This window comes from Lepeophtheirus salmonis, chromosome 13 (genome assembly GCF_016086655.4).
Source record: "Lepeophtheirus salmonis chromosome 13, UVic_Lsal_1.4, whole genome shotgun sequence".
In the NCBI taxonomy this organism is placed as follows: Eukaryota; Metazoa; Arthropoda; class Copepoda; order Siphonostomatoida; family Caligidae; genus Lepeophtheirus; species Lepeophtheirus salmonis.
Window position 1 is genome coordinate 7,632,893 of NC_052143.2, and position 72,089 is coordinate 7,704,981.

The window sequence follows — 72,089 nt, forward strand, 5'->3', positions numbered from 1 at the left end:
TAATGAGATTATAAGGTTTGAAAAGAAAAAATATTCAAGTTGAACTTTTGTTTGCTCATTTTTCATATTATTCTCGAAAAACCTTTGTCATATCCTATCATCTTTTGTTTTCCTCTAAATCTTATTATCTTCTTTTTAAAGTGCGCACAGTTACATACAAACAGGCAGTGAACATAATTCTTCAAATTATTCGTTTTTAATTTTTTTATTATATGATATTGTTCTTTGTTTGTTTGGCAAATAATTGGTTCTTAGAAAGGTGCTATATCAAGGCCTTTATGTTCTTCAAAGCCAAAAATTTGTTACCAGAACCGTTTTTGGAGCCTCAAGAAGCTTTAAGAAAATTTTTAGCAAAATATATTCTTTGGTTTAGCCGTTATTCTCGGACAAACCTACATTTGCATTTAATAATTCAAGTAATAAAAAGTTCTGAGCGTTTTTTTCGCTTTTTTTTTCAATAAAATTGATATTCTTTGGATAATCCAATTTAAATGGTTCCAAACTGTTTTCTACCTATTCTTAAGTTCCTGGCAATGGATAGGTTCTCATATGTCGGTCCAACTATATGATTTGCTATTATTTTATCGATATTTTGGACGCACATATTACCAGAAAGGAATCGTTGGAAACACCGCTTTGCTGTTGCATTCGAAACTGTATTCTGTCCATCAGCGGTACTTTTTTTTTTTACTTAACCTGTTATATAGAAGAATCGATAAATATATGGGATACCAGATCCAGAAGGAATTTCACTTTTGGCCGATGTGATCAAAATTAGTTCGGTTCACTTCAAAACAAAACAATCTAGGATTTTCAGAGCAAAAGTCAACACTAATGTTTACCTATTTACTGAAACAACATGGAACGTATAAAATTTGATATTTTAGTGTATAATAATAAGTGATATTTATCATCAAAGGTACACACGTATATAATCGAGTTTTTGTTTTTGAATAACTTTAATATAATATTATATAGAACACACGTATGAAAATATGTTTGTATGGTGGTATGAGTACATACATACAGTCATATAATAATCAGGTAAGAAGAGTGAAATTTACCTATGTATATATTGAACTTTTGTGACCCCCAAATGGGGCGGAAATATGTATATAGTTCAATATCGTATATGGCTATACGATATTTTGTCGATTCGGAAAATATATTTGTGTATATGTATTATGTATATAAACTTCTTGAGGGGTGATTGAATTATTTATTATTTTATGTAAAGACAGAGGAAGGGTTGGATGTACATAGATATTCTATGGTTTCGAATCAACTCTGTGTAAAGTTCAAATACGCATTTATGAAATAAGTAGATTTACATACTTCATCGTGTCTCTCACCCTTTCATTAAAAAGAAAAGGAAACCAGGACAAAAATTATAATTCAACTACAAACTACATATAAAGGAGCGTCCATAAGGGGTGCGATAGAGGGCCTACTGCCCCCCCCCAAAAAAAGAAGGAAATTTCTGTTTTTATTCGAAAGTTTAACACCTGAAAAAATTAATTTAAAAAAAAAGGAATTTTCTGTAAATATGGATTATTGAAATTTTTCTCGAAAAGATGTATTCTTCAAAAAATTTCTACAAAAATTTAATATTTGGATTTTTTATCCAAAATTTGCAATTTTATTTTTAAATTTTTTTATAAAAACTGAATTTTTCGTGAGCAGCCGTGGATTTTTAATTTTTTTTCCTAAAAATTTATTTTATGAGAATAGTTATGGATTTTGAAATTTATTTCCAAACAATTTAATATTTTAAATATAACTTTTTTCTTAACAGCAGTGGATTTATGAGAAACATTTCAAAAAATTAATTTTTTGAGAGTAGTGATGCATTTTTGAAATTTTTTCCCAAAAAAAATTAATATTTATTTCCAAAACATTTAATTTTTTTTGAATAACTGTGGATTTTTGAATTTTTTTAGGCAAAATTATTATTTGAATTATAAATTTTGAAATTTACTTTTTTTTTTTTTTTTTTTAAATCACTGCATTTTTAACATTTTTTCCTAAAAATTTAATATTTGAAATTTTCGTGAATAAGTGTGGATTTATAAATAAAAAAATAAAAATTTTAGTCCAAAAATATTCCAAATACCAAGCGTCTCTAAAATGTATTCCTGTTTTTATATATATTGTTTATCAAATGAATTTAAATAGAAAATGAGGAAATTACAATCTTTTGTATGTAAACTTCCACCCTTTTGTGACTCATTCTTCAGCGAATAATAAAAATGGCTTCCATTGAGAGGATTATAGTATCTGATTTATTTATGTCATAATAAACATAAAACAACTTCCATTGAGTCCCGTTCAATTAAATGCAATATTTATCTTCCAAACGTTATTTAATGACTGGTATTTAATGCAGTCATCAAATTTTATCACATTTTATTTTACAAAGAAGGTATTCTATTATAAGCCCCTATAATGAATAATGAAACAATCCTACATTGCACTTTCTTGAGCTTTAATTAAATCAGCATTAATTTCCACCATAAGTACATACATACATATGATAGGTGCCCTTTTGAAGGTTTGAAGCTATTGCAGTCTGTACGAGAAAAGATACTTCAACCTTAATTAATAAAAAAATCCTTTGATTTTTCAATTAAAAATTTTATATTTTTTCTTTCTTTAATAATGGACATAATAAAATAGTAAGAGCTATTAAATGCTTTTATTATTGATAGAGATTTAAAAAGTGCTTTAAAAACATATCAAATCTCTCTTTTATTTTTTTGGAACTGGAATCCATGGAATGAGGTTTAGAGATGGATGATTTAATGAGGTGTTTTGGGGAGAGGGGAGGCTTCTAGCCTCTTATTTGCTGTATCCAATTAATTATAATTAACATGGGACAAGTCTATTATGTAGACAATATTCAAGGGCGTCCGCAGGATTATATATATACATTAATTTCATTTTTTTAGATGGGGAGATGTGTTTGGATTTGGATTTTTTTTTTTGAAAAAAAAACTTATTATATAATTACAATTTCTTTGAAAAATTAAACTTTTCTGATAAAAAAATGAGAATAAATAAGATTTGGGAAGTCATTTCAAATATTAAACATTTCGGGAAAAAAATTCCAAAATTCTAGAGCTGTTCACAAAAAATGATATTTTTGAGAAAAAAAATCCAAAATTAAATTTAAATTATAATATGTTTTGACAAAAGAGCCACTTTGAGTTGGAACCCCATTTTCATTAATTTTCAGACCACTACTACAGAGGTGTGAGCTGGTATATTGTCGTGATGGATAATGATTTTTTGTAGGCCAATAGTGGGAGTTTCTCTTGAAGCTCTGATTTCAAAAGGTCCAATAGCAATGAATAATATGCACCTTCAAACGAATATCAAACAGAAAGAAATAGACCGATCTGGCTTAAAATTGTTGTGTATCCTTCCCGGGGATGCTACTAACTAAACATAACATCGATAAGTGTGAGTAGATCCATCTCTTAGACTTTTACGGACTTTTTAAACAGCCCTAGTATTGTACTCTATTATGTACGCTATAAAACAGAATAACACCGCATTGTCAAGAACCTTCAATGAAGGAAAACCAGTGAAAAACGGAATCCATATTGACTTTATGATGTCATAAGGGTTTTCAAAATCTTACGTATATATGTATGTTTTCATTCCGGCCATAATATAGTACCTATAACTAAATAATAAAAAAATACGTTACACTTTCACGACTTTTTATTTCTTTTAATGTCTGAACAATAATAATTATTATTTGATCTAACTTAAGTGCGTCGTATGTTGTATTTAGGTATATATATATAAATAGATGGTTGAGTATAAAGGGATTGTTGAATCCCTTCAACGACCATTATATTATTTAGCCATAAAAACTTTTCAAATATTGTCAAATGTCCACTCTTTTTACTTTTGAAATAAAATTATATGTATATATATATATACACTATAAAAGACGAGAAAAGCATAATAAGGTGCAATAAAAAAGTAGGTCAATTTAAAAAGGTGACTTGAGTCTTTTTTTTTAATTCTTTACTCTGCGAGTAAAGAATAAATAAATCTTATAAAAATATGGGAAAAATTACTTGTTTGAAATCGGAAGAAGATTCTTTTATATATATATTTATTGTTTTTTTCTTCCTTACTTACTTATAATGGGAGAGGCAGGCAAAGTTATTAATATATACATGGGCATATACTTATAGGTACTATAATAATCAAAGATTGTCAAATCAAAACCCACAATTATAAGCAAAAAAAGAGGCTTATACCTATGCATACTCCCAACATTTTGTTTCTTAAGCAGCAAATGAAAATGTAAATTTTTGTTAATTATAAGATGGAATATAATTACAGCTCTGAGTACGAGTTACGATTGTGTATGATAATATATTTAGAAGGAAGGAATGGAGAATATATGTCTATATGTTTATAAATAGGTTTCGTGATTTTCTTATGGACAAAAAGTTTCGTGATTGTTTCAATATTTTTATTATTTTTTTTTCTTCTAATCCTCTTCAACGGGTTGACTTGCAAGCCATTGCTCATGATACGTGGAGTTTGTACAGATTGTAGTTCCAATCATGGTTGACCGTATCCAGTCCAGAATATCGGAATCAATTCTGCTAAAGCCCATGATGGAGCAGTCCCTTTTTGTCCAAAAGGATGCGAGGCCGGCAATGAAATACCAGTCCTGGTTTTCTTCTTGAAGAACGAGTGCACCTATGAATAATTATAAATGTGAGTATGTACCCATAAGTATATATCTATGTATGTATTTTGAATGGGACTAATTATTGTATACATCCATATGTATACAAGAGTGAACATAACAAAACAAAATAAGTACGTACTCTGAAACATACATTACTAATTGTATTATATTAATAATGATATTCTTGAGTAACATATTTTTATTGTTATTACAACTAGGTATCTTAGAAGCACACCCTATTATTAGGTATTGTGTTATTTTCTTCTCTTGTTCCTTTTGTTAATTACTCCTCAACATAGAACAAGGTAAAATAAAAATAAAGAAAGAGTATGGCTCAAGTGTCGATCGGCCTCCGGCCTTCGGTTTATCATAACTCAAAAGAATCTTTTCTATTAATGAAACTTACTTCCTTGATCTCCACGACAACGGCTATCTTTGACACAGATGTTCCTATCACTCCAATCATAGTTTTTTAGAAGTGGACAGCCATTGGATATCCGAACCTTTTCCTTTTGGAGATGGACGATTTCTTTATTTCCTTCTCGAGCATTGATTGTCGCAAATCCCGCAACAAATCCATAGCTCCCTACATAATAACTATTGGAGCTGGATGGCAAACAAACGGGGTAGACATAGTTGGAAAACGTAGCCTTGGAGGAAAGCTTAATGATTGCAAAATCGTAGTCACGCGTCGTATGGTTAAATTCAGGATAGAAATAGAAATCCATGATCCAAAACCACTGAGATTCTTCGATTTTGTTGTCCTCCACATTATGCTCACCTAAAACGACTTTAAGGAGATACTCCCGCTCCGAAATGGATTGATTTCGTATGATTTCTAAACATGTGCCAGTAGTGATGACATAGCGATTCGAGAGGAGTGCTCCGCCGCAAATGATTCGTTGCGTGAGTGTTTGAAGAATTCCGACCTGAAATGAGTACATATTACAATTTTAGTTACAATATATAAGAAGAAATTATTTTCTTACATGCCATGGGAATTCGTTCCAGCTTGCCAGTTTTGAATTGAGCTCTTTTTCATCCGGGTTGGATCTTCTTTTACCGCATGTACAATTTCCAACTTGGTAGAAAATGGGAGAAAAACAAGAAAAATATTCATCAGAATTTTAAAAATGTATTTGATAAAAAACTAAGTTTCTGTTGATTAAGTCATTGGCTTTTGTTACCTTTTTTGTAAAATATATATATTTTTTTATGTAAGAAGATAAATAATAATAGACTTATTATTTATTTATTTTTACTATGCACAGGTATTTCTTTCCTAAATATTATTGCTTTGCAATTTACTAACAATTAATCATAAAATGATTTATACAAAAATACGCCCCAATCTATCTTTATAGGCATAAGTATGTTTGTAGATGTAAACCAATACAATGGTTTTAAAGCACGTTCTTCCATAGGTTAAATATTGTATGTAGTTGCTACCGTGATCAGTGATGGTAATCGGTAGCAATTGGCCATGTTTTAAAAAAGAGAGCGAAAATCATTATGGTAACCCTTACAATTTAAAGAATAATTTAGAAGAGAGCTCCTTAGCTGTCATGGCGTTTGATTAGATCATATACAAGCAGCACTGGCGAGGGAGGAAATAAAAAAGGATAAAGGTACGACTTACTCCGATGTCGATCATCAATTCTACTTTGAATCCAACAAGGACTTATTATTATTACTCCGCAACAACTCTCCAAGGTTATTCTCTGTCTTTTGTGAGCACACGCAAATGTTAATCCAGTTTTGAAAATAACGACCAAACCGTTATTATTTAATCATCCCTTTTATGTAAATATTGAAAGGTTAAGAAAACTTTTTTTTAGAATGTCCCAATGAGGAATGTTGTAGAACACATAAATAGCTGTCCATTTCCAAGAAAAACATTATCCTTGTCAACACCATGAGCACACAGTACGAGAAGAGGATTGAGATCGCAACATTCCTCTATGCAGGATTGTCCCAGAAGAGCAGGCGGGAAACCCTCCATGTCCGTCAACCGGCTGAAGTCGGCCTTCAAGAAAAAGTCGAATTTGTCAATTGCTACAATGGATAGGAAGAGGAACAAGCCCACATCAGCGGTGTGCAAGGGGTCTAAAAAAGGAGGTGGGAAAGTCTTTGTGACGTATTCCGTGGCTTCGTTTGAGGAGCGTGAAAAAAATATCTTGAACCACCTTAAGGGAATCTGTGGACTCATTATGATCTTTTTTGATGATATGACCTTTACTGTTGACCCTGTTTTCAACAGGCAGAATGATTGAGTAGTGACATTCGTTGATGTAGCAGAGGAGAACCAATATGTATCCACCACAAAAACCCTACTTCAGTGATGATTTTAGGGATGATTACATCTAATGAGAATGATGTAATTTTTCTGCTAAAAGCAAAGTAATTCAAAATTCGATACACCTAAGTTATCCTTTGGATCAAATCCATCGTTGGGAATTTTCTCTAGGCCACACCGTAAAGGAAACCCAAGGGGGGCTTGAGGCAACATGCTCTTCTAGACAAAGGAATTCTGACCACTGCAAAGCCCAAACCTCAACACCCTAGACTACCACCTAGATGAACATGGAGTACAAGGCCTGCAAGAGACGCCACAATAGCAACCGTGCACTGGGCCTCGATGAGCGCCGAGGACATCCAGAGGGTCTGTAGCAGATTCCGCCACTGCTTAAAGCTCACCATAAGTACTGAGGACGGATACATGGACTAAAACATGTTCTTTGGGTATCAATCAATAATTAATACTACATAAACTTGTTTCCTAATTCACTCAGTATCCTGCCACTTCAATACTTTTTGTGTTGAAATGAAAAAAAGATTAGATAAATAAATAACAGTTGGCCCGGTATATCAATGATGGCTTTTGTATAATAGAAAATGAAGTTCATTCCTGAGTAATTAACGAATATTGAGACTGGACTGAGACTGAACTAGGCGGCATTGCAGTCTTCAGTCCTAAATAAGAACAGAGACAAACTCCCATTTCCAGTTAGGAAATAGATCAATGATTATAATTAGACAGAATACTTTGGTACACCCTTTTAGACCCAGTAGGTGTACAGGTGATCTTAACTAATCTTCTGGAGCTGTAGAAAAATAGCCATCTCCCCGCCCCAACACCCCGGATCAGAATCCTTTGGGTGATGTATTATGGTTGCAAATTGAACAGCTTAGGAAAATAAATTTCACTCTTGAGTCTGTCATCTCCAATCCAAAAAAAAAAAAACAACGGATGAGCTAAAAATTCTACCGATTAGCTTCATTGATCCTGTCTAAATGTGAATTAAAACAAACACTTACCCACAACGGCATTCACATCAACTTTGTTAATGATGGAGTCAAATAGCATGATGCCCATTCCCGCTATGAATAACCCCGTAATGGAAATGGAGACTACAGAAACGATCTTTGTGTTCTTGTTATAGTACTCTGTAGAGAGTCGGGAATCCGTCATTTCGATTGGAGTGTAAATCTTGGCTTCCAAAATATGTTAAGGCACTGGAAAGAAGTGGGGGGGGGGATATGTGTTACTGAAGTCAAGTCTTCCTCGTGTCGTAATGCACCAAAATATGAAGGAACTGCTCCTGCATGAACGGTTCATTTCCTCTCTTTTTATGTTTCTCTCTTCCTAGTGGAGCTCCTTCCCTTTCTATTATAAGTAACTTTCACAAAACATGGGGCCTGGAAGAAGAAAAAGGAGTAGTCATTATTATTTTGATATTGAAAGAGTAGTTTTATTCATTAAAACTGGGTTGCGTACAAACATATAGATATTTACATCTCTAACAGGAGAATAAGTCGGGAAGAAGGATATATTATGATGATACTAGCAAAGGGTTACCCGGTGTTGAAGGAGGGGGCAAGAAATCACATTTACAATGCCCAATTATGGTTATTTATTCTTAATGGTTGGACCCCTTCTATCCCATAACATGATGAAAAATTGTAGTTATTGTATAAATTTAGTAAACGGCACGCAGTTTCAGTAAACAAACTACTTGCTTTTTACACAGTAGCTACACAAAAAAAAACATTTTTTCTTTCCAGTCTTAGTACAGAAGATGTCTTTGAGTGCGGTCGAGCATTATAATATAGAGCCTGTTGATAACATAAATATATGAAAAACATTGTCTATCTATATGAGAAGTCCATATTATATTTTTCTCAAAAAATTAAATGTCGAAATTTGCGAATAAAATTCCCCAAAAAGGGTTTTGCACTAATTTTGCAATAAAAGTAATTTATAATATACATTGACATTTTAACGAGGAACACAAACGTTCAAAAAAAATCGTATTTTCCAAATAATAATGTAGTAGAAAAAATAATCATAACCCTCGATACCTGATCCATTTTTACAAATATTGCAAAATTATCCAAAAATTACTACAATTTTATGTCTAAAATGCATCGTTTTGTGGTATTTCTTCTTAAAAATTGACGCATGATGAAAAAATGTGAAAAAATGCAAAAATTATTCAGAAAATGACAGATATCTCAATTAAATACCAATTTTGATGTATCAAATTTATATACAAACGAATTTTCATACAAATTTCCACAGACTTTAGTTTATCGTCGAATCCAATATTCCATTGGAAATCCATTTTTTACATCAAAAAAAAAAAAACTACAATTTTCACCGATTTCTTTTTTTTCCTCCCATAACTTTTTTGATTTTGAATAAATTTAGAAAACGTCTTTATTTGTATAGTTGTTTCTTTGAGCTCTAAAAAAACATTTTTTGTGTTTTGGGCATAGAATAGACCCCCTTTTATCATTCGACCCCCTCACGAAAATTGGTGCCCCATTTAAATTGACTAGGTTCACAAGAGGCATCCATGCAAAGTTCAGCCTCCGAGGCACAAAAGGTGTGGGCACTTATAAAGGATACAGTAACAAACTCTTTTAGGTATATACAGATTTAGAAAAAAAGGTAACACATATCATTCAGAGTGATAACTACGTGTCCGCCCAAACGATGCTTGAAGTCCCATGCAAAAAAATCTAAATCTAATTTATGTTTTATTGTAGTAAAACTACAGATTTTTTTACTATTGACTACAATCTAAATTATCATCCTTAACAAGTGTTTATTTTTCCCTGCATCAAAGCTGACCTATTGTTTCGAAAAATTGACATTTTGATTTGTATAATTTTGAAGGGCAAAAAATATTTTATTTGTCTATTTTGCCAAGATAAATAAGTCGAAAGCTAGATATAATAAAAATATTAAGAGACGGAAAAGTTATGTGCATTAATATCTATTCTCCACAAAATCACAATTTAGAGCCACTGTGCTCCAGACCTGTGACTACAGAGAATCGCAAATATATACAGTGTATTTTGTTATTGGCTGTCGATGTTTTTCCTTCTTTTCCCTAATCAGTGTTCTGAATGTTAAGTGGTCGAATTAGAATTAGTTTTTGTTAAGTTCTGAACACTTTTCAACAATTTCTTATTGAATAATAATTCCATAGTTTGTAAGGATTGGTTCAGAATTGGCTAATCACCAACGGATTTCTTGTCTTCCCCCCCCCCGTATGAAAGGTTGCGTGTTAATATAAAAGTAAAAAAGTCAGGAGTATAAAAATAGCATAAACGTTAAATAAATTGTCTTTTCTACAAAGCAGAAGATTATTTTTAATTTAGGGCTCTGTAAAAAAAAAAAGTCATTAAAATATTTTAATATATAAAAATGTCATCTCCTGATAATCAATCAGCCAGAAAAATTCTGGAATAAGAGCACATTTAGGGTTTATTTTCCCCGGAAAAATTATTTAAATACAGCCTGTAGGATCTCACGGCCCTGACCCATCCTAAAATTTGGCTGATTGTTATTGGCCACATTATACATATGTACTACCTATAATTCCATCTATTTCCCGTATTCTTATACCCATTAATAGAATTGCTCAAGTGTTTATTATAAGAAATATTACGAATAGTCCATTTCTTCGACACGGATTGTATTAGAATATCAAAATACATCTTTGTACTGGGTCTATGAATAGTAAGTATACTTTTGCAATTTTTTTGTAAAATTGAAGAAAAATGATCACTTTTTCTGATATTAAGGAAACAATCATATTGAAAATTCCTTCAAAAACATATATTTCAATCTCAATTCTTGAAAGGAGACGAATTTACTGCAACCCTGTCTATCTTCATTAATATTACTTGACAATGAGTCAAAATGATTAGTATAAGGATTTGATTGAACCATTCTTTAGTGTACATGTACATAACTAAGTATCTACTTACTTCAAGGATTTTTTTAGATACTCAATAACATGATTCCCCAAGTTTTTAATGCATTGAATTTGTTCCCTATCAAATTAATTTATATTTAGACATTTGAATTGGACTGTAATCCTGCTCTACCCAAAGTTTGATTCCGGGAAGTCTACATATATCTATGTAAATATTTGCCTTATCTATGAAACTTGACGCACATATATCTTGCAAATCAATTTCACAGATTAAAACGAATTTTTTATTAAATTAAATGTCTCCTTAATTATGGAGCGATACTGCGTGCATTTAGTCTCTACACATAATCCTTACACGCTAAGTTTCAATTTCATTTCAGAAATAGACATCATATCTATATATTTTCTTTGAATATTGGTACCTATTATTGTAGTTCGGTCTACCGGTGGTACCGAAATAACGACACTACACTAAACTTATATTGGAAATGATACTTGCAGTTCCACTGTGTTATAAGAAAAAGGACCCCGTTGTAGATATAACCTTCCTACATTTGGACTTGGAAAAAGTGAGTTAAAATTTAAGTGTGATGTTCCTAATTTAGTTTTTTATATTTTATTAATTGTCTAAATTTATTTTATAATTAACATTGATTACACAGGGGAACACTCATTTTGTGCAAATGAATTCAACCTGAATAAGGATCTTATCTTTGAAGGCAGAATCTAAAACTGATCAAAACTTTTCTCTCAGTCATCTGAATTTTTAAATATCTAGGATTATAATGATTCGGGATTATTATCATTTAGAGTGATTTTACTCTTAAAACCATCCCCAAATTACATAAAAGTAGGATTAATAAAAGTTATGTTAAAGTGTTTTTTATGATTAAAAAGTGATTTCATTGATTCTTTATCTTGTTTTGAACTCGATATATTTCCATTTTTAGGCTGAAAAATGATACAAAATGACATTCTTCTTTAGACCCTTATAACTTATTCATAATACAAATATTCAATGTACAGGGTGGACAAGGTAAATCTGGAATCACTTTAACGCCTAATTTATGAGACTTGTAAAAGAGATAAAAAGATAATTTTTATACATTTGAAAGCCACATTAAATTTAAAGTGATTATTCATAATGAAAGCCTTTGTTCTCGATCACGATCTGTATACGACACCTGAATGCCTTGCATGTCTCTGCTACCTCGTGCGGATCCATTATATTGACGATGGAGAGCTATATATAGTCTTTCCCTCCTCATGAAAGGCCTTAGTGACGTCATAAACTGTTGATTTTGGATATTTGAAGAAGGGAATTATCTCTTGTGCAGAGTGTCCCGCGTGGAGAGCTTCGATGATGGAAATTTTCCTGACTATTTCTATGCTTAAACGATGAGATACTCAAAAAATCTGTTATTAAATTCGACATAACAAAATATTAACAAAACTTAGAAACAAGTACAAATGTAAATTGTAGATATATTTGCCAATGTACCTCACTTTATTGTCTTTTCAAAAGTATGAGTAGAATTACTTTTGGTCCCCGTATTAAAAGCGTTATAAACATTTTCATCTTTATTGGTTGATCTACAAGGAATTATAATTAAAAGTGCACATCCATGGATTCATTGATAGTAGAGACTACCCTAAGAAAAGTGACCTTTATTAACATTTCATTTTTTTTTTGTTTCTTTTTATTGAAAATGCCAAAAATACATATAGGCACCTACATATTGTATACCTAAAGAGATGCTTGTCGATATTTTCAGATATCTCAGATTATTTGGAAGGCGGCTTTTAGCCTTTTACATTGATCGTACAAAATGATACAATTTGATGATTTTTATGTAATCATCAAATATGGGCTTAGTCTATATGAGTTATTTTTTACCACCTTCATTTTGTATCTACATACTTATATAAATAATTAATTCAATAAAATGTTTATGAATAGGTCAACTTTATTCACATGGAGACAAGTTTCTCCAAAAACAAAACAATAATAAAAGTAGAACTCTTGACCCTAGAACTCCTGATTTAAGACCTGAAATGAAGCACTTCCTCATCATGTTTTAAGATTATACATATATGAGTTCATAAATAATTATAAAATAACTTCGATATTTGGTTCCAGTCACAAGCAAATATTTATTTTTCCCACCAAAAGACACTTGCTAGAGAAGTGTTGAGAGGAAATGGGTTTAATAAAATTAATTTATCTAAAGGTTATATATATATATATATTTGCATATTATTGTAAAATTATTTGTATATAGATGTCAGACAAAAGGATTTTCATAGTAGGCCTATTTGAATGTGTTTTCCTTCATACCTAACTATATATTTGTAGATAATTAAGTGAAAGAAATAATTTCTTATTCAATCTTAGATAAAGATTTTGAATATATAAAGGTCATTTGAAAAGTATGTTCAAAATCTGAGTATTGGCACTAATGGCGAGGTTATGTTTAGTTAGTAGCCTCTCTTTCAAGAACACAAGCCAACATTGAGCCAGATTGGTATATTTTTTTCTGTTTGACATTCGTTTGAATCGAGGAACCGGCAGGAAAGATTATGTCGCCTATCTTTTGTATACGCTATGAACAATTGTCATTGACTATCTGGAAAAAGGTAAAACTATTACAGGTGCATATTATTCTTCGCTATTGGACTCTTTGTAATCCGAGCTGCAAGAAAAATCCCACAATTGCCCCACAAAAGAGTACTTTTCCATGACGACAATGTACCTACTAACAACTCTGCAGTTGTGGTTGCAAAATTAATGGATATAGGGTTCCAACTTGAGGTGACCACAACCTTAATAATCTCACTAACATCACTCTTCTGTCATCCATCATGGATTTTATCCATGATTTCTGGAGTAGTAATCTCCAGAAAGGGGCGTCCAGAACGTTCAGTATCACTTGTGTCCACAATGCCACTCTGAAAAATATGAAACCCCTTATAAACTGTTTTAATCGAAGGTACAGAACCTCATAATATTTTCTAAGGTTCTTATTAGTCTCTTCAGGCGTTTTGCTTTCATAAACTAATGTTTAATCTACACACGAAATTATTTTTCGTCCATACTTTGAAAATCACTCCACTTCCTCGATTCAAACGAATGGCAAACAGAAAGAAAAATATACCGATCTGGCTGAAAGTTACTAGGGGTTCTTCCAAAAGATGTTAATAACTAAAAATAACCTCGATATGGACCAGTACTGCCATCTTCCGGACTTTGAACGTATTTTTCAAACGACCCTCGTAATTATTAATATTGTGGACAATCTTTTTTAACAAAATGGAGATATTTGAAGGATATTCAATCATTTACATACATAAATTAAAAGCTGGTCCCGGGCCTATTCATATTTTTGGAGTTCGATAATTATTATTGGGAGAGAAAAAAATTAAGAGCCCTTAATATGGTAAATTTACTATAAATTTACTCTCAACATAAAGTGTAGTGCTTTATATTTTAGACAAATGATGTGTCTACTCATACTTTATATTGTAGAAAATTGCTGAAATCTCGGCCAACATATATTTTTTAAAACAAGAGTATGTTGGTGACCTGTTTCTGCTCATATTAATCAGTAGATGTAGCCCTTGGCACTGCCCAGTGTTTTTTGGAGTAGAAGAAGATACAAATTATCCTTTAATAATATAGAAGATAACTAGTGAACAAATACATAGTGTTACTCTCGGTGTTTCATGAGCACACTCAATACTTAGATGTTATCTCCTTAAGAATAAGATAATAATAATAACATTTTGATTTAAAAAAAAGTATGATTTGATGAAACAGGGATTATTTTAGCTCATTGGTAAACTTCATCAAAAGTACTGTACTTTTTCTTCTTCTTTTTTAGTATAAGTTAAACTAAATTTTATACAGTGCTCCCTGTATATTATACCTCATTTTTGCTCTTTATACTGTATTAGTATATGATATATATCAGGAAGCACTACATAAAATGCACCCTGTATATACGTTTGATAATATACGTAAAATACCTCCGAGATTTCATTAAAATGTCGCTATTTCCTAGATCAAAAATTACTTGTATACAAACATCCAAACATATGTAGAGTAATATTACTAATATGTCAAGATGCCATTTTTGTAATGGAAAAACTATTTTTCTAATTTAAAAATATATAAAAAGTCATTCCATGTGCTTTTTCTTCTTTGTCATTATTCAATAGATATTTGCGGTTTTACCTTCCCTCTGAAATAAGCATTATTGCCTATCTTTGGTGCAAATTGTTTTAAAAATGCAATATGCTATAATAAATATATATATGAATTAAAATATCATTATTCTTATAGCAGTAATGCAAGAAAAAAATAGGAAATTTCACCAAAAGATAATCATATTATACATAGGTATATAGATCAAACTTGTTGTTACACACAACGAAAGAAATTTGAACCTTTCCTTTGAATTTCAACTCAAATTTAAATATGTGCTTTGAAAAAATGGTTATTTTTTAAGGATAACCTTTTTTATTCATGAAAGAAGTATAAAAATTATAACTAATGAATTTCGGTACATGTTATAAAATAAAGAAGGTATAAAGGAAGTTTTCTTGTAATTGAAGAAATCCATTTATACCACAAAATTATTCTTGTGACACCAACAGATATAAGTTTAAACATATTTAATAGTCCATTGAACCACAAAAACAAAAACAATCACTCCTCCTGGCGATATAAATGGTTTATAGTCATATAGGTAATCCCCACCATTTATATTAAACGAAGATTTTAAAAAAATATGCAAGAATGAATTTTCATGAGATTCATAAACGATTCTTGTCAGAAATCATATGTATTTGCAATGTAAGGTAGACGGGTGAATAATGTACTTCTTATAATGCAGTGAGTCATTTTTTGTTTTTGCTGTGAATTATATCATTTAAATTATTGATTTTTAATTGATGTAATCTGATCAAAATTCACTCTGTAAGGATAAATTTGAGATATAGTAACGCTCGTTAGAAGGTGACAGTGAAACCAAGTGTTGCAATTTAATTTGCATTATTTTTTAACTATATATATATATTTCACTTCACATGAAGCATATTTATTAGTGATACCAGAACTCTGAAGAGTTTTAAGAAAATGAATTTCTTGGATCAGTAATATTGATTAGCGATCTATATTATAAATATTATTAATTTTCATTTACAATAATAAATTTAAATTTATTAGTTCAACAGCATGTTATTAACTTACTAATTTCAATCACTACGGAAAATATCTTAGTCCAACTATTTCCAACATAATTAGCATACACTATGATGAGCCTCACAAATTTCTGAACATTGTCAAAGTACAACCCCAGGCGGAATCTTTATATACATAAAGTATTAATTCGACGCCGAAATGCATCTATTTTTAGTTAATCTAACTATTTATTTATCAAAGAAATATAATTTAGTCTTTATTACTTTATTGTCTTTTGCAAACTTAGCTTTCGAAATTATTGCAACTAGTGATGAAAATCGGACTTCATTTTTAGTCCACCACTATTTTGGAGTTGGCTATCTAAAAAGTAAATTTTCTTATCCTCAACTGTTGTCATTATAATTGAATTCCCGAAGAGTGAACCTCCTTTTCTACTACATTCAGTTATATTCAAAACCTGATTAAACGTGTGTATGTGCCATAAAAAAAAAGAGAGTAACTCTAAGAACTTGTTGCGGAGTAGTATAATAAGTCTTTGTTAGTGGAATGAGTGATGGACCTCAGAGTGATTCTAGCCCATATTCTTTTCCCACCCTCCTCACAAATGGTTGTAACTAATCTAATAAAGCACCAAAACAGCTAAACTCCTCTTCTCTAAAACATTCTTTAATTGTCAGGGTTACCTTGTTAATTGTCATTTTTTAACAAGCCACTAAAACACCCGATTTTCATCACTAGTCGCAACCACCTCTGAGTAAGATGATAGTTGCTACATTTGATAAATCATACTCATTTGCAATTTACGGACAAACTGTTGACCAGAATAACTTTTAAATATATTTAAAAAATAGCAATCATATGAAGGAATGTTTTGCTAAAATTTAGTTATCCTACATTAAACCAGCTCGGAGTAGTTGAGCGTAAAATCAAAACTAATGCAACTCGGTCTCTCTGTACATCCTACGACACATACTCTCAAATAATCGCAAACTATGAGAAAACTGCAATTCTATTTATGCAGGAAGAGTCTTAATATACATAATATGTACATATTATTTAAACAGATATATTATGTATGTATGTAACAGCTGCCCAAATGATAGAAGGAAGAAAAATGCCCACATGGAAGGTCTAATCAATATCATTAAATACATATTAGGGGGCTTAAATATAGAAACAAATCTACAAAAAATAACAAAGATGAATAATAATACATTATAATACTTATATTTGGCTATTGAAAAATAAATTTTAACAAAATCTATTTTGCAATTTGTACTACTAAATATATCCATTTATTTGAATTATTTTGATCTACATCAGTGGCTCTTTCTCTCTCACTCAGTCAAACGTGTCCATTTATATGTTTATAATATATTTGTTAGTCAGCTAATGATATAAGCATTGGTATACATACATACAACAAAAGGCTTTCCGCCCCTATTTTCCATTTTGGAGGTAGCTATTAGATTAAAATTTATTATACAATACAAATAAATGAAAGAGAAAAAACAAATCCGCAGAGTGACATAATTAAATAACAAGTTGGGCTTTGATATTTTATCCATTTTGATTGGTTACAAAATGACAACTATAAGTAGAGGCAATGGGACTATATACTTCTATTATAGATTTTGTGCTTCATTTTAGACGAATAATGAGTTTCTATGTTCAATTAATATTGCAAAATTGTTATTAATGAAATAAAAACTCCATTTTCACTTTATTTACGCGTGTAAATTGTAAGCCCCTTGAACACGTATTTAAGCTTATCTTGATGAAACTTCGCGACGCAACACCTCTTTTTACTTGGTATTGTAAGCAACCTCCATACTTTTTCGTAAATAATACAATGCATACAAATCACAATACCATTATTTGTGCACCGGTACCAAAATTAGTATTTGTATTTCGATAAAAAAGTCGTTAAGGGCAGGTCACATAATTTTTTGTGTGTGATGGTTGGTGAGAGTTAGACCATAAATTTGATGACGTTATGCATGACCATTTTCTTGTTCATAAATGAGGGGGGTGTTACATCATCGGTGGGTAATTTTTCTTAGAGCATAGTGGAGCCACAAGGATCGATTCTAATATTAACTTACTATAATACCGTTTTAAATTCGTTAGTACCCCGGTACCACGCTTGTACCGATATATCAAACAACACACCTATGAATTTAAAATTAGTTCCGGTATAACCTAATAGTGTAAATTCTCATCAGGGTTGCCACTTAGAATTTTTTTAATATCTCCTACCACTCCCCTATTCACGTTTGGTTATTAATGCTATAGGAGGCTACCAGTCCAAACATGTTTCATCATTCTTTCTAATATATTGTTTAGCCTCAGTTAAAATCAAACGAAACAACAACGAGTTCGGAACAAGTTGAAAACAACTCAACGTGTAGTTGGTGTAGTATCAGTCCTTATTTAGAACTAAAGACTGCAGTTCCGCCCGGTTCAGTCATGCATAGGAGTTCTAAAAACTTATAAAATTCTGCCCTGGATGGCATAAATCAACTTTATTTTTTTAATCATTTCTATTACTGACAATCCAAACGACCGACAGTCTTAAGGGTGGTTCCTAATAATGGACTTGACAGCGGACAGAATAAAAAAGGACGGACCCAAAACTACGTGATGTAACCTCTTGACACATTAGATAAACAAAATTTGAAAATATTACAAAAGATATCAATTACATTATGCAACAATATGAAGGTATTGGAGCACCCACAGGCTGAAACTCAAATGTATTATTGTTATTTAAGCCATAGAATACGAAAACACATTAAAACTTTCAATCGTGACAGGTTCGGCCTTTAAAGTCTTTTTTTTTTCAAATCAAGTTTTTAGTGCCATCTTTCGACATGAAATAACTATATATATATATAAATGAAAATCAAGCTGAATAAAAAATTGATAAAAATATTTCACCATTTGATGAATGAATTTTGTATGACTTTATCTTGATTACAATTAATAAAAAATGTATATAACCACCCAAAAATTGAGTAAAATGAAAGACAATTCGTAGAAGCAAATATCTTTTTTTTTCTTTTTTAGTGAAGTGCTTTATATCACAGCTGAAGTTAAACAATAGATCTTATATTTTATTTTTTTAAAGTGCCTTTAAAAAAGGTCGATTCTGATTGACTTTTGGTCAATTTAGTTTTTAATATTTATAAAGAAATTTTATGATCTACTCGAGTTAGGCTGCGTTGAATATAGATTAAAATAATATTCCGGGGAGGGGGGGGATTGATTTGCATATGAGTTTATAACTAACTATATAATCAATAATTGAGATATAATGCTATTAATTTTTTTTTAGATATTTCATATTCAAAATATTTTATTAGTATTTATCCACTTGTTAATTACATAGTTAGTTTTTAACTCATAAGTGATTCGATTTTCCCCGGAATATTATGGTATCAATATTCAACGTAACCTAACCAGCTTCTTTTGTTAAATTTTCAACTCCTTCATTTTACTCAATTTTTTGGTGGTTATATACATTTTTTCCCGAACAATTATTATTACTGTTAGATAACCTGTCAAGTATTTCCTTGAGTTATTCACTTCAAAGAAAGATTAACAACCTCACTTCAGAGACCACTAATTCCTATACCATTCTACGTCTTGTGAATATAAAAGTTGAATCGATAATTCCTATCAATTTGAGAGTTTGTATTTTAAAAAAAACTAGTCTTTCTTTATATGCCTTGGTTTACGAGTACTTCAGTGACAGATTATGCATGTAGGTTTTACTTAAATAATACTTTTGCCAAAGTTAAAGATTAATTAAAAATGACGGATTTGTTTTGAAAGTGAAATTATTTTCTTCCGTTCCGGTCAAAATATATCATTTTTTGAAGATTCACCCCGTCCCCCATCTAACTGGCATAACTAATACAACATTAATAGGTGGCTATTCGAAGAAAGTACTGAAGCAAATTCGGGTTTTGAAACTTGTTAAAAATGAATTATGAAAAAGGTGTCAAATAGCCCCTTCCCTTCTTATATAAATGTATGCTGCGGTACTCAGTTTTGAGACTGAACCAGACTAATCTGCAGTATCTTTCTGAATAGGACTTCACTTTTAATAACTTATTAACGTTTTTGAACATTGAACGCGGATTACGTTTGTACCAACAGAGTAATTCTTGCGTATGTCTTTCTTTATTTCCTTCTCTCCCTCTTGTCTAGGCACAGCTCCTTGTAATTGATCTAATAAAACGTCATAACAGTTAAGCTTCCAAAAATTTATTCAAATCGTCAAGGCTAATATGTTGGCTTTTACTAAATTTTTCCCAAAATCCTACTGATTAGCATTACTGAAGATGTGTACCGTTGGAAAAAAAAATGTATCAAAATTATTTACATCATAGTTTGTCTTGGGAAAGAGTTAAGACTATCAGTGCTTAATAAGAATAATTTATCTACTATAGCATTCATAATAAATCAGACTCAATCCTATTATTCAATTTTGAATGAACTCTTGAGTCTAATAGTGACATGTATTCAAAAGATTTATTTGCACCTATGAATAACTATAGTAAATTAAATTGATGATGACGTATTATGAAAAAATTATAATTATATAAGTAACTGTGAGTTCATGTAGTTTTTTATGATAATTACCTTAACATAATCTCCTTTTTTCAAAAGGTTGTAAAGTTTTATAAATAAGAAAAGTTATTTATTTATTTCATATCTATTGAACACATTTTTTTTACTTACTCGTCTTTATAATCAATTATTGCAATATATTTACTTTTAATAAAATGACATATTTTTGTATAAATAATGGTGGAATATGACTAATGAGTGGCTTTTAATAAAGTAATATCCCTACTTCTCTCTCTCGCTCTCAAAGTACTCGGTAATACTAAAAGAGAATAATAAGAACTAGTCGTAAATAATTAATAAATAATAAAATCCAGCTCTTAAAGCCTTCGCTCCAAAATAGTATTTTTTAAATTTATCATTACCATCATTGCAACATCAACTAATATACATTAGTATAAACATTACACAAACGAATTTATATTTATCCTCTTCCTCCGACGTAAGAAAAACGAAGGAGGTAAAAGAAAAGAAAAGGAGGGAGAGTTGATGAGCGGCCGCTCATAAACATAAGAATAAAAAAAGCCTATCATTTTAAAAACCAAAAATTGGTGTAAAGTAGAAAAACCTATTTACACAAAACACTTTTATAATATATATTTTTCCCCATCATCCATCCATCCTTTCCTATACACATTCGATCTTCCATTCTTCCGATCCCAGCCGGGCTCCCCTATCTGTGAATTATCCGAGGATACGGATCGATCGCTCCATATATTTCTCGAAACCACCTGGTATCCCCTTCCCTTCGGACCACTTCACCTAGAGAATTGAGAGGATGATTACAACCAAACTTTCAATTATTCTGCAGTTTGTATTCTGGCTTGACGTCGTTGTGAGCCAATTTAGGACGTCTAGTTTCACACCCCGTACTCTGCAAGAATGTTCCTTTCGAAAGCCTTACTAATATCTTGAATCCTTAAGGCACTTGTAGAACATGTGCCTGCTTGTCTCGGGTTCTAATCCACAGAAGGAGAAACCTTCGCACCTAAATAGTTAAAAATATACTACTTAAAACGACCGTTATATTTTAAATTCTCTATATTTAAAATCACCTAGGCCAGACATTCTTAATAATTTGTCTGTCGTTCGATTGAAATATATTTTCTATAAAATATTCGTTACAACAGAGTCTGCTTTTAAGTGAGTCATTGTTGTGGGGGGTTGGGGGTTGGGGAGGGTATGGGCATAGCCACAAGCAAATTTTCTTTCTCAATTTCAATTTTCCTTTCCACAATTTCCTCACAGGTTCAATTCTACTACATTCGTAGAACAAAAGCTAGGAGGATTCAATATGATTTTTAATAGAAAGAGCAAAATTTATGAGCTTCATTTTCTCTAGTAGATCTTGAAGATTGTAGAGTTTGCAAGGCGATATCTCAACCATTTTTCCTGGGAGTTGGTGAATGGATTCCTGAAGACGGATTTCCATTCCAACTTTCTGATGTCTGAGTTAGAACGACCCCCATTCTGGAGATGTTTGGAGACGAAGAGGCCCTGAGGGTTAACAATCTGGTGTTTCTCTATCTCTCTCCTGATCAGTCGCATCTTAATCTCTATCTCTCTCCTGATCAGTCGCATCTTAAGAGCCTCTAAAGCAATATAGAAAATGGATATGTAGACCCATGTGTGCTTTTGCCTTTTCCATCTACCTCCTCACCAAGATTTGGTTTGCTGTGAGAAAATTTTCTGAATGAAAACCCCAAAACGATAGAACACATTTAAAGTTTTGTTTTTCACAGTTTTAAAAATCCTATTAAATAGGTGAAGTTCCGTATTGTCCTTACTCTCAACAAATCGAAATAAATCCGGTTTCAATAACTTGATTTGAACAAATCGCACCTGTTTATAATACTTGCATGACAATCTCATGTCTTTTTTTTTCTTAATTATACGTGGAATTATTTACGTTAACATAATTTTACAAATATCATCGTAATAAAATGAATCAAAAAATCGTTGGAGCATTAATTGCACCAATAACACATTAGGAGCTAAATTCCAATTAGTTTCATTTGATAAAATATTATGTCCAACCATTTTGGGGAATATTTATTTTCAACGGTAAACGTAAGTTTCTCACTACTCCAACTCATGACCGCAACTAGTGATATATTGGTCCTTATTTATTCGGTTCAGTCTTAGGACCAATCCTGTCGGTCCTTGGGACAGTCAATCATTAGAATCGCTCCTTGTTCCTAAATAAGGACCAATACTGCACAATTAGCGACTGACTTTATTTTCAAGAAAATATAGAATATCGCCTCTAGAACCCACCAGCCGCTACTTCTAAAGCTTTGCATGATAAAAATGGTAGGTATGTTATCGCTACCTGTATATGTTCAACTACATATTTAGATCTACCTAGTGTGCCTTCATTTCTGTCTTTTACTCATGTCACTCATGTGGGAGAAGTTAATGGGCTAATTTCCACTAATTGACTAGTCAAACTAGCAATTATAATGATCCTTGGGTATTAAATAATGTTTTTCTTGTCTTCTTGAACTTCAAATCCCTATATAGCTCATTGTAGAAGAAGAAGAAAAAAAATACGCCTATTGATGAATAACCTTATCAGACAAGGCATACTTAAGAATCACCATCCACCCAATACATTGTAATTTAAAATCAATAATTAACATTTATTATTTACTTATAATTAGTTCATGAATGCCTTTAATGACAAATCATCATTTTGTCATTCTATTTCTTCTTCTGTTCGAAACAAAACTTGTTTTTTTAAGCATATGTACGTACATAAGCCTAAAAATGCATTTTATTTGGGAGGTCCTCATCCTGTTTGTTCTAACATGTGTCTATTATAGGTAAATGCATAGATATTTAATTCCCCCCCATGTTGCAAAGTTTAAGAAAAAAAATACTATTGAAAATTATGTTTTAATAAAATTGCTCGCATTTTTGTTCTTGTCTTTTGTTGCAAATTGAATGATTTACACTCTTCTTCTTTTTTTTGCTATTATCTATTACAAACTGTTGTGCATATTTCCCTCAACTATTTATTACGACAAAATAATTTGGTAATTCAACCCTTGTATATAATTGAGCTAGAAATCTCTGTGATATACTATTTCACATTTTCTCAGATCAGGGTCGGTTCGGATTTTACGACGAAAATATTCAATTCAAATTTCTCGTACCCAAATTTCTGGGATCCGGGTCTAAAACCAAAATAAAAATGATTCTTGTTTCGAATTTTATAAACATTTGAACCAAAGTGGCATCTTAACAAAATTGGATCCGATTACATTCTTATTGATGAATGATGCCGAAATAATAAGCCCCCTAATGTTATTTCTATTAGAAAATAATTAATAGTTATTATTAGAATGATTTTTATAATAACATTGGACACGTCATTACCTTTATTGCATCTCGCAACCTCTCCCTGAAAAGTGTCTCAAATCATTTTGTAGTTGGCAAACTTTTCCAACTACTGAATAATTGTATAATAACAGTAGATAACTGTCGACAGCTTCATAAGTACTCATTCGTATCCAATCAATCAATGTTAAGACAACTGATTGGAGCAAAGAGGGAAAAACTTCGACAGCGGAATAATAACACAAGGGCTAAAAAATCCCGGACAACACAAAGAAAAAACGTTTTGTTTTTTTCTCAAAATTTTTTTTTTTAATTATTATTTTTTCTTTATTTTTCATTCGCTTTATGGACTATAGTTCTGACAACTCTTTTCAAGCCATTTGCTAAGCATGAGCGTTATTTTTTCTCCAAAAGAACTAGTGTAAAATTAAAACACGAAATTGTTTTTGTAAATAGGAAAAGTAGCGTCAGACTTAGCGTGATAATTCACAAACTAAAGAGCAGATTGTCATGAAATTTAAAAAGATGTCACATGAAGGTTGCTACGAACTGAAAATTAGGTGAATTTAACAAAATAGCGGCTTCTATATGTGGAGCTCTCTACTTTTCAGCCCAGGTGATAAGTAAAGTGTACGTTCGATATTGAGGATTGAGAAATACTATTAGATCCCTCAGATCTTTTTTATAAAAGTTCGGGGTGCCAGTTTGGGGTCTCAGATCTTTTTGAATAGTATAATTTTTCTTAAACCGAACCCATGTACTTTGAATCTTGGTGCATGGCGTGTCGTATCTCTAGATAGTTCTAAAGAAGGCTCAGAAATTTAAATTTATCCGATAAGTATTTGTGACAAGCTTTTGATTTTGATTAAAATCCATTACTGATGTTGCTCAAATATTTCTGAGCCTTTCTAACAGAAGCAATTTGAGTTCAGGAACCGAATTAGACAATAGAACGGTGCTCCATTGAAATCTGAGCACCTACTAATTCAATAATTAATGAAGATTGAGAAATTTAAATTAATACGGGTCTCTATATATTAAGGCATAAATTCGGGCACTTCAAAGAGTTGTGCGTCTCCAAGAACACCGTCTACGTCGTCAGCAAGTCCAGAACGTTGGAGAACAAGAAAAGTTCTGTCAAATAGGCCAAAACTAATCTGAAGGAGTGAATGAAAACAGCTCAGGCTAAATCCTTAAGTCCACGAGAGCCCATGCAAGAGATCTTGGGAATTCACACCAGAATGTTCAAAGAGATATAGAAAAGTGGGTGGAAAGACCATTTTTGGAACCAATAATGACAGAAACACATCTCTTCCATAGCAAGACTGTTCTAAGTTCTTGTGAACTTTTTTGGACACTCTACTCCCCCTTATAGCCCTGAAGCCAACTACACTTTTTGGGCTCATATAGAGGGATGACCTGCACTGTCCGTCATCCAAACACCGATGTCCTCAAGCAACTGTCAGCCAGCACTGGGACGCCATGACAATGGAATACTTTTGCAAGCGGTGTCATGCCTTCCTGCCACCGCCTGGAGGCCATCATTGCCGCTAAGGGCGGCTACATTAATGAATAAGAGAGCTCAGACTCACATCTATTGACAGTATTAATTTCGTTGAATTATATTGTTAATTAATAAATGGTATCTTGTTGAAGTTGAAAATTCAAAGTGTTTAGATTTTAATGGGTCAATCGGTGTAGAGTCTGGAAGGAATTCATTCATATACAGAATACATCTAAAATATTCATATTAATTTTTTTCGTTGATTGAAATCTTTAAAAATAAAAGCAAGCCGGAGTGACCGAGGGAAGCAATAAATCAAATTTTAATGACTTAACATCCCAATGAATGCTCCTAACTAAAAATAACAAGACATTTTCTCTCTCAAATAGAGTATTAAATGATGTCCGTAGCGACCAAAAATAAAACTATAAATGCTTTGACAACTCATTCTTTATAGCCATTACGTCTAAGCAAGTTATTGGGTCAAGTGAGTAAAAAAATAAAATTAATATATCAAGCGCAAAAAAAGGCAAAAAACATTCCTAATCTATTATCTAGTTCTATGTACAATATATTTGACAAGTCAGACACAAAAAAAGTATCTTTTGTTTTTGTCAAAGGCTATTTATGATGATTTCCTATGGTTCACAAAAACCAGGAGCAGTAAAATAATAAAACGACAAAAATAACGACCACACAGAAATCCTGCTCACTCGTTCACTTTCAAATGATTGTAATAATTCCTTAATGACCATTTGTTTGTATATTTCTTTCTGAAAGACGGATGATTGGAGGGCCTATCTACTTACTTATGTATGGTACTATGGACATTGTACAATCATGATCATCAATGGAGATAATGGTTGAAAAATATTTAAAAATGAGATCATTCGTCATTGGTATCGATAGATACGTCACAAATATCATTACCTATTTATATTATTTTGTGCAAAAAAAAAAATGATCTTACAAAAAGGTAGAAGAAAAACACACACGATGACTTTAAAGGAAGCTTTTTGAATTCAAGAAGAAGTTGTGTGATTTATAAAACATTATGCGTCCTATTAACAATCTTTAATTATCTGGTATCACGGCATTACCTCAATTAATTAAAAATTCTTACTAAAGTAGTTGTGTTCAAAAAGTAAGGTTACTTTTCAAAATTCGTGGGTCTCATATATTTGGTATGCCAGATATTTAAATTTTTTAAGTCCTACATCCGAAAAATATAATATGTTAAAGCTAAATAATATGTTTATTTTGTTTGTGAAAGGCATAATGGTTAAAAGTATTTTGAGCGTTCGGCGATTAATTGCTATACGTTCTGGACTCTTCCATTTGATTAGTGTTGTGTCGGTACCTTGTTTATTTGGTCTAGTTCAGTCTTAGGACCGGACTATCTGTCCTTAGGACTGTCTAGCATTGATAACGGTCCTTAAGACAGTCGGCCCTTGAAATTTTTCATAAAAACATCGATGGTTTATTAAGCTAAATAAGATATATAAAATGTGTATTAAGATTATAATATATAAGGGAAAAATAACGAACGAGAGTGGGAGATCGCTCTCCATTTTAGAAGAACGACAAAACTCCTCGAATTTTAACTCATTATAAAAATTTATATAACTTTCTCTATTTCTGCATCTTATGAGATAACATTAAAAAAAAATGTTTCAAACCGTACGGAACACTTGAACTTACCACAAGACACACGCTACTATCCATTAGCACTTAATATTATCTTATTTGCATGTGTGGTAATGTGAACTTTATCAATTTAAATATTGTTATTCAAAAATAATAGAAAATTTGGCATATCTAATCAAGCCTTCTGTTTTATACTCTGCTTTCCCTTGGCTACCTAAAGGTGGTCAATTATTAAGAATAGATGCCAGAATTTGAAAGATAAAGACAAGAACAACTTTTGTCAATGAATCAAATCATTTTATCAATTATTTAATTTTAAATATAATTTAAGATCTTTCAATTTTATTTATTCTTGTACCTTATTCCTCTTCATTTTTTGAAATAAATAATACACCTATACAAGTCATAGCCATCATAAAAGTTGTCAAATTCAAATACTCCTCTACGAGGGGGAAAATGGAGAAAAAAAATTGAGAGATCTGTTCAAAATACAGAATCGAGCATAACTAACAGTATGTCATAAAAGTACGGGGAATTGTTAAATAAAACATAAATTTCATATTTCATCATTAAAATTTATTTTGTCACTCTTAATTTAAGTTTAGGGGGGGGTTAAGTCACACACGGAGTTAATCAGATGAATGTGGTGGTTAATCGATGGTATTTATTGCTTGTTTGGCTTTGAATTCACTCACAATGGTGTGGCTCTGCGCGATGACAAGTTATTTTCTTAAAAAAAAGTTGTTCTTTCGTAATTCTGGCCGGATTTGTTTCCAAATTTTCTCACAGAAACGCCTTAGTACGCCCAAATCGTACTCTTTATTGACCGTTTGTACCTTTGGAACGAATTCATGATGTACCAGAGCTCAGATATCAAAGAAAACAATGATCATCCCCTTGAATTTTGAAACTGATCTCACGGGACTCCTAAAACGCTTTGTACCACTCATATACACAGGCTTTTGATAAAACTGATTCATCGCGTCAGCACATGAAATTTCGTTTGCAACACAAAATTTAAGGAAAACTCTTTGTTCAATAATTTCCATTATTGTAAAATTGCGATACATGAGAAAAATAATTACGTCATATCCATTGATTATTTCTTCTACTACATGGCCCTTCAGGGTAATCCGTACTACCGTTAACTTGATTCTGATCAATAAGGGATACATGTAGAGATTTGAAATTATATTTACAAGTTTTAATAATACAAAAGAAAAAATTCATCGAATGTGTTTGCTATTTGAGCCAATCATTTGCTCGATACGAGGACTACAGGATTTACAGCCCTTCATCAAGTTTGCAGGGGTGGCTTTGTTCCAGTACTTGACGATGGAGGCCTTCAAAGAGTCGATGCTATTGATTGAATTGTCAAAGACCTTCGTCTGTAACTCTCCTGAAAGAAGAATTCCATCACTCTCACTTTAAAATTGTAATAACCGAATTCAATGTTTTCCTTATTGTTGAGGATGTGGTTAAAGATGGGCCGGATTTACTTGAACGACCCTGTATTTCCTTTTAATATGGTTAGGAACGTTGATTGGTGGAAGTCGAATTAGCTGTTGTTAAGCTCGGAACACTTTCCAACTGTTGAATGAATAATAGTTTGAGTAAAGTGGGGAAGGATTAGCAAACTGTCTTCTAGCTTTGAAGAAAAGAAAAATATTCTTAGAGAAAAGGTTGAGTGATACAATGAAAAATGCAAAAAAGAAAGGTATCATGAATTAGATATGTATATTAGTATGAAAAAGTAGAAAAAGATTTTCGATGAATAGAAGATATAATTCTGTGAATATTAACATAGCATATTATGAAAGTACATAATATCTGGAACGACAATATACGATAAGAAAGAAAACACAATTTAAAAAAAAAAAAATACAATAGCCCCTCATTTTGTTGTATAATATGTATAAGGGTGTCCACAGGAGATGGGCTGGTGGTAATGTACCCCCCTCCCTAAAAAAAATTAAGGAATTTTTGTTTTTTAATATTAATTTTTTTTATGAATAGCTATGGATTTTTGAGAATGTTTTAAAAATTTAAATTTTGAAATATTTCCCCAAAAAATTAAATTTATTGAGAATTGCTGTGGATTTTAAAATTTTTTCTCAAAAAAATTAATTTTTGATAAAATCTATGGACTTTTGAAATTTTTTGCTAAAAAAGTTTATTTTTTATGAATAAATGTTTTTTTGTATTTATTTTTTGTGAAAAACTCTGGATTTTTGAGAATGTTTCAAAAATTTAAATTTTGAAATTTTTCCCCAAAAAATTAAATTTATGGAGAATGGCTGTGGATTTTAAAATTTTTTTCAACAAATTTGATTTTTGATCAAATTTATGGACTTTTTTATGAATAACTGTTTTTTTAAATTTATTTTTTTATGAATAGCTATGGATTTTTGAGAATGTTTCAAAAATTTAAATTTTGAAATTTTTCCCCAAAAAATTAAGTTTATTGATAACTGCTGTGGATTTTGAAATTTTTTTCAAAAAATTAATTTTTGATAAAATCTATGGACTTTTGAAAATTTTTGCTAAAAAAGTTTATTTTTTATGAATAACTGTTTTTTTTTAATTTATTTTTTGTGAAAAACTCTGGATTTTTGATATTATTTTCCAAAGAATTCAATTTTTTGAGAAGAACTTTGTATTTTTCTAACAATTTAACATACAAAATTCTTTTTGAAGAAATTCAGTATTTAAAATAAAATAAAAAATAATAATATTAGAAATATTTTTTCAAAAAAAATATCTAACAAAAAAAAATAAAACTATATATTTTTAATCCTGTGGAATCCCTTAAGTAACAGATAGTTTCTTCTAAATATTGTATCTTTTACTAAGAAAGTCTTAGTCACAAGGGTTCCCTGTACTCGGGTCAGTTGAATGTGCACAAAATGTTCTTTCTTTCTTTTTGGAAATCGCATAATTTATGAGGTCAACAAAATTTTCGTGAGAAGACTTGAGTTGAAAGAGAAGAAACATATATACATATATTATGTAGAAGCATAAAAGAATGCAAAAACTACAATTACTTTATCGGAGCATTTATGTAATTCAAGAATGAAAGGTTTTGATGTGTAGAAAGTAGGTATATGCTAATGAAAGAAAAAAATAATGATGACACGTTAATTTATGAGGTTAATCCTCGGATGAACCTCATAATATGTATATGAATACCCATATTTGCCCCAAGATCCAAATTTTCAAAAACGAATAATACTTTTAAAAAAACACAACAGGGCAATTAAATTGACAAGTTGATGTGAATATATGCACCTTTAACCAATGTGTATTAGGGATGGCTCATACTTTAAGTGAGGTACGAATCCATGTATATACAATTTTACACACATCAAGTTTCAGACAAGTAGGTCTATTTCTTTCTATTTGGCATTCCTTTGAATCGAGGAAGTGGAGTGATTTTCAAAAAATGGAGGAAATTCTTTTTCGTGTATTGATTAAACATTACACAATGTGATAGGCAAAACCCTTCAAGACACTAAAAAGAAGCTGGATAAACATTATGGGGACTTTGCACCTATGATTAGAACAGTTTACATGTGGTTTCAAAATTTTCGAAGTGGCCAAATTGGTACGAGTGTCGCTGAACATTAAAGATACCTCTTAAGGTTACTACACCAGAAACCATTAATAAAATCCATGATATGGTGATCGATGACAGAAGAGTGAAGGTTTGTGGGATTACCAGTGGTGCTTTGGGTATCTCGAGTTATTCCATTAATTTTGCAACCACAACTGTTAAAGTGTGAGCTGGTCGTGTTGGAAAGGACTTTTTGTGGGGCGATCTTGGGCTTTTTTATTGTAGTTTGGGTTTCAAGCGGTCCAATATCTATGAATAATATGCACCTGTAACATTTTTACTTTTTGCCAGATAGTCGATGAGAATCACTCCATGGAAATCCAAAAGACAGCCGCGATAAAAGAAATGTACCAATCTGTCTCAAAGTTGATGTGTGTTCTTCCAAGGGATCCTACTAACCAAACATAAACTCAATACGTGTCAAAAGGGCCATCTTTTGGACTTTGCACGGACTTTTCAAGCGACCCTCGTATAAAAATGAGTAATTGATAAAGAGCTATTGAATTATTGTTAATTGTCATGATAAAAACTACTTTTAAAAATTAGAAAAAGATAAAATGGTTGTTGTGTGTCATCTTTCTTCTATTTTGTTCATTACATACTAAGTTTTGGAGGTATTCACATCTCCCTCTAAAAGAAGAATTCTCCCCTGTCCTTTAAATAAATTGTTTTAAAAATGCATAATAAAAAATAGATATATGTATTAATGAAATTAGGACAACAATTAACAATTAGAACATTTGTCCTACGCTAATCTTATTTTAAATGTTAAAGGAACTTCTCAAAATGCATTAATTCATTTACTCCCCAGCCCACAAAAAAATAAAGCAACTGGCAGCTGATATATACACGGGGCTACATTCATGTGTACCATATGTCTCGCTCTCGCCTTCTCCTTGCGCTCTATTCTTTCGGTACAAAGATATCAACTCTAGTGATGGATGGGTGAATGAATACTTTAGTCTCGAGAGCGCTCACTGGCTGTGCTTTACGGACACGTGCGTTCCTCAACTTCATGAATAATGAAATTCCCCTAATTTCCTTTTTATTTTCGTCTTTGATTGAAGGAAGCAACCGTTGAGTTTTATATAATTATTGCCTAAGAGTGTAGACAAATACATGCATGAAGAAAAAATAATTGATGATGGAAACTACCCTATCAAAAAGTTATATTTAATGTAGTATACATTTGGGCGGTAAATCTGATAATTTAGTTGGAGAGCAAAAATTGGATACATATGTAGATCTGTGATAGGAAGTTTTTTTTTTTTTTTTTTTTTACATATGTGGGAGGAGAGAGGGTATTCGGCATTTACTAGCGACCTTATATGATTTAGTGAGGTGATATTTTTTTCCCAGGAAACATTTTGGATGAGCTTTTTTACATTTAAATTTGATTATTTTTAACATATTGTTGTGTAGATTTTTTGAATGACGTTTCTTTATGAAATCCATATTTTTCATTTGACCACTTATTAATTTTCCTGTTTTAAACATTACTAAATTTGACAACAAAACTGTCTACTGTCGGACTTGTGAAAACTACGTGATTGCATAAATCTTATATGTCTTGTCAAAATGAGAGACTCATTTCCAATCCCAATACTACCCCTCCACCTCCTACGCCGATAGTATTATGTCTTTATTTCAAGACGCGTCCACAGGATTATATTTTAGGGTGGGGACTTCGTTTTTGGAATTAAAAAATAAGACCAAAAAAATTCAAAAATCCATAGCATAAAATTGGTCAAAAAAAAATGAAAAATAATATTTTTTGGAAAAAAATTCGCAATCCAAAAAAAAATCTAGTAAATACCCAAAAATCCTTAATTGGGGGTCTAGCCCCTAGCCCACCCCCTGCGTGCCTAGTATGGCATTGTTTCACTATAAAAGTTGCTTATTGCAATTGTACGACAGGAAATTTGGATTGACACTCCTGAAATCTCCAATCTCTAGAAGCAACTCCCAATAAATGGTAAAAATCTAAACGTAATGTATTATATGATGAATGAAGTTTGCAAATAGGATGATAATTTTGTCAAAGCAGTTTAAATGAGTTTTTTTATCATTTAATAAAGTAATAATATAATGATGGTTCTATAAGGATATTATTATGCTATGGATGTAAGTTTACATACAAAGCTACATTGTTGAGATAATTGATAATATTAAGTGAATGATGGAGCAAAAAACACCCATGAAATAAATCCCGTTTAGTACTAACTATTCATTCATACATTTTAGTACCTGGATTGGAAATAATATAAATTGGATTCAAGGCCAATATACATAGATGATTCTACTTATACATATGTAGTTTAACACTTCATAAAGGAACATATTGTGTTTGGACTTGTGATTCTCTGAGGCAGTTTTTTTTTAATTTTCTGTGTCTGTTCATGAGTATGCATTTACTTCTCCACAGTGATGTAAATCTAGTGTTTTTTTTAACTGGCACGGGTTTTTTTTTTGAAATTGATAATCTGAAGAATGAATTTTCTTTTCCTTAGCAGTTGTCATTATCATTTAATTCGTGAGTAGTGAACATCCTTTCCTAAATGGATTCAATTATATTAGAAACTTGTTTGAACGTTCGTGAGTGTTATTAAAAGACGTAGCGTAATCCTTAAGATTGGTTGCGGAGTGAAAATTGTAAGTCCTTGTTTGACTCAGATTAGGATTGTGAATGCCATTGGAATAATTCTATCAAATGTCCTTGTTGATATTCTTTTCTCCTTACTCTCTTATCACAACTGATTGTAACTGATCTAATGAAACGTCATGAACATTATTATTTCTCTTCTCTAAAACATTCTCCAAATTGTTAGGGTTATATGTTGATTTTTGGTTTCTTTTTTTTAACATGCCCATTCTCCACTAGATTTTTTTTTTTTCAACATTTTTTATTTGGTCTATATATCATATACAACATACATATATAAATCAACAGGAGCAATTCCGTTAAAAGTACATAAATAAATATTATAGTATACATAATGCTCCGGGGTAGAATTTCAACAAATATTCTAAAAATCAATCTTTAAAAACAACTGTAAACATACAAATTAATAATCATGATAAAAATTTGTTAAAATTTCTTAACACCATTTTTAAAATGCTTCTATGATTCTGTGAAGTTGATTGAAGGTACCGGATTTCTTCCTCTGCAAAATTGTATGACTCACATCCTAATTTAGAAATTTTCATTGTGAGAGACATAGCGGGCTGAAGCTCCCAAGATGATACCTTTCAACTCATCCTCCCGAATAGGCTGATTGTTAGTTAGTTAGCTGGCGATGAGGTCTTTACAATTAAGAATTGCAAAATCCAGAGCCCTTGTTACCTCAGAAGTTCCACCCTTCTTCTTTGAAATTAAAAAAAAAAAAACAAGACCTTCAACATATTCTTCTTCCCTATTTCTCAGCCCTTTAAGATTTATGGATACAAAATATTTCAGGATATAGATGGCAGGGTTGCTCACAAACGCATGAAGTGTGTTATTAATTAGTTTTCCATAGTCGTTGCAGGGCCTAGTATATTTAATACAATCTGTGGAGAGTTGTAACTGCACGATAAAGTGATTATCATCATTTATTCCCCTCAGAGAAGACACTTTTTTTTTTTTCCAACCCATAGGGAGGCCCAAACGCTTACTATACAGCTCCCAATGTCCATTAACAGCTGCATCAAAGTTTAGGGGAACCATCTTAACGTGCCACAGGCATCCCATTGAATAATATTTTCAAGAATTAACAAGTTGAAATCTTATTCTATCATCGTTAAACAATTCTTCTGAATTTCAATGATGAACTGTTAAAACATCTGGTGTGATTGCGTGTTCTTCCAAAATTGAGGGGTTCTTTAAATTTCTAAAAAAACCTTTTTATTTATATTTTGTCGAATTATAACTGTTCACTCGTAAACGAGTGGGTATATTGTAGGGTAGGGTTTATGTACATGTATGGCAGCACTGGGTTGGGATTGGAGGACCATTAAAAGGTATTTTCTTCACTCTTTTTGCATTAGTGAGTATATTTATCAATGTGTTACTTGACCCCGTGTGATAACAATATCATATAATTTATCTAAAGAAAGTATTACATTATTAATTAATCAAAGTTCTGTTCAAACGAGAAAGAAGGGAAGTAGAGCCGTCCAAGGTGCTCTAACAATATCAATGATTGATTAATTTCTAAAAGCAGATGTGAACATCTAAATTATTCTCTGAGCTGAGCCCCAAACTGAAGAGATTAAAGATGTAATTTTGTTGGTCAGATTAGTCCCCATCATAAGCCAAAGGTACAGTTCTCGGTTTGCTATACTTCTTCTCCATTCTACTGCTGGATTTCTTCAAATATTCACAAAAATTTTGGAGTAAATTTTCGGGACAATACGAGATAGTTGGGCTACTCCACCACCTATATAAGATTTAGGTATTTTCATCGCTTCGATATAAGTCTTATAAAACAAACCATTAAACCATTTATCTTCTTTTAAAATAGCTTTTTCAGCTAGTTGCGGAATAGCTGTAGACTTATATAAATAAATTAAAGGTATTACCAAATTGTTATAAAAGACAATACTTTTTTAAGGTTGAATTTATTCCAGAAATAAATTATTTTGTTGACGGAGGTCCGAATTTTGTTCCAGTTATCTTCATGAATACCACTGCTATTCCATTTTATATCAAAAATTTCCATCATTCTTCTAACGGTACAACTTCCGACTTTAGGACCCTTTTCAGGCTTCCAGGATCCTACAGGTAAAATAAAGGTCTTATTTTTATTCACAGCCAATCCTGTTTTTTCTTCAAATATCATAAAAAAATTCAATAAGACTTTTATTCTGGCAATTACCTGAGACTCAGAATTCGGCTCTACGGTTAAAGTTACATCATCTGCATACATATCAATAATATGCTGAGATCCCTCAAAGCTAATCCCAAAGCCTCTGTACCTATTTGTAACACCTAAAACGAGTTTTTCTTTTTTAAGAAGATTGGCTGGCCTTGTAGCCCATCCAATGAAATCGTCGAAGTGCTGTTATATAGCAAGGCACGTACAAGGTTAAAAACGTTTCGGAAGAAACTTTTTTACAGATCTAAGAATTTTCCTCTGTGAAATAGAGTCAAAAGCTTTGCAGAAGTCTATGGCTATTATTGCTCCAAACTTATTTCTACTTTCCACAGTGTGAATTGCAGCTTGAATATTGTGTGAAACATCCGTAATTTTTCTATTCATTAATTTATTTATTTTTCAATCCCAATTGTTTTGTTGAGAATTGGTTGCATCTGTTTTGCCAATACTCCAGATAGAATCCTATGATTTATTCAGAACGTTAATTGGTCTCCAACGGCTATAATTTTTCCCATTTCCTTTTTTCTGAATCAATGCAATTCTTCCTTTTGTCTGTGATTGGGGAAGTCGTCCAAACTGTTCCATAGAACGTCCAATTTTTAAAAGATACGGAACGACTTAATCGCTAAAATTCCAATAAGCATTACTCGAGGCTCCATCTTTATCACCCTTATAATACTTTCTTTTAAAGTTAGAAATGATATCATTGGAGAAGATATAATTCCCTTGAACATTGGAAATTACCTCTCTTTTCGTAAAGTGGCCTCTTTTTGTGCCAAAAACGTTTTGGAAAGGGGAATTAAAGTAGTCTAACACATCTACCGGTTTAGTTATAACTTTTCTTTAATGAACAATTTTTTTAACATCGGGGCTGAAAATATGTCTTTCTTAAAAAATTTCTTAAACATTCTTCGAGGAGAGCCTTCTCAACTCAACTTTTTCTTTCATTTCGGGCTCAGCAATTTCGGCAGTTCTAAAAAAAATCAGAGAATTTGTAAAATACATGCGTGCAAAAATTGATCCATTATTGAGAACATGATCCACTTGACTGGCGTATGACATTGTTTCCTTCGTATTCTCCAAAAGAAAAAGATTTTCATCTATACTTATACAATATACATACATATATTATGTGGGTGTCTAGGTACACTATTTTATAGTTGTGAAATATTCCTAATAGTGAATAAAAAAAAAAGTAAAAAAAGGTTTGTAAATTGGGGTTCGAGGCTAAATTTTTATGTATTAAGAATATTTTTATTGTGGGGTGGGATATTTTTGGTCTAATTATTGAATTTTATTCGGCCGTGTGTTGTTCGTTTTTTTTGGGAAGTGAAAGCTTTCATTTTAAGACTAAGTATACTTTTTTTTAATTGTAAGACTAGAGTAAGGTTAATGGCTCATGTAATTGGCCTTGCCAGAAAAAAACTCAAAACTCATTCAAAAGAGTCTTGCAAAATAGGAGATAGATTTCTTTCATTGCCTCTCTACCCTCATATACCTCTTTCTACCCACTTTTTTGATAGATCTCTGGACAGTCTAGTGTTAAACCTCGAGATATCTTGCATGAGGCCTCATGAACGTGAGGGGATTGGCTTAGCCTGGTTTTTTTTTAACTACTCCAGGTCCAATTTGGCCATTTTTGATAGAACCCTTCTTCCTCTCCAACTTGTATAACTTGCTTACTGCGTAGAATAGGGGCCTGGAGACGCACAAACTGTTTGGAATGCGGGAAGGGAAATTCGTCGATCTTCTCAATTTGTACGTAAGCTCATGTTTTTTTGTTGTTGTTGTGAACACACGGGAACACTCATTTTGTACAAATGAATACAAGCAGAAAATGAATCTATCTTTGAGCGCGGAATCCAAAATTAATTTCAGTTTTTCTCTCAGATATCTCCATTATGAAGTATCGGGAATTATAATAGTTTGGGAACACTGTACTTCTAAGTCATATTTTACCCTTAAAACAATCACTAAATTAAGATAAAACTTATGTATAAGGGTTTTTATTATTATATAGTGTTTTGAGGGATTCTGTATCTTATTCTGAACACGATATATTTCCATTTTTAGGCTGAAAAACGATACTTTTCTTTAGACCATTATAACTTATCCATAACATATAGTGACAAGGAATATCATAGCTTATATTATAGAAAAAAGTGCAGTGTATAATTTAAAGAAAGATTTATTCAAAAATATGCATCTCCATGGATTTTTTTATAGGTAAATAAAGACTGTTCAGATTACCAACTAGAAAAATACCTTCCCGTTTTCTAAGACATATTCTATACATTTCTGTTTATAATAAGTATCAGTGAGAAGGAAAATACATATTGCACTTAGATTAGTCTCTTAATTTTGAAGCAAACCTACGTAGAGATAGATCTTTTTATATACTTGAATGGAATCGGAATTGCCTCTCCTTGATCTTTGTGTCTTCCTCCTCCTCAATTGCAGTTAAACATTTAATTTGCCAAATAGAAACAAGTTTATTGATGTCTGGAAATGTATTTTTTGTCAAAAGACAACAAAGTAAGTGTATCTATTTAAAGAATTCCATTCTTATCCTTCTTTAAGTACCCAATGAATGCCGACAATTAAAGATTGACATGATATATATTAAAAATGGTGGGCATGAGTGGTTGAGTTATTAAATTAATATATGTTAGTACAAGATAGTTAAGACATCATCGATTATTATATCTTCATTTTTCATAGATATATAATTAACTAAGACAACAAATCAGTTTATCTTAGATTCTATAAAATTACATGAATAGTTGCTACATTTTTTTTTCTATGTGTGTGAGTCATTTGTAAAATATTTTAAATTAAAAGATAGATTATAAAATAATGCATTCAGTACGACATAATTTAATACATAAATACCATATATGGTATTAAATAGTTGGATTACAGATTGGTTCAGTTTTGGCGGGCTGATTTCCTGATATATTATGACTAGTATTTAGTATTTTAAGTGATATTGGAGAATGTAATTTCCAAATGACTACTACAAGACTAAAATAAAATAAATTCATATTAAAAAATATTAATTTAGTCGTCCAATCAAGTATCATTGACATAATACATTTGATCTATTTATTCAGTATCAATTTCATTAATATATTCATTATACGAGTATATAACAATTTATATTCCATCATATTTTTTTAAATGTCGGAAGTTTTTCATTTTCATAGAACTACGCGCAACCTATTTCTAATAAATATGAATTTTGAATGTTTGACCAGGAATATATAGGGTAAAAATTTCTTGAGATTCTTATCATTTTTTGTTAGAAATTTCGTAGAATCATGACATATGACAATAAATTATGCTTGTTATAAAATTCCTGATTTAATTTCAATTGATTCTCGGATTCATTAGAATATGATTTCTTTTTCTAATTGAAAATCAAACAAACCTAAAATATTAGGGGAGAGTGAGGATACTTGTTACAGAGGAGAAATATTACACTGCCAATTACTTTACAATCTAAAGTTATCTAAGAACCCTGTTCTTATACAATTGAATGTCTTCCTTTGTTTATCAAATCAGCATAAAACCTGGATTGCCTAATGCTTAGAGTTACAGATAATTTCGACATTGAAATTTTTGACACAAAAAGTAAACATTTCAGGTTACACTCTCCCCTACTATGTAATCATTTTTAACGTTATTACCTGAACTATAAGAAATATGTAGAAAAATATAAATGGATGGTGTACAAGGTAGCGAAATAAAGTATAGCATGGATTTAGTAAATATCATTGATCATCTTCTTCTCGTGGGCATAAACTAGTTCCAAGAAGGACCATTCGACTCCACTTAAGAAAGTCTTGTGTAATACTTGAAAAAGTGATGTATTCACAGTTATCGTCAACTTGGGAAGCAATCCCAAAAAGCGTATAATGATCCTCATCCTCAATTTTCCCAAATAATGGGCCTGAAAAAGACAAAGTCATTCCTTTGAACATACAAACATAAGAAAAATAATAATAACCTCCTAAATCTCCTCGACAGTCTTTGTAACTAGATCTTCCACAAATTTTAGTAGAGTGATTCATGCGCTCTGAACCACTTAAACAATCCTGCGATATCTCAAGCTCTTCATGATGAAGAGTCAATACCTCATTCGGCTTATGCTTTAGAGTAGCCCAACCTGCGGTAATGCCACTCTGTGGTAGAGGCATGAAGGGCTCTCTGAACCTCTCTGGAAGGCACAAATTACTCACCATTTCATTCATTGTCGCATTTTGGGATAGAACAAGGATAGCGAGATCATTCTCGCCCGTTAAGTTATTATAATCCGGATATACAATAATTTTCCGACCCCAGAACCATTGCGTTTTTCCCTTATCGCCCACATTGTGCTCTCCCAAAACAATCTAATGAAGAGTTATTAGTTATTCATTGCTCAATAAAGACTTCTTTGTGAAAGGCCGTAAGAAACGGGGGTTATCTTTATTATAACTTTGGTCATACCTCGGCCCAAAAATATATGTGACGTCTCCTAATTAGATGGTTCCGTTAGCCATAAAAATGGTTTCCTACGACCCTGTTGTGATAAAAAACAAACAAAATACCTTAAAATAATATTCTCGCTCAGAGTCACTCTGTAAGAGAGGGGTTTTCATACAGGAGGCGGATGTGATAACGAAGAGGTCGGATAAAAGAGCTCCTCCACACATTATTCTTTGATTAATTGTTTGGAGAAATCCTACCTATAATTATAAAAGTATCATTATTATTAATATTGAAATAAATGGATTTAAGTATTCATATTTATTTATTTATTGGAATTAATTTTGTAATATCAGGAGGTATTTTTGGAAATATGATTATTCAGTGACACGATGATGTAAAAATCCAAAATAGTGTTTTTACTGTGTATGTATCTATTTAATACATTATTATTAATATAAACACGCAAAAAATAGAGATAAAAATGGACAAATAAATGAATTACATATTTCCCTTACGGAACATAATGAAACAACCAAAAAGTTCGACCACATGCAAGATATGTTTTGTTATATAGTTGATTAGATCATTCATAATAGTAGACAAGTTGTAACTTTAAAAATTTTACTAAATCCAATAAATGTTGATTCACATAATCTTTAAAAAAAATGCTGAATGTTTTCGTCTTTATAAGTTTAGATGATTTTTAACACACATATCTCACTTTTCCTATTCTAAAAGTAGAAGGTTTCGTGATAACTAGGGTACGTTATTAATTGTGTCATTAGAAAGCCTCGTATCTATTGGAAGAGAAGATAGAAAAATTGAAAAAATACGTAAATTTCACGGTTCACAATGACATCCTCACAACATCAACCATTCCTGTTGGAGACAGAACAACAGCTGATAACACTTTATAAGTATAAACTTGTTCTTATTTTTTTTTTTTTTTTTTTTTTTTGACAGTCTTAATTTTTTTTCTTTAACAAATTTAAAAAATCTTTGCCAGGAATTTTGATTTTTTACCAAAAATATATTTTTTTTTTTACCATCGCTGAACAACTCAAATCACATCTTGTTAAGTTGTAAGCATAATCCTACAATTATATTATAAAAAATAGTTCAAACATTGGGAGAATAATGTAATTAACCAGCTAACACATAATTTTGACCTTTTTTGTTTCTTTTTAGAGGAGGAAAAGTTGAGGGGTTCATCAACTTATTTATAAGTTGATGAGTTAAATTATAAGGGACAAAAGAAAAAATCGAATATCGTCAATTTTCAAGTTTTGTCGATTGGTAATCAAACCATTTTCGAATCATAAGTCTTCCTCAAAAATAATTATACAAAGCATGTAAAGCTAAATTTGTTATCACATTTAAGATATTTAACATTACTTTTATTTTTTTATGTAAACAAATTCCTTTATTGTGAATGAACAATAAATACTAAGACCAAGATTACTTACTTTTAATCTGAATAACAGCAACATACTTCAATAGTTTGTAAAGAAATGAACGAGATAAAAATAGTGAAAAACAGGACACATTATTTAATCATAATAATTGAATATGTGTTTACCAATAGAAATCCATCATAAAAAGTAATGATTTATACACAAAAATTAAAATTTTCTTTTAAATCTCCCTCCCTTCAAATGGGATCACAAACAAGTCAATATCTCACTAAACCTTCTCAGAGAAGAAGACAAAACAAACAACGTTCCTGTCATTGGATGCAATAATTGTTTGTCAACAGGGTGATTTTAAAAAAATGAGAAGGAGTTCATGATATCAATTAAGGTAGACACGCAGCTTCCGAGTGGAATAATTGAATTATTTTTCCATCGCCACGTAGAGACCTGCCTAGAGACCTCGCCTGGCTATAATTAGGGACGTCTGCAGAGGGTGGATTGGAAGGGCTATAGCCCTATTCCCCCAAAACTAAGGAATTTTTCCTTAATACCAGAACTTTTTTTCATCTTTCGGGCAAATTAGGCAGTAGAGAAAAAAAAATATTTGAAATTTTTTGTGAATAGCTATGGATTTTTGAATTTCTTTTCCAAATAAGTTAATATTCTGTGCATAGCAATTGATTTTGGAAACGAAAGGAATTAATAAGTAGTGTACTGATGATCTACGGAAGTACAAATGACATCATCACAAGCCAAAAAAGTATTTAAATAAAACAAATCAGGAAGTATAAGACCTTTTTTTCGAAATATTAAAATTTTTACATCCTAATCGAATAGAATAAATTTAGAAAGACTATTCTTTGCGCGCTTAAGACATCTAATTATTTGGTTGGAGATGTTGTTTATGTAAAAACGTGTCTTATTATAGCAAGAATATATAAATAATTTATAGCAATTGTGTGTCCATGAATATTCAAATTTACCATCGGAGAAATGATATTATAAACCTTTTAAATTGATTCATTTTTGGTGTAATGAAAAAGATAGCAACTGCGTCGTATGATGACTGTTGATTTCAATAAAACCAATTAAAATATGCATCAGAAACGTGCTAATAAAATAATATTATATGTTATACCCAATATTGAGTCATTACACAGGGGAACAATTAACAATTAAGTGGAGGGGGGGGGGGAGTTTGCAACTAATAAATTGAAGACAATAATCGACTTTATCTGATCTCAGTTTTCATCTTAGTCATTTGAATTCTAAAATATCTGGAATTACAGTAATTTGGATCTATTATCTTTCTGAGTAATTTTTTACCCTTAAAAACCACTAATTTAAAGAAGATTAATAAAATTTTCAAAGATTTTGTTCTATTTTGTGGTGATCCCGTTTTCCATCGCGGTATAATAGTAATTAGTCAAAATTATGACCATATTTTTTCTGGTTTCAATGCCAATTTCGTAAAAGAAAGATCTAGGCAATGGAAGGCAATTTTTCTAACCTGATCATCCATCTCAAGAGAAGTTTTGATTCCGAATTCCACGAGCGATGCCTGGTGGAGAATTCATCCCATGAAAAATACCATATTAGAGTGGACTCCTTTCTTGGGAATGAAAAACTAGGATCGAAACAATAAAGCGATCCATTCACGATGAGTTGAAAATTTTTATATTTCAAAATGGGATCACTTAAAAGATACAAAATGGACCAAAAATCCTTGGAGATGCCTATTTTTAAATATATCTTCTTTTTTTTAATTATACATTGAATATTTCTCTATAATATAAGCTATGATATTCTTCATCACTATGTATTATGAATAAGCTATAAGGGTCTAAAGAAGAGTATCGTTTTTATCATTTTTCAGCATAAAAATGGAAATATATCGAGTTCAAACCAGATACAGAATCAATAAAAACACTTTTATTAATCCTACTTTTAATTTGGGTTTTGTTTAAGGGATAAAAAATTACTCTGAACGATAATAGTCCCCAATTACTATAACCCCAATTATTTCAGAGTTGAGATGACGAAGAGAAAAACTGATATCCGTTTTGGATTCTGCACCCATAAATAAATTCCTTTTTTTGGCTTAAATTCAATTGTTTAAAATGAGTGTGTCCTTGTGTTATTATTGAGTTCTACACGTGCATAAGTATATCTATGGATTACGTATTAATGAATGATAAAAGATTTGTATAGAATATATTTTTACAAGTGCTAGTTTTATCCTTTTTTTGTTTTTTTTTGTTTGAATAGTTAATTTAGTTAATTAATCAATGATTATTGAATCTACATAGGTCATAGATACTTAGCAAAATAAGAAGTTATGTTCAAAAAGGGAGGTGTTTTTTTGTTTTGTTTTTAAAGTATGTAAATCATGGTGCTCTTTTTGATAACTACTCAACGTAAAACTAATGTTAAATAAATAATATTTTCAGTTCTGTGTTACTTTCAAAGCGAAAAAAATGGATGATTAATTTTTAAAGAGCTCATTTCGAAGCTTTCTACATAGGTAAGGTTTTGTATGAGTAATTTTATGTTGTACCTTTTAAATTATTCAATTCTTTTCGAGTGGTCAAAAGGGTCTACCACTTTTATTTTTTGTTCCTTTAAAGGAAAACAAGAATAAACAGACTTAGCAGAGTCTAGTTCAAATTTTGAACACTTCACATTCAATAAATCATTTATGGGCCTCTAATTTTTAAATCTAATTTAAGTTTATTTGTTATTTATTTAAGATTAGAATGTAAATGATAAATAGTGTTCAGTAGCAAATCTAACTATCCTAGAACAGTTGGAGACTGTTATAATTTTTGTAAGACTGAACTAATTCGTTTCAATTTCGATCGTGACTGCTCTATGGCTTTATATTATTTTCACCTGCAAATGTTCAGGGTGTGAAAGTTGTGATTTATGCATGGACGAGAGTTATAAGCAGGAAATATTGGCTGTCTTATTTTTTTTTAAATGTTTCTTTAATTGGTCAGATGGAGTTGCACTGATTCATTATAAGTTAACATTATAGTATTACATTTAATCCATCTGAGCTAGGATTCTTCTTTGAAATATATACATAAAGTATATAGGAAAGATTTGGGTGTGAACCTTTGCGTATTGAGTTCAAGAGAATAATTTTTCCTGAGCGCGTTGTCCATTGAGCTACATCGTTCCATTTCGTTGTAAATTTGTTAAAATATCTTTATTTGATTATTATATGATAATACAACTGGGGCACATGTCAAAACGAACTTAGTTAGCATGAATTGGAACCCTCTGTCCGTTTGGACAGGATATCATCCATATTAACCTGTCTGACAAAAGAATTTGTCTGTTCCAGACGGCGGTAATGTAAAGCCCTACGTTCCCGTAGTATCATTCCGTCTACGAGATTAAACTTCAGTACACGCATTCCGACTGTGGCCTGGAAGGAAATCAATCACTCTAGAAAAAAATTACTAAAAATCAAACCAGAAAAACAATTATACCTTGGACCAAGTCTGAATACAAGTAATGACCTTAAGAATGAACGTTTTATGAATTCAAGACAATTACTTTAATAGCAATATGGAAGTTTGCTCAATATTCTGTATATATGTCAGAAACATTTCTAACGAACGATAAGTGATCACTAGACTCTGGATTTTTGAGCAATTTTTTGGTCAAATTGAGCAAAATAATCGCGCTAAAATTATAAAAAATGAGCACCCAAAATATTTGGATTGAGCAGTTTATATTGAAAAAGAAAATTTCAATTCTATTTGGTGAATTTAAAATAATTAGTGTTGTTTTATATTAATTATAATTTATTCATAAATTTGATATATTATATCGACAGATCAAGAATTTACAAAGATACTTTTGTCTTATTTTTTATCTTCGATCAGTGTTAGAAGTTTTAAACATACGTCCAAATTAGTAGTTGGAGCAAATTTGAAGTTCAGGAGTCTTGTTAGATAGAAGCATCTTATCAGCACCACAACTAAGTTTAAATTTTTGCATAAATGGAAGATCAGGATTTCGCAATTTGGTCTAAAAGTATTTCTCATATGTTGCAAAATTCAACAGTTAATTTTGTGGCAAATGTATCCTTCCTCTAATTGGCTGTTGTGGAATCTGACTCTCTCAACATACCCAATCATTAATAGCACTATATATATCTTTTTACTTCCTAAAAGAATGCCTAATTAAGGAAGGTTTTTGCAAGTGTATTTTCCCTAGAAAAATACCATCAAACAATCATCAAAAACTACATTGTAATCTAATTAAATCCAACCTGAGCATTTTTCACCTTAAAAAGGTGAAAGTGAGCAAATTTTTAAGCAATTGAGTGATCGCGCACAAATCCTAAGTCAACATAGTGATCCCTCATCAGCTTAAGAATGCTGAAAAGGATTAAATCCATATTTCTGCAAAATTAGATGCTTACAAATAAATATAAAGTACGTGTTTGCACATACTGAGTGTCATTTAATTTGAGAAATTATCAATTAAAAATTGTTAACATGTTTTGATTACTTAAATAAGGCAACAAATGTACCCCAATGTACATATATATATGTGAAGTAATGTAAGAAACTATTATTTGCAAATAGTTTCATGTTAGTTGTTTAATAATAATAATTTCTCGCTTTTTGTCCCTGCGTTGTTCAAAAGGTATTTCGTCTTCTTTGATCAAATTATTTTTAGAAAGCAGTTTATAATATAGGTATACATGTACATACATACATTTCGTGTCCTAGATCGTAAAGGTTTTTTCTCCCCCCTCCCCTTCAGATATTTACTAGTGATGGGACGATTAATCATAATCGGAATCGGAAAATCGGGTGTCTTTTCTGACATCGGAAAATTAGTTGTTTTATTTCTGGCATTAGAAAATCGGGTGTTTTTTTCTAGAATCGGGATCGGCATCGGGAAAATAATGTTTAATTTGTATTCCGATTTTTATTATTTATTACTTATATATAACTATTTATAACTTTTCTAAGTTATGAAATAATAATTTCCCCCCTTCATTAAAGAATTTTTTAACAAAAAATTTTATGTTTGATTTTTTTTTCCTCATAAATTTAACGTTTAAATTAAATTCAATTTTTCAATTTTTTTTTCGAAAAAATTTAATTTTTTAATTTTGAACCAAAATAATTTTAGTTTTCTTTTTTTCCCCAGAAATTAATGTCCATGAAACAAAAATGGATTTTTGAAATTTTTTTACGAAAAATTAAATATCACACTATTTATTTCAAAAATTTAATATCTGAAATTTAATTTAATTTTCCAATTTTTTTCAAAAAAAATTTTTAGTCAATAACTATGTTTTTTTGTCAATTTTTCTACGAAAAATTTAATATTAAAATATTTTTTCACAAAAACTTTATATTACAATTTTAAATTTTGAAACATACTTGAAAACTACTAAGGATTTGTGAAATTTTTTTGAAAGTAGCGAAGGATTTTCAACTAAAAAATTTAATATTTGAAATTTAATTTCATCTTTAAATTTGTTTTGCAAAAGATTTAATTTTTAGTAAATAACTATGTTTTTTTGAAATTTTTCGACGTAAATTTAATATAAGAATACTTTTTCAAAACTGCAATGAATTTGTAAAAATTTTTTAAGAACAGCGGGGATTTTTAAAAAAAAATTCCAAAAATTTGATTTTTTGTCAATAGCAATGAATTTTGGAATTTAAAAAAAAAAAAATAATAATAATAATAAAAATATCAAAGAATTGGAATCGTCATATGGAAATTGCATCGAAATTGGTATCTGGATTTTTTGGGAATCGTCCCATAACTAATATATACAGTATAAGCAGAGTGGGTGACAAAACGAATACATTCTTTGCATGCAAATATGCGTACAACTCATACACATAAAATACGTATAATAAAAAAAAGTAATAAACCCAAATTAAATTAATCGATGAATAGCTGGGCTATAATAATGAGGGTGGGTTCTTCTTACCTGCCATGGAAATTGATTAGGATATGTTTTGTCGGGATAGAGTTCCCCGTTCATCAAACCACATGAACAATTCAGTTCTGAAAATGATGGACAAAATGGAATATCATTTAACATATTTTTACGAGATAAAAAGAAACTATGACATTGGTTGAATATATATATTTATGACATCATAGTATTTAGAGTATTTCGGGAGTCAACGTTTATTTGGCTAGCTACCGAGTGTTCCATTAAAATCTGAACACTTAGAATTTTAAACTTTGACAAAATATAATTTATATCTACCCATAGAATTTCAACAAAATTGATACTATTAATTGTTATGCATCTGAGCACTCTTAATCATCAATCTAGACGCTCTTAGCGGCAATGATGGCTTCAAGGCGGACTTGGAAGGACTGGCACCCGCTGTAGATGTAGACTTCTGTCATGGAGTACCATTGATAGCTGATAGAGGCTTGAAGGCCTCGGTGTTTGTATAAAGGGCACTGTAGGACTTCACCTCTAGATGTCCTACATCTAGAGGAAGTCGAGGGGTGGGCTAAAAACGTCAAAAAGAGTTCAAAGGAACTCAAAAGACTCATTCAAAAGTGTCTTACAACAGAGAAAATTGACTTATTTTATTGCTGGTGTCGAAATTGGCCTCTCCACCTTCAAAAGGCTCTTTCAACCTTATTTTTTTATAGTTCTCTAAACAGTCTGGCGTGAAACTCCAAGATCTCTTACATGGCCCCTCGTGGGCTTGAGTAGATAGGTCTGGGTTATTTTCTTTAACTCCTCCAGATCCAGTTTGGCCTTTTCGACAGAACCTTTCTTCCTCTCCAACATTTTGGACTTGCTGACGCCGTAGACTGTGGTCCCAGAGACGCCAAACTGCTTGAAGTATGCGAATGGAAATTCGTCCATCACGTTCAAGTGTAATTTTCTCGACTTGTACGTAAGCTAGGGGCTTAGGTTTGTTTTGTATTGTAACTAATTGTTTATGCTTTAATAGATCGAAATAAGAATTAATTTAAATCCGTCAAACTTTATAAATTAATGAATTACTGAGTGCCCAGATTTCAATGCCACCCGGTATAAAAGAAACCTTATGTTGACTCACAAAACGTTTCATTCAATATTAATGAAGAAAATGTCATTTGATTAAAAATTATATTTCCAAAAATATTTATATATCTTCTTTTAAAAAAGGGTGAAAAAAGGTTCGCATATTTATCTTTAGCTAGGACCTCGTTCATGTTAATATCCGATCCTGATTGGGGAGTGTACGTATACCTACTTACGAGTAACGAGGTTTTTATCAACTTTGTTAATGATCGAGTCTAGGAGGAAATAAGCAAATGCTCCAATGCAGGCAGCAACCACTAATAACCAAAATATTACAATTCCTTTGGCAGTGTTGTCATAGTGAACTTTTGGAGTAGCATCATCCTTGTCCTCATTGGACGCCATGGATCCGATCTGAGAAAAAGGATAGAATATGTTATGTGTACGCATTCAATTTCTAAACACTTGTTGTTATAACTACGTTACATGGACATTTGCATTAATATTTGTATTGTATTTATATGTAAAAAACAATATTTAAAAAGAAACATATGTAGGGCGTCATAGATCGTAGTAAAAGATATGTGAATGCTTAATTAAAATTTGTTGTTCATTCTTCAGGTTTTACCCTCAAAGCACATACCTACATAGAATAGTACTGAAGTTGTAACAATGGTTGATAATTTCACTCCCAGTAACAATAAGTTTGCAATAAATAGTTATATGAATTAAATATAAATGTATGTTTTATCTATAAAAAAATTTATTTGAGTACCGGAAGCGTCTTGCAGGATTTTATTGTAATGAGAAAGCTTGGTTTTATTTTTTTTTAATTCCAAAAATTACATTTAGTATTTTAAATTTTTTGGAAAAAAATTTCAAAAATTGAATTTGAATTATTACATTTTCTAAAAGAAAAAAATAAAAAGCCATTCTCAAAAAATTACATCTTGGAAGCAAATTTCAAAAATTCACACCTATTCAGAAAATATTATTTTTTTTTTTAAATATAGAAAATAACATTAAAAATATTTGATATTTTGGCAAAAATTTCAAAAATCTACAATTTTTCAAAAAAATTTAACTTTTCTGTGGAAAAAATTTCAAAACAATTTTTAACTATTACATTTTTTGGAAAAAAAAATCAAAAATCCGCAGCCATTCTCAAAAAATTAAATGTTTTGGAATATAAAATTCAAAAATCCACAGCTAATTCAAAAATATTAATTTTTTTGGAAAATAATTTCTGAAATTAAATTCTAAATATACAATTTTTGTATAAAAAAAAATAATAAATCTATAGCTATTTGTAGAAAATTATTTTTTTTTTGCAAAAAAATTTGAAAAATTAAATTTTTTGGAAAAAACTTTGAAAAGGTAAATTAACTTGAAAATATTTCAATTTTCTAGTGAAAAGGACAAATTCATTTTTTTATTTTTTTGGGGGTACAACCTCTCCAGCCCACCCTTTGCGGCCGCCCCTGAGTACCTTCCTTTAACACATTCAAAAATATGATTTAAGAGGCTCCAGCTAAAGAATATTTGAATGCTATTTGCTAAGAACTCATTTGACAATTTGAGCATTTGTTTTAATGCAAAATATTAATGGTGGTTCAGAGTTGTGGGAAACTATTCATTTGAGGATCCTTTGTGTTGGTAATGAATCTCTGATTGGAAAATTCATTTGAAATGTATTTTTCCTTTCGTGATTTTCATATTTTGTTATGAATGAATGATACCTTTCACGAAAAACAAAGGATTTCTTTAAATAAACTGTTATTGTACTTATGACTATACCTGTATTTGACTTTTGTGATAGGATATGTTATTATTATACATATTTACTTATTATTTAATAGCATTATTTTATAGTATTTTATAAGCTTAACATGTAAACATAGCACACATATATTTATAACAAATATACAAATTGCCTTTTTACTATTTAATATAAATATATTTGATATTTCTTTTAATGTTAATATTTGCTTATGGCTATAAGAGACACACCAAAATTCCATTAGAGTTTACTTTTCATACTCAATTACTCACCTTGATTAAATTTTTTGGAGTAAAATTGAATACATTAAGCGGGGCATAAAAAAGTTGGGTCAAATTGACCATCAAGTTATAGACACCTGGAATGATCACCCAGTATTCTTATTCCCATGTGAGGAGAATATAAAAGCAAGCGGTTTGTTGGAAAAAAGGAAAAAAAAGAGTCATATTTTACTCCATTCCTTCAAGAGGAAAAACCAAGAAAGACCAGCTAAGCTGCATTATGTCGGGTCCTTTCATTCACAGCAATGTGGGCTGTTATCTGGCTTGTAATACGCGCTTTGCACATGCATAATAGCGCTTTTGCAGCACGCGGGGCCCGTATTTTTTCATTTATTTAAACCTTTACTGGATGTCTGCAGGGGGTGGCCTGAAAGAGTATAACCCCCTCGCCAAAAAAATAAAAAATTGATTTTTACTAAATTATTAGTATTGGTTATGATGAAAAAAAATTAATATCCTGATTTTTTTTCTAAAATATATTATTTTTTTAGCAATAGATATGGATTTTTGTTATTATTTCGAAAAAAAATTATATTAAAAATTCCATATTTAAGTTCTTTTTTTCAAAAATTTAATTTTTTGTGAATAGTTTTGGACTTTGGAATTTTTTATCGAATTTTTTTGTTTTTTGTTAATAGCTATAAATTTGTGAAATTTTAACCGAAATAAATAAATTTTTTCAAATAACTGTCGATTTTTGAAATTTTTTTCGAAATAATTAAATATTCACTTTTTCATTTTTGAAATTTTTTTTCCTACAAATTCATTTTTTTCCCAAAAAATTAAGTTTTCTGTGAATAGCTATGAATTTGTGAATTTTTTTTGTGAATTGCTTTGGACTTTGGAATTTTTTTCACGAAAAATTTGATTTTTATAAATAGCTGTGAATTTGTGACATTTTTTTTTTTGCAAATAAATGTCCATTTTAGAAATTATCTTTGAAATAATTTAATATTCACAGTTTCATTTTTGAAATTTTTTTTTCAAAAAATTTAATTTTCTGTGAATAGCCATGAATTTTAAATTTTTTGTGAATAATAGGATTTTTGAATTTTTTTTGGATGCAAGTACTTTCGAAATTATGTTTTTGTGTAAAGGAACGTTTTCAAATAGAAACTTTAATCCCCGTATCTCCTTTACGATTTATAGAACACATAGTCCCAAAAATGGTTCTCAATTCAACTTAAGGGAACTTTTTCTATCCCTGAAAAAAATGTGTACAAAATTCAGTATAAGCATATTAGCATAACTAAGGGGGTGGATTTGCTGAGTTTCTATCCCATTGTGTAAGGATTGAGAGTCCTGAAATGGGGAGGACAATTTTATTCAACAAAAATTATTACTTTTTTGTTAAAATAAGTAATAATTTTTGTTTTAGAACTGGGGTTTGAAAATAAGCTGTCCAACCCACCCTGCACATCACTAATATTTATTCATGATAGGTACAATTTTTTTTGTTGATTAAAATTATTGATTTGCATATTACTTTGAGTATAAGCATAGAAATAGATTGAATGTGTGTGATACAAATATAGTTTTGCAAAACTTTGTTTTATTTATATTCATATAGCGTTATACCTTACTCATTCGGTCCAGTCCAATCTTAGGACCGGTCCTTAAGACTATTGGTCCTTCATTAATAGTAGTGACTGTATGTAGATAAATAATAATGTTTACCATTATTAATTAAAAAGAGAATATTTTAACCAAAGATATATACTAGAGTCATTTGAAAGTCCGTGCAAAGTCTGAGTATTGGTACTACTGGCGCGTATGGAGGTTATTTTTAGTTAGTACCATCTCTTGTAAAAACACATACCAACTCTCAGACAGATTAGTATATTTATTTTGTTTGACATTCATTTGAATTGAGGAATTGGACGAAAAGATTATGGCGACTATATTTTGGATTAGCAGGGAACATTCCGGATCGACTATCTGGAAAAATGTAAAACCATTACAGGTGCATCGTTAATGGACTGTTTGAAAAGCAAGATGTAAGAAAAGTCCCCACGATTGGCCACGAAAAAAGTCCTTTTCCACTACTACAATGTACCAGCTCACACTTAAGCAGCTCCGGTCGCAAAATTAATGGAAAAAGGGTTCTAACTCAAAAGGCTTTAACAATCTCATCCACAAAAAAAAGTCGACCTAATCTTTACTACCAATTACTCGATTTTGGGTATACTCACCAACCTCAAAGAACTACAGCTAGAGAATCTATAAATCTTGTGCGTGCTCCCGCTGAGTTAAAATTTTGTAAGCGCACCCCCACTGAATTAAAAATGAGCTGCACTCATTTTTTCGCTCGTATAGGTGTATTTGAATATGAAAACTCTTATTAATTGCTATTAAATTAAGTATATTGCAAGTTCAAGTGTACCGTGTGATTTGTGACAAACATACATTATTTGCAATAGCTTGAAATAATACAAATAATTGGTTTAATTAAAATAGGTCTGTCAATAAATTTTTATTTGTCTTTTAGTGTGCCTTGGGTACAAAAAGTTTGGGAACCATGGTCTTAGGGGACATGTATCTACGTGGTTTCGTGCAGGTTCATCAAGTTAGGCCTGACAATCAGCTTGAGCTTGCAAAAAGTTATCTCGAGTTTTTGAACTTATGCTTGCCTTACATTTTGAGATCCTATGTCAATTTAATAAAACTATAGAAAAATCATATTTCAGTTTGGAAAACTTGTTTACGAATAGTAAAAATTTATTTTTCAACGGTGTTTCCACACAGGAGGGAGCTGGTGGTGGCTCTGGGATAACCGATATCTGAGTCTTCTTAGGGTGGATGGGTATATGAGAGGCAAAATCATCAACTGAAAACAGTAGAGAGTCACAGATACAACATGAAAAGAAAAGATTATTCCTTATTTTGAGATATAACTTCACCCATCTATTCTTGAAATATTTTAAATTATTATTTATTTCTACAATATTTTGATGTTATCTCATAAGAAGTAGAAACAGAAAAATTAATACAAACGATTTTATTGCTCTTCTAAAATGAGGAGCGCACTCTTGCTCACGAATTTTGAGCGTTGCTCGTGCGCAGCTCACTAATGTTTTGACCATAGGTAATACAAAAGGTAATACATAGGTTATTCCACGAAAGTAAAAGTTGAAGAATACCAACTTGCACCAACACGCTCAGCTCAATCTTATATTTTATTTTGGAGTGAGTTTTCGATGCACTTTAGATAAGAGCAACATTTTTGTTAAACCTAAGATGTTTTCCAAGGGGTAATGGACGACGAGATTCATTTTCCCCCTATGATAAATAATTTAAGAAGTTGCAAAATTCAGTGTGGCGTCAACTTATTTTTTAAAGAAAGAAGCTACAAAATTCTCCTAACAAAGAGATAAATTATTATTTCATTTATATACTTTTGCAAATCTGTAGTACAGAGACGGTAAAATGGACTCTTTGACTCCTCGTAAGAAGGGTACTACCCCGCTGCTTTTTTACAAATTCGAATTTGTACAAAAAATTTCAATTACATTCACTATCAATAATCTTTTACTTAAATACTTACGACATTGAAAACATTCAAAATACAAGATAAAAATAATTTACATTTAGTCCAATAATAAAATGTAAAATCAAAAATATTCATTTTTAGCGATAATTGTTCGTAAATGGATTTTTGCAGTTGGGAAATTATAAATTGTTCTACATCAAAACATATATGGATTTAATTTTGTAACGAATAAGCTAGATAACTGAATCATTATTAAATGAACAACTGCAATTGGGTTTGATGTACCATCAAATCAATATGTGAAACTAAATTATTATACCACCTTTTTTAAGATTTTTTTCTTTATTTAAAGATATAACTCACCCTGCTTTTGGAGTGGATAACGTATTATAAGATGACAAAGTAAATGATCCCTTCGTACGTACGAACGCAAATGAAACATAAATTGAGTCTACCTCTTGGAATGGTTTTGATATGTGTTATAACAAAATATGGTATGTTATATATTCCTCTACTTCAACCTCTGCTTTCCTTCCATTCTTATTCCTCCTCGTCTACTTATGTTTGTTACAAAAACCCTCGTTTTTCGTAGTTAATGACATTTTTTTTAGGTCTCGTATTTTTTATTTTTTTAGTTCTACACAATATATATATCATGATTATTTCATGATTAAAGTAGATTTTATTCTATTATTAAAAGAGCGGGTTCTTTTGAACCATGCTCACGTGATTCTTCAAAATAACATATAATTTTATTTCTAAAAATAAATGATTCACTAAGTAATTCTTAGGTACACATTTGTCATTATAGAAATGGTTCATAAACATTCACTTAATAAATTAAAATTCCTTATTACAAATAATAATTTATATTACTCGATAAGAATTCAGCAGTCAATTTTAATATCATGAAGAGGATGCACCTAATTTTTCAAATGTATTCACAAACATACTTAATTACATAAAGTAATATGTAAACCTAGGTTAATTTTTTATCAGCCCTGTAAGTATCTATATAGCATTTAAACGCAACTTACCAAAATAAAAGCACTACAAAACCTCGCATGACAGCAGAATTATATTTTTAATTAATTATCTGTTTACAAATGTGTACAAACATACGCTATATGTACGTTTATTGCGAATGACATTTATCAGAGTTGGGAGTTAAGACTCGAGACCAGCAATTCGACTTGGGATCGAGTCTATATTTTGTAGATATACGAATCAAATCCATATCAGTAACAGTATATATTATTATATACATTTTAAATGTACAATTATGGGCTTATAAATAAATGGTGACCACTGAACAATACAAAGACTCCATTGGTCTTCCTTGTACAGAAACTTAAAAAAAAGAAAATAACCGTGACGTTCAATATCAAACTAACCCCAGCCTTATTTCATTTGAAACTTTTCAGAAAAGAATTCGCTTACATAGTTTAAAATTTCAAATATACTCCAAAATTTCCCTAAGGAGACCAGGCCCGTGATTACGTGGGCTGGTATGTGGACCTACAATCTTGACTAAAATTTATTTGTCAAATTGCTGGAAAAAAATAGGAATTTTGTTTTGCAAAAATGAAAGTATTTTGTCAAAACGTGGATTTTTTCCCGTCACAATTTGAAATTAATAATATTGTCAATTTTTTTTAAATATGTATTTTCTTATAAAAGGTCATTTTTTAATTGTGTCTTTTTAAAAAAATGGCTTAAAATACATTATATCCATTTTTTGTCACACCCCCTCCTAAAAATACATCTTACATCAAATATTCTTTTAATGTAAAAAGTTCCATTATCTAAATCCTGAATACATCTAATTTTTATTCAATGTACCATATATAGATATACATTTATACGTATTTGACGAAAGTTCATTTTATCACCTCATGTTATTTAAATATGTTCCCACTTGAAAAAGTAGATGATTGTATGGGTTTTACTTCAAGTTACAATCTTCAAAGATTAAAGTTTGATTATGATAATGAAATATCTGTACAAAATAAAATTTAAGTTTGTAAAAGTTAACTTAATAATGACCCTGTTCCTGTTGCTCATTAAACTTATGATTAATTTTTTCAATGGTAAATTAGTATTGTTTAATAATTGCAGTGAACCTTTTGCTGCAGTCATAAAAATAATATCACACCTGTTGCTGACTATATAGACTTTTAGTAGGCACTAGCTTCCATTAGTACGATACAACAGAGGCTTTAGAATAGATGAACAGTACGAGTGGAAAGGAACAACCTACTCAATTGTTAAGATATGATAATCGATAATTAAGAGGGATTTAATGATAGTCGTGTTGATTTTTGACTAATTAGGATTTGAAATTTAATATCAAAAATTGATCCAAATATGATTTTTTTTTGTTCATTATTAAATAAAGGGGAATAAGGGAAAGAAAAACCTAATATTGTAAAAGGCCTTATGCATTTTTCTTTTTGCCAAACGTTGATTATTATTTAGATAATATTTATTAATAATTATACACCTTAAATTGATAATCTTATCAATGACTGAGTATGAAATGACAGGGATTATAAACAAAAGTCCTTGATTGATATAAATGTAAATCCTATATAATACTGTTTTTGAGTTCATAATACGCAGAGTCAGCTGCTTTAAAACCTACAGGAGTCAAGATATGAAAATCAATAACACCGGCAGACCGAAAAATACGCTTCAACTTTTTCGTAGTACCACACTGATAAAACTCTAAATGATTAACATATTAACAATATTTAAGCCTTAAATTGACCACAAATCATTAAAACGTAAATATAAAGTGTTTATTAATTTAAGATAATACTTGATTTTCAAACAAAAATTACTCTGAGGCTATTAATTTTAAAAATGAGTGACAACTCATAATATCTGTATCCTTTCAGTATCGGAGAAAAATATTAGAAAGTTTGATATTTAGTTCAATATTTTGTACTATACAATCAAACTGGGAATGAAAAATAAACTTTTATTCATTTTTTTAAAGCATGGACCGCTTTATAAACAGAGTATCCACACTTGATGAATGAATGATTAGGGGTGGTTTTTTGTAAGAACGTGAGGAGAAGGCAGGGGCAAGACATATGGTACAACTGAATTAAGAACTTTTGTTAATATAAACTGTAGAGAACAGAGGCCATCGATGAGCAATCTGTATTTATGTTCTAATTTTTTTGATCGAGGTTACGTGAATCCTGAACATACTTCCTATAAATGGTTTGTGTGTACTTTTTATTTAAACCATCTTGTCTTCTCTTTCCGTTTTCAGTCTCTTTAAGGAACAGCATCTAAGCCTTAAAATGAAATGAATGGAAACTATTATATATTTTCGTTATTAACTATATAATTTTAGACTATTATGATAGTTACTACAGCCTCAACTTTCTTCAACGCAAAAAAAAATCTATAAATTTAAATTGATTTGCTCAGTTTAAATCAGTTTTTTTTGGACTCAGAAAGTTATGTAATATAATAGATCATTTTAAATGGTCTCAAGATTGTAGAATAGTGGGAAAAGTCTGGATTTGATTTATAAGCTATGGCAAAAGGGAAGGATGCGAATGGATAACTAATTTAGTTATAGGATGAGGAGTCTAATAAGTCTAATTTCTCACCGGGTTTCAAAGTGAAGATCGCAAACGGGATCGAGGACGAAATTTAGTGGAGTGCCATAAATATAATTATCAAATGACAAACTATAATTTGATGGCAAATAGCCTTATTTGTACATTTTCATGTAGGATCGAACAACACTCCTTATCTATATATCAGAAATAACCACTATTCAATTTTGGAATTTTTTCAACCCCTTCTCCATTTTATTAATTTTAATAACTTAAATTTACCAAATAGTAATTCAATACCCAAACTATAAGATCTAACCTATGATTAATTACACTGTTCAACAACAAAAATGTTACAATAACGAAGTATAGTGAACCAAGTAGAGTTTGGTTCCCATTTTCTTCTTATGACCTGTTAATAAATTGATTTTTCTTACAACATCAATTTAAAATGGAGCTTTATCCTTGAAATAATGCGATGGCATTATCTCAAATTGACTACGATAATGAGTATTTTTTTAATTAAAGTTCAGACTCTCTGCTATCAAATGAGATATTTTCAAACTTTCTGGATCAATTCTTCCTGCAAAAGCATTGTCTTGTCGCCACCATGAGCACCCAATACAAGAAGAAGATTGATATATCAGTGCTCCTCTTCGTAGGATTGACCCAGAACACCATCTGGGAGCAGACTGGGGCCTCGAAGAAGACAATTTACAAGGTATTCGATGGCCTGCTGGGACAATCCCGCGCAGGGGAGCGCTGCTATCTCGATCCTCTTCTCGTAATGCATGATCATGGTGGTGACTAGGGCAATGTTTTTCTAAGCAATCGACAGCTAATTATGTGTTCCACAACATTGTTGATAGGAAAATTGTAAAAAAATGATTTTAACCTCTCACAATTTGTTTAATATAATAGAGATGAATAAATAATAACGTTTGTCCCCGTACGTTTGTAATATAAATGGATGCCGCACAAGTAGCTTTTCTATTGGTTCATTATAAGAAAACCCTACTTCAAAGAGTTTCATTTGAAGTAAAGGAGATCCACGATTACTTAATATTGGTAGTATTTTGGTTTAAAACTGAGGGGAAAATCCCTTGTTAGACATTATTATCGCCCCTTCATTAATTTACAACCTACTTATATCGCATGACAAAAGGATATTAGTTCAAGCCTTAATGTGAAAATACACATTTGTATGTAGGGAGAGACTGAAAGAGTAGGTTGGCTTGTTGTCCCTTCCTCCAGTAAGTCTAACAGTTTTGAAACTCCTCCCATTGATATAATTAAAGTGATAAGATTATACCCATTGTTTAGTCATTGCAATTATTACTATTTGCTATGAATGGCAATGATATGCATAATTATTTGTACAATAGAAAAATATTAGACTATACATTCTCATGGATACACTTGCATTTATTAAATTAACATTCGTACTTATTTAAATTAAGTTATATTTGAAATGAAAAAAATAGGATATTTGCACAGACGTAGGGATAATTGCCCAAGCCCCCATGAGGAAAAACCATCAAAAATTGGGCAAGTGCCCTTCTCCAATGTAAGGAAATTTAGCAATATTCGGACAAATAAAATGTTACGTACGGGCAATATTTAACCTTTCTATAAAAAAAGTCACACATAAATATATTTTCTTCAAAAAAATTGAAAAAAATTAGAGAAAAAATATATACCAGTCTCTAATATTTGAACAAAATTTGTTGTTTCCCCCACCCTCCCACCCAAAAAGTATATATTCTGCATAGCGTTAAAATAATTTAAGTGTGTGATGTACGTTTTGCTTAGAAAAACAATGATAAAAAAGCGTTTATTTGAACAACAAAGGCCGATGCAGACTTTAGACGTAAAATAAAAGTTGTTCAGAATTTTCAATTACGCACGTAAAGTTATGTTTCATTCTAATTAGACCAAATTCCTGGACTCTAGAGGACTGATTTATTTTTATGCTAATAAGTAAGTTTTTTTTCATTAAACAAGATTGATTTCCCTTATCTCAGAGTTATTTTAAGGTATGGGTTGTTTATTCGAAAATGCACCAAAAAAATTTAAAATAAACTAATTATTGTACAAACAGAAAAAAGGAGAGCGTATATTAAATATGAGTTAAGAAAGAGAATTAGGTAAATGAAGGAAGTAGAGGATTAATGAGTTAATCTTCTTCATAATGGTAGAAGAAAAGACAAGGCAAGTTAGCAATGACAATGACAGTAAATATAATACAAGTTCAAACATTTAAAAAAATTGTTGTATATTTACCAAAATAATAATTTGCACATGGTCAATTATATGTTGCAATTTCAAGAGGATCAAAGGGGGGGAGGCAGGTTTGATTATATTTACATCAAATGGACAGAATAAAACAAAAAATGTTGTATACATGGAGATTTTTCATAAGAAATTCACTTATTATCATATATAAATCATTATTTTTCATAAAATGAGACGATTTTTTTTTCAAAATAATAAGTTATTTGTTTTCGGCAATGTTTTTTTAAATACTGAGATGCACACTACATTTCAAACGTTCTTTAATCAAAAAACCAGTGTTTTAATTGAAACAAAAGAAGTGATTATTTCCCATGCAATATTAAAGGTCGTTGTTGTTTTTTTTAAAGTTATAATCTAACGACTTCATCTTTTATCTTGCTTTTGACTTCGCAGGTAAAAGTGAATCCTCATTGTGCTCAAAATAAACTCCAAAATTTAGGTTTGATAACATTTAAATACAATCAGAGGAAAGTTTATTTCACTCAATGCGGCGTCCAATAGTTCATCATACTAAATTTATACACAAAATAATAGGAGAAATAAAAAGTTCTGAGGATTTCTTCGGTTTATTTTGACAATAAAATTAAAATACTTAGGATTATCCAATTCAGATGGCTCCAAATGGTGTTCTGTCTAATCTTCAGTTCTCAGTCAATGGAATAAGTTTTTAACATGCTGGTCCAACTTGATTTCCATTATTTTATCGACATTTTCGACGTGCATATTACCTTAAGGGATCGTTGGAACCCCCACTTTGATGTTCCATTAGATATTGTTCTATAAACAGCTCAAAATTTTTTGGGCGCATGCTCTGCCTTTACACTTTGGTTGTTGTGATACTGAAGAATATATGAAAATTTTAGTTCTGTATGCTTCCATTTGAGAAGCCGTAACACACAACTGACTTCACCAAACACAAAACGTTAAATGAACTTTTTTTTAAGCGTACGCTTAAACTTTAAGTATAATTTAAGTTTTATTTGGTGGAATTCATTAATTATGAGATATCGCTCATTAAAATATCTAGCGAAAAACGCTTAGATCTTATTTCTTAACCAAATATAATGAAGTAGGGGTAGTTCCCAGCATGCCCGGTGTCATTATAGGTTGACAAACAGACAAACTTTGCTTTAATACTATAAAAGATAACTCATCAATAAAACCTCAGTATTATTCTCAGTTTGTTATACAACTTTGTCGTTTTAGGTCCCCAAAATGGACGGCATTAAAATTGTGACATCACGTGAAAACGCTCTATAGTTTGACGCTCAAAAAAGTAAACACGTGATCGTGACAGTGGTAACTGAAATTAATATTTGGCTATTGGCGGCAGCCCTGAGGTGTCAGAGTCGTGGAGTCAGTCTCTTTTTGTTAGTCCGACTCGGAGTCAGGAGTTGGAAAATTTGTAGCATCTCCGGCTGCAAATATTATTATAATCTATGTAAATAAAACTTATTTATAATTAAGGCTTACATTCAGTATTGGTAAATTTTATTTATTCTAAATTACAGGCATTAAGGTGTATTCATTTATAATACTAAGCTAACTCATTTATAATTATTTTCCTTCACAAATTTCAAATGCGCTCTCTAGTCTATACATTCACAATTCCCGAACATCTCTAAAGTCAAAATTATTATGCTGAGTAGAGCATAGCCACTTTCCATGCTAGTGTATTATTTATTCTTCTGAATAGCCAATGACATCAGAGTAAAGAGTAATGCTTCAGTCAATAATTGTTTGGATAGTTGTTCCTCGGTAACGAGTACATAAATGATGTTAAGAAACACTTGGATGTATTTACAATAGATAGACTTTGATCCTTTTCGTTTGTTGTTTATCTTGTACTATTAATTTATATTCAAAATACTGATTCAAAAAGTACCAAAAAGATAATCAAGTCCAGTTGAAGATTCAATGGAAAAGAGATCCAAAGAAGAGAGTGTCTTTGAAGATGTATCACAAAGGGGTCAACAACATGTCTTGTAAATAAAGTGTATATTATGTTGTAGTAGGAGTAAAAGAGATAAGCTTGTTTTTTTATGCATTCATCTATATATTAAAATGAAGCCTTCCGAGAAAAAAAAAAATTGAACTTCTCTTCTGTTTGAATTTCCAATGAATTAAAATCAAACTTGTGCATTAACCGGATAATTTCTCTGAATACCCAAGGGGGTAAAGATAGAAGATCCAGACATGCACATCTGAATCATTTGATGTCATTGGATCCTGATATCATTAGTCTTCAAGACATTAAATCGGAGAGCTCTTCCTCGTGTAATAATAACTATCCTATTTGTTTACCAAAAAGGTTTCGGTGTTCTTTTACTGGAAATGGTTTGAATAGAGGAGTTTTAACTCTGATTATGAGGAGACTTGAGAATGCTTCTTGTATCAAAGAATACTCCAACAAAAGTGATTGGCACAAAATTCAAATAGACGCCCATGGATTAAAATTTAGTATTATAAAGGCTTATGGCACCAGTGAAAAATCCTCTTCTTTCTTTCAGGCTACTATTAATAACCAAAGGAAAGATATCTTACCCGCTATTCTGATTGGTGATCGAAACGTTGATCTTTTTAAAATTCCTCCCGGACACCCGAATATAACCATTTTGAGAAATTGAGTTTGCGAGTTTAATCTTGTAGATATCATCCGTGTGTTGAGCTCGTTGGATATCTTTTCTTGGAGAAGGGGATGTCAAATGTCAAGAATTGATATGGCTTTGATCTCTCCTCAATTATTTCGTTTGTTGAAAACAGCTTCATACAAATCAGAACCTCGTCGGATCATAAGTTAATTATTATGGAACTTCATGGAAAACGGATCAATAACGGTTTTAAAATACCAAAATGGATACTGGAAGAATATAAATTTAAAATGAAACTAGAGACACGCTTGGTGCGAGTTCTAGATGATTATTTTCACCAAAACAAACAGAACAGATGCTGAGGAAAATTATAAAGGTTACTGTAAGGCAATTTCTTGAAAAAAAAAATAAAAAGAGAAAGTTAAGGATCCAAAATGAAGTTGAAATGCTCCTTGAGGAGAGCTCAATTTTCACTTGAACAGTTAAGGCAGACTCCGTCAATTATTTTCCGGTTTCTGAAGTTGTTGAGGCAGAAATAGAGGAAAAACGTTGTTTGGAGAGTAATGCACATTTTAGACTTAAGCAGCTGTCTGTAAAAGATAATTTCTCAGGTCGGAGAATAATGAAAATAAAGTTCTAACAAATACGAGTAATATTGTGAATTATTTTCATACTAGATTCCAGAAAATAGTAGACACAGAAAGAAAATACTTTCCCCCTAAGAAAATCAATCTCAAGTAATCCCTAGAATATGATATTTACAAGGGAAAATATCGTTCATTACAATTAATTTCATATGAAGGATTGTAAAGCATCAGGTCCAGATGGTATTTCGAGTAAATTTTCTACACTTTTTCCGGATGAGGTTATTATGAGAAAATGCCCATAACGCAGACGAAGGAAAGGATTGGTCTCATTCCAAAATAAGGGGATGAAACATTTTTTCAGCAATGGAGGCCAATTATTGTTATCAACAAATCCTATAGAATTCTCCCCGGAGTAGTAGCTCGTCAAAAGGAACCAATTTTGAATAAAAATATTGGAATTGCACAAAAAGGTTTTCTAAAACACAGGAAAATATCGGATGTTTCTCGCAATATTCAGGCTGCTATTGACTCTGTAAGGAAAAGAGATACATTTGGTGTGATTTTAGCTGTTGATTTTGATAATGCTTTTGATTCGATTTCTCATCGGCAAATTCTTAGAACGATCAGGGTTTTGCTTCCAAAGCGGTTTTTTAATCCAATTTGGGCACTACTATAAAATGGCACGTCAACAATTTCTATAGATGGAGTGGAGAGTAAACCAGTTAAATTGAATAAAAGCTGTAGGCAGGGATGCCCTTCCGCTTCATTTATTTTTATTGCTGCGACTGAGGAGCTTGTGTAGAGATATCAAAAAAGTATGGCAGGTTATGAGTATGTATTGAGGAGATAAGCATCTCATTGACTTATACATATGTGGATGATGTTACCATGACAGGGGAAGCAAATTGAGAGGCTCAATTAATAAAGAGGCTGGAAGTACTATTATATTTCTTTGGAAAATTTAGGAAGAGGTCCGGTCTGGAGTTGAATAAAAGTAAAACTGCTATTATGCCTGTCGGTTCATGGAGTCCTGCTCAAGAGCTTAAAGTCGGGAGCTACAATATAAAAAGACAGATTGATATTTTAGGCATCACATGGCAGAGTAATGGTATCCGCAAAGATAACTGGAACCAAATTAAGTCAACAGTAGATCAAAAAATAAACCTCTAGCGGAGGTTAAATAAACAAAGGAAGAAAAGACCTATACAATACTTGTGTTATTCCTGCAGTCATTTAGTAAGCTACAGCAAGTCCTTTAGTTCCAGATAAGGCGATTATGGAGGAAGAGGTATGGCTTGTTTGCCTTTTCTTTAAAAACTACATCAAGGCCATGAAAATACCAAAATCACATCTGGGGGGAGGCATAGCCCATTTACCAGTTATCCTTCCGCGAATATACTGTAAAATTTTTGTAGACATGTCGGGGAATCCCTAACTAGAATGGAGAAGGACAAGTACTGAAACCAAAATATATAAAGGCTAATGATGGGAACCAATCTTACCAACGATGTAACCACGGCACTGTTTCAAGTATGGGGTGTGGCTCAACGAGTTATCTGGACTAATGATCCTGTCTATAATGGTGGCTCAACAGTAGATATTGTTCGGAAAAATCTGTGTAAGAAGTTTTTCTTCAGGAAATTAAAGGATCCATCTATTTTGGAAGAACATGCTATTAGCAACATAATTTTAGCTAAACACGATATTTACTCCTCAGATCTATTCAATGACTGGAGATTCAAGTTTCCTCTTGAGAGGAGCTCAGGTGCCTATATTATGCTATGCCCTTGGCATTTGAAAATGGCATTGCCTAGTTTTGAAGGTGGCATGGATATATTATGTGATCTACATAGGAGACGATTGAGTCTCCCTGAAAACTGGAGGAGCAGAATCAAGTCATCGTTGAGAGGAATTAATGACGGTAAAAAATTCACAGAGTCCAATTACAGATCTCCGCTAATTGTATTTTTTTCTCAAGGACATGTAAGGACTGTGGTAAGATATTCAATGACAAAGTCCATGCGTTTGTAGCTTGCCTGTCTTTAACCATTCTGAAGAAATTTATAAAATTTAATGTAAAAGGTATGATGGGTGGTGTTGAAAAGTTTTATAAAGCGATTGTGCTATTTCGACTTTCAAGGAGAAAAAAAAGGAGTTTCATCCTAAACAAAGCAATTGACTTTGCTCTGCTAAGCTTAAAAGCTCTTATTGCGAGCAGACTGACGTAATATGAACCGATTGTTGAGGAAGAAGTGTGGTGTATTTTTGTGGCCAAATCTGCGAGATATATGGTCTTATCGGTGAAAATTCCAAACATAGGAACGGATACATGGACCACAGCATCAGAAGTGATCAAGTTTATTCCATATATGGGATCCAACAAGGAAAGAGTTTTTAACAGAATAGTCAAGAATTTTAGGAAAAGTTTGTCATAGTATTGTAAATTTTTCGTTTCAATTTTATGTATTACATTTAATTTTGAGATTTTATTTCATTTGATGAACTTGTTCTGCTTGTATAATTATAGTAGATGTGGTTCAACTCGAGGGCACTAAATTTAAAATATAATGTTTTTTATGTATAATTACATAATTACCCTGGACTTTATTATTATTACATTTATATTATCTTTTTTGTTTATATATATATATAAAAATGAATATTGGTTTTTCTTATCATGAAACGCTCGTGTGAAAAAAATGAACTTACAACTAGATCTTCATTTGTTATTTACGTTCATATAGAGTTTATTTTGCTCTCTTGCTTTGTGATTGATTTTACTTTTCCTCTAGAAAGAGATATATACTTGAATAATACTGGGGAAATCAATTTTTTAAAGATTTCCCACTTTCATATTGCCTGTAATAGTTTGTAATAGAGACCAATAATAGATCTACAACTAAAAGTAGGAAGGATTTCTACTCGCCTGACAATAATGACTATAACAAAATAGCATTTGGCATGTCCAAAATAAAACCAAATTCATCAATAAGATAAAAAAATAAAATAACGGAGAACTCATAAATAGGAAATGCCAATTTTGAAGAATATCATCGATACTTTATTATTTTTTTCAATCAATACTAAAACTGTCAATGAGTATTATTACTTAGTTAGATCTTTGCGAAAGTAATATTCCAATATGGCGACAAACAATTTGGATGTTTGGAGAAGGATTCCCGGCACTAAGTTTGGGAATTTCAATGGCATTCAGATATTTTACCATAAGTCTACAGAAGTTAAGAGGTTCGTTATATATTTTGTAAGGTACATAATCCCTTAACAGCTCCAAATAACTATTTATACATATGTAATAAAGAGTAGAATATGCTTTGCAGACCAAAATATCTAGAAAAGAGAAGCACATTATCTTTACCATTCCTAAATCATGTTCCACTTGTTTTCAAAAGAAAATTGACTCATTAGTAATAAAGCAATCAGGCGTGAGTTTGAAGTGTCCAGCTTATATAATTATCTGGATAGACAGTATTTTACAACTTATACATGGAAGTGATATAAATGTAATAGAGAAAAGTGATTTCTGATATTGTTTTCTTAGAGTAGGAGACTTGTTGTCTTTCTATAATTTCAAAGAAGGAGTAGATGCTGGTTCAATTATTCTGTCGTTTATGGAACTCCTTAGTTCTAATATTTAAATATTGGAGATGTTTTTATCTGTAAAATGAAAGATCTTTTCATTAAAGGAGACGATATTCATGTATAAATGAAAATATCAATGTTTTCATTCTGTGAAACAACATTTTTGACGTTAGTCAGTTCGGCCAATCAGAGTGTACAACGATACCTTTGTTGTATTATTTCGAAAAACAACATTTTTGACAAGGAAAAGCTTTTTTATCCAACACCTGGCTGTGATCAATATTGTGCAGGAAACTCTGCCCTGACATTGTACCCAAAATTTGTCTACACCATCATCAAAATATACAAAAATACAGATATGTCCAACAGGAACAATCACAGTCTCAAGAGTAGCAGAAAGAGGACCCCGGATTCCTGGTTTGGCTCAATAGGTCCATCAAAGTTTACCTAGGCAAATCCACGTCTATCCTTCCCTAAAACCGTTCCGTGCACTGCAGTACCAGCTCCAGGGCTATCAAGGGTACAAGAGATAAGTGAGCCACCTATTAACAGATTCACTGAACTTCACCAGCGAGCCTCGGTGATGGAAGATCATGTCATCCATGAATAACACTGGAGGAAATTTGCAATTCTTTTCAGATGAGAAGATACTCACTATTGACTAGAAGAGAAATAGCTAGAATGACATATGGATATGTAAAGAAACTACTGAAGTCGCCATGGTGCTAAGGACGAAGCACCGAGACGCTGCTATGGTCCTGGGCGTCAATAGCAGATAGGGGCACGTCATGCAACCCTACCTCTTCAAGCCAAATCAGAAGATGAACAAAGAGGTCTACTTGAACGTGCTCATGGACGTGGTTAAGTCCTAGATGGTTAACTGTCCAAAATTGTGAAGGAATGGCTGAAGGAAAATGTGCCTCATTTTTGGGACTTCAAGACCTGTCCCTTCAAATCTCCTGATCTTAATCCTTGGGATTTTTATGCTCATTTTTAGTTAAATAAAGAAAAAAACCATTCATTATGAATTGGGTTCCCTTAAACTTGGTCAAAATTTTTCTTCAAGACTCTTTACATAGTTATTCCTTAGATCAAGTGGTGACGCACTTCTAAGATATTAAGCATATACTCAAAAAGTAAACAATCATACTGACTTACAAATTTTACCTTATTAATATAGATTTCAAATGGAGGAATACTTTCCTAGAAAAAAAAAAAATGACCATGACAACGATAACTATTGCGAAATTTCTTACAACAAAATATTATTACACCCTCACTAGGTATATATAGTGTGTGATAATCGAATGTTTACAGGTTCAATGTTTACACCTATGTACCTAGATATGAATTTCAAATATTTTTGAAAAATTATTATTTTGTATACTTGTGCAATTAATGCATGGTCCGTAGAGTACAGTTTTAATATTAACCACAAATATTATCTTTTATATATTTATAACACATAAAATCCAAAAGAGTTGAACAGACCAGTCTGAAATTTAAAAAGTTGACGTATAAAATAATCAACCATGTTTCTATAATATTTTTTTCAGGCTCCAAAGTCATTAAGAGACTGTTTTTGACCAAAATATAACCTAATTTCCTTTTCTCTTTCTGTATCTCTCACTGTTTCTCCCTTTGTCTCTTTCTACATTCATTCTTTGTTTCTATACCCTTGTATTCGCATATACAACTCAGGCTCCCTCTAATGGTTATTTATGTATGTAAGTAGCATATTCAACTTTGAAATTCAATCAGGCGTCTACAAGAAAAGGAAATATGAGTAATTTAAGAACTCTTCATATCTCACAATTCCTAAATATTTATCTGCAATGTGCTCTTTCAATATCCACATCTTAGAATATTATTTGTCTACCCGTCAGCCGTTATTATTTACCCATTTTAACATAAAAATTATTGAATTCCATGGCAGATTCCTAGGTGAATTAAGAAACAAGTTTATTAATTATTAATTGAAACCCAAAGAACATGTTTTAGTAAATGTACCCCCCCCCCTCAGAATTGGTAGTGAGCTCCAGGCAGTGGCGTAGGCTCACTCGGTGCTCATAGAGGCCCATGCCTTGTTGACGGAGGTTTTCAGGTCGCAGTTGCTGTTTTGACGTCACGTCAGGCCTTAAATTCAACTATCGCCTAGATTGAATAATCTATGGGGTTGAGGTCTGGGGTCTAGTGGCTAGAAATCCTTTGTCCAGAAGTGTATATTAACCTTGGGGTTTCTTTGCGGTGTGGGCAAATTGCCTCATCTCGTTGAATTAGATCCATAGTAGAACTTTGGTTTACAGAATTTTGACGTTCTCCTTCGTCTTCAGCCTCAATCCTAAAAGGAACTACAATAGATTCATGGCCTTCCTGTTGGATTCAAGCAGGCCTAATATCATCATTGAAGCAGGGTGTTTGGTGGTGGAGACATATCGGTGCCCCTCTCCTACATCCCCAAATTTCACTACTCGATCACTCACCAATAAAGGTCTTCTTATGCGAAAAGATCAAAATAAATTATCAGGTTCTCTTGAGGTGGTTCAGGATCTTTTTGGCACGCTCCAGACGAACTTTTAGCTTATGAGAACTTGTTCATCTTCCTATCCATGTCAGCAATTGAGGAATTCAGGAATTTAAGGCCGCCTCTAGGTAGTTGAAGGAAACAGAGGGTTTCCTGCCTGCTCCTAGAAAGTGTCTGAGGTTCTTCCCAACCTTTAACTGTACTTTTAAGACATTGTAAATCGTCTACTTTGCAGCCCAAGTCTGCTACCAGATGGCCTTCTGGTAGAATCACCTGCGTAGGAGCACTGCAATCTCTTCTTGTTCTGTGTGCTCATGGTTGCAACTAGGACTATTTTTTTCCGTAGCGATTGACAGCTAGTTATGTTTTTTACAACATTGCTCAATGGAACATTGTAAAAAAATTACATTTATCCTTTAATAATTTTCATAATAGAGATGATTAAATAGTAAAAGTTGGCCAGCTATATTATCTTGGACTGACACAGAAAGACTGAGAAATTGTTGTTCACCATTTAAAATTACATTGTGATTTCATTTAAAAAAAGTTTAATATAAGTATGTAGTTTCAAAAATGATACATCACTTGTAATAATATAGTTTTCTTGATTTTTGAACAAATGATTTGATAATTATGGTTCTTTTTTTGAACAAAACTTTGCATGATTATTTTAAATGAGTTTTTAAGGGTTAATTAAAATCTACCTTTAAATAAATTATATGGATTTTTCTTTTCTCTCCAAATATATGGTATCGATCCATAAAAAATCAATATTTCCACTCACAGTTTTACTCTTTAGAAGTTTACAATGAATATTTGAAAAACTGTTTATTCATTAAGTATTAATGAAAATATATTTTTAAAACAAGATGCACTTGGAATTTACTAATTATATAAAATTGTGAATACAAAATTATTTTTATTTTAATATCAAAGTTTGGAATTCATCAAAGTATGCTCCTTTTATCAGAAGGGGTTAGTTATTGAGAGCTGTAGGAGTGTTCAGGACGTGGTAGCTAGTGGTATTACATAATAAATTATTCACAAAAAAGTAATATGAGTAGTTTGAAAACAATTGCATTTATAGAGTTGATCTTATCTAGTGGTAAACATGTTATTTTTTTCAATAGCAAAATTTAAACCAGAGGTTATGTGAGGCCTAATCTCAAATAACTCCCTCAATAGGAGACCTAAATCCTTTGCATACTTTGACTATGCCATCAGACTCAACCTTGGTTCACTTCTTCCTGATGGAAGCCTCTAGAGCAAGGGTCGGCAACCTATGGCTCGTGTGCCAGCCGTGGCATATTCACTGGCACGCACAAATTAAATCATATTCACGTAGTTTGTGTGTGTTGTTACCATTATTATTGATAGTGTCTCACTCATTGATTAGAAATGTCGAAGTTGGCACTCCATGACTTGTTGCCTACCCCTGCTCTAGAGACTTGACACTCATATGAGGAGTAGCACACGCCTTCTCCTCCAGACGCACCTAGACAGAGTAGTCCAAGGGAATCGCATCTGGAGAGGAGAATAACCACATGTTGAGGTCCCAAATTCAGGAAAGTTGTCTCTCAGGAAGCCCTAGGCTTCTGTCTTGAGTGAAAACAAAGTAGTTCCCGAATTTTTCTCTAGCCAAGATTCTCACTTTCTTATCCAGAAGTTCCAAGTAAGAATGTGCAATGAGCCGCCTCTTCCTCCCCACAAAAATGGGAGGACAGACTCCACAATTTTTTTTTTTGCTGTGAAGACATGTCTCACTGAAGCTGAGACACTGTCTGGATGTTCATTTGTGATGTAGTGGCTGTTCCACTGATTCACAGTGGCATCAACGGTGAAAAATTTTCATCAGAAAAGAGCAAAACTTTTCCGAATTTTTGTTGGCCTGAGAAAATTTCGATTCTTCTTTGTTCTTTCCAACCTTCTCAGCTTGCTTTGTTAAGAGATAAGAGGTCTTGTTATCATCCTGTGGGATTTTGAATCAATGTATTTACAGATAGAAAATAATAAAATGTGTACCGCTAGATAGGATGAACCTTGTATTTGTAAAATTAATATATTAAAACTTCTCAAATCAAAAGAAACTCCTAACTTTTTAATTAAATATTGTTATATTCCCCTCTATTCATACACCTTGCAGCTGTTTTTTGTTTAGTATATAAAACACACGTAACCACAGCGCTCTCAATCAGTCTAAGTAGTTTTCTACTTTAAAGCTTCAAAAGATTAATTGTATATTAAGCATATATGTAAAACACTTGATTTTAAGACCCTTTTGGAATCTTATTTATGAGTATGTATTTTCAAGGAGATCCGCAGGGGGTGGGCTGGAAGGTCTGTATCCCCCCCCCCAAAAAAAAAAAAAAGTCCAAATAATTTTCACAACTATTCCTGTGATTTATAGTACGTCGTTACCTTTATTGTATCATGGAACCTTTCTCCTGAAAAGAAACAGAAAAAAGGGTTGAAATCATTTGATAGTTAGCCAAATAAGTCAATCATACCAACTGTCCTTTATCTTATATACTCCCAGACTAACACTGCCATATTATTTCTTCATCATTTTTAAAATAAATTACATATTATTAAAATCTACATAGCATTTTACTCTATACTGTAATATCATCTTGCTTATTCATATTTGATTAAATGAATAGATATGATGACCTATTATACTAATTCTATGAAGAAACATCCGAAT

At 31.3% G+C, this 72,089-nt stretch overlaps 1 protein-coding gene across 2 annotated transcripts; it reads right to left on the minus strand.

The window, feature by feature from the left end:
• Window positions 1-2,676: 2,676 nt before the first annotated feature.
• LOC121128129 (chymotrypsin-like protease CTRL-1) lies at window positions 2,677-54,770 on the minus strand. Of its 2 annotated transcripts, XR_011783220.1 has the most exons (7): window positions 54,574-54,770; window positions 48,896-49,073; window positions 47,613-47,689; window positions 40,343-40,480; window positions 39,760-40,144; window positions 39,440-39,702; window positions 8,039-8,419 (listed from the first exon to the last, which is right to left on the minus strand). XR_011783220.1 is itself a non-coding variant. In XM_040723701.2 (5 exons), exons 2-5 carry the CDS (start codon window positions 8,190-8,192, stop codon window positions 4,514-4,516), a joined length of 984 nt encoding a protein of 327 aa, XP_040579635.1. In that variant the 5' UTR covers window positions 8,193-8,419; window positions 39,440-39,702; the 3' UTR covers window positions 2,677-4,513. The 2 variants fall into 2 exon arrangements, 1 of the variants encoding a protein (XP_040579635.1); XM_040723701.2 differs by lacking the exons at window positions 39,760-40,144; window positions 40,343-40,480; window positions 47,613-47,689; window positions 48,896-49,073; window positions 54,574-54,770 and adding exons at window positions 2,677-4,728; window positions 5,127-5,649; window positions 5,710-5,801.
• Window positions 54,771-72,089: the final 17,319 nt, after the last annotated feature.

Excerpts from the sequence above, each read along its gene's own strand:
- LOC121128129 (XM_040723701.2), bottom strand. The coding sequence starts at position 8,192 with ATGACGGATTCCCGACTCTCTACAGAGTACTATAACAAGAACACAAAG. Across the intron at positions 5,802-8,038 it reads TGATGTGAATGCCGTTGTGG|TTGGAAATTGTACATGCGGT; the intron begins GTAAGTGTTTGT and ends TTTTCTACCAAG. Across the intron at positions 5,650-5,709 it reads GGAACGAATTCCCATGGCAT|GTCGGAATTCTTCAAACACT; the intron begins GTAAGAAAATAA and ends TACTCATTTCAG.